This window comes from Dioscorea cayenensis, unplaced genomic scaffold (genome assembly GCF_009730915.1).
Source record: "Dioscorea cayenensis subsp. rotundata cultivar TDr96_F1 unplaced genomic scaffold, TDr96_F1_v2_PseudoChromosome.rev07_lg8_w22 25.fasta BLBR01001073.1, whole genome shotgun sequence".
Classification (NCBI taxonomy): Eukaryota; Viridiplantae; Streptophyta; class Magnoliopsida; order Dioscoreales; family Dioscoreaceae; genus Dioscorea; species Dioscorea cayenensis.
In genome coordinates this window covers 1-72,089 of record NW_024087464.1, presented here as the reverse complement: position 1 = coordinate 72,089, position 72,089 = coordinate 1, and the positions used below count along the sequence as shown (strand labels likewise).

General features: G+C 34.0%; 7 protein-coding genes and 2 pseudogenes across 7 annotated transcripts; 6 read left to right on the top strand and 3 right to left on the bottom strand.

Annotated features, from left to right (window-relative positions):
• The first annotated feature begins 21,799 nt into the window (after nt 1–21,799).
• On the top strand, nt 21,800–23,783 carry LOC120255562 (B-box zinc finger protein 22-like). The gene is made up of 4 exons (XM_039263371.1): nt 21,800–21,963; nt 22,034–22,279; nt 23,225–23,344; nt 23,523–23,783. Exons 2-4 carry the CDS (start codon nt 22,073–22,075, stop codon nt 23,781–23,783), a joined length of 588 nt encoding a protein of 195 aa, XP_039119305.1. The 5' UTR covers nt 21,800–21,963; nt 22,034–22,072.
• Nucleotides 23,784–24,267: 484 nt separating this feature from the next.
• Nucleotides 24,268–25,942, top strand: LOC120255565. The gene has a single exon (XM_039263373.1). It carries the CDS (start codon nt 24,350–24,352, stop codon nt 25,805–25,807), a length of 1,458 nt encoding a protein of 485 aa, XP_039119307.1. The 5' UTR covers nt 24,268–24,349; the 3' UTR covers nt 25,808–25,942.
• Nucleotides 25,943–25,964: 22 nt separating this feature from the next.
• Nucleotides 25,965–28,449, bottom strand: LOC120255567 (NADH dehydrogenase [ubiquinone] 1 beta subcomplex subunit 3-B-like). Its single transcript, XM_039263374.1, has 2 exons — nt 28,165–28,449; nt 25,965–26,178 (listed from the first exon to the last, which is right to left on the bottom strand). Exon 1 carries the CDS (start codon nt 28,374–28,376, stop codon nt 28,185–28,187), a length of 192 nt encoding a protein of 63 aa, XP_039119308.1. The 5' UTR covers nt 28,377–28,449; the 3' UTR covers nt 25,965–26,178; nt 28,165–28,184.
• Nucleotides 28,450–38,043: 9,594 nt separating this feature from the next.
• Nucleotides 38,044–41,266, top strand: LOC120255560 (protein FAR1-RELATED SEQUENCE 5-like). Its single transcript, XM_039263369.1, has 3 exons — nt 38,044–39,610; nt 40,215–40,357; nt 40,804–41,266. The coding sequence occupies exons 1-2, from the start codon at nt 38,044–38,046 to the stop codon at nt 40,220–40,222; spliced, it is 1,575 nt and encodes a 524-aa protein (XP_039119303.1). The 3' UTR covers nt 40,223–40,357; nt 40,804–41,266.
• Nucleotides 41,267–42,387: 1,121 nt separating this feature from the next.
• On the top strand, nt 42,388–45,765 carry LOC120255561 (peptide chain release factor 1-like). Its single transcript, XM_039263370.1, has 6 exons — nt 42,388–42,744; nt 42,929–43,004; nt 43,771–43,901; nt 44,019–44,089; nt 44,549–44,630; nt 45,265–45,765. The coding sequence occupies exons 1-6, from the start codon at nt 42,439–42,441 to the stop codon at nt 45,283–45,285; spliced, it is 687 nt and encodes a 228-aa protein (XP_039119304.1). The 5' UTR covers nt 42,388–42,438; the 3' UTR covers nt 45,286–45,765.
• Nucleotides 45,766–46,842: 1,077 nt separating this feature from the next.
• Nucleotides 46,843–48,266, bottom strand: LOC120255569 (putative clathrin assembly protein At1g33340). Its single transcript, XM_039263375.1, has 2 exons — nt 48,109–48,266; nt 46,843–47,976 (listed from the first exon to the last, which is right to left on the bottom strand). Exon 2 carries the CDS (start codon nt 47,962–47,964, stop codon nt 46,855–46,857), a length of 1,110 nt encoding a protein of 369 aa, XP_039119309.1. The 5' UTR covers nt 47,965–47,976; nt 48,109–48,266; the 3' UTR covers nt 46,843–46,854.
• A 10,342-nt stretch (nt 48,267–58,608) lies between these two features.
• On the top strand, nt 58,609–64,241 carry LOC120255563 (annotated as a pseudogene).
• A 38-nt stretch (nt 64,242–64,279) lies between these two features.
• On the top strand, nt 64,280–66,212 carry LOC120255564 (GDSL esterase/lipase At3g26430-like). Its single transcript, XM_039263372.1, has 5 exons — nt 64,280–64,845; nt 64,913–65,122; nt 65,191–65,351; nt 65,482–65,749; nt 65,828–66,212. The coding sequence occupies exons 1-5, from the start codon at nt 64,548–64,550 to the stop codon at nt 66,103–66,105; spliced, it is 1,215 nt and encodes a 404-aa protein (XP_039119306.1). The 5' UTR covers nt 64,280–64,547; the 3' UTR covers nt 66,106–66,212.
• A 1,496-nt stretch (nt 66,213–67,708) lies between these two features.
• Nucleotides 67,709–72,053, bottom strand: LOC120255568 (annotated as a pseudogene).
• Nucleotides 72,054–72,089: the final 36 nt, after the last annotated feature.

Here is a 72,089-nt window from a genome sequence, read left to right as displayed (position 1 = left end):
AACTAATGTTTTTTTTTATTTCAATGTGGATAAGCCACAGATTTATTGAAAGAGTAATGCTATTCCTTACTACCAAGCTTCCCGAAATGCTCATCAGAATGACGTGGCGGACGTGAGTCAGCAGGACATTAATAATAATAATAATAATAATAATAATAATAATAATAATAATAATAATAACTAACAACAGTAACAAATTCTCAAATCTCTTTTTCTTTTTCTCTTCTCTCTCCCGTCGTCCTGCTCACGCCGCCGTCTCTCTCCCGTCGTCCTACTCTCGCCGCTCACGCCGCCGTCACCACATCTTCATCATCAAACACAAGCTCTTTTCTCTGGGGTTTTGTCTGTATCTTCTTCTTCTTTCCGTTTGATCTCGGTCTCTGTTCTCTTTTTTGTCTCTTTCTTCTCTTTTTGATACCTAATTGTTCTCATTTCTTTCAGATTGTTAATCTCGATGGTGTTTCTTGGCAGTAGTCCGATTGTTTTTTGGGATTCGAGGTTTTGAGTGTTTTTCGGAATGGTTTGGGGTTAATTATGTGAGCTAAAAATGTGGTTTTTGACCGATTGAGATGTGAAAGTTTTATCTTTTGGGACTAATGGATGATTCTTCTTTCCAAGTATCAAGTTTCTCTCTACTTCTTGGATCTGATTCGCTACTACTGGGGTTTGGGATTTCAATCTCCATTATGTGTTTTTGTTTTTAAATTGTTATTATGGATTTTTTTTCCATGGATTGATGTTTATAGGCTACTTTGTAACTTCAATAAAATGTAGCATTGTAGTAGCTGTTGTTCTTTGTCAGAGCCTGTATGAACTCTCTGTATCATTTGAATCATCTTAGTTGACCTAAGAATACTAGTATCAGCTTTCAAGTGATGATGCAGGCGGAGATCGTGAGAGAGTAGGACCAGGATAAGGATGCCGACGGTGACGATGCAGGCGGAGATCGTGAGAGAGTGATGACGACAGAGGTGGTGAGAGCTTGTGTTTGACGGCGGAAATAGGATGATGGTAGTGCGGTAGTGAGTTTGTGTTTGCTGGCTGTGACGATGATGATGAAGATGTGGTGATGGCGGCGTGAGCGGCGAGAGTAGGACGACGGGAGAGAGACGGCGGCGAGAGTAGGACGACGGGAGTGAGAAGAGAAAAAAAAAAGGAGATTTGAGAATTTGTTACTGTTGTTAGTTATTATTATTATTATTATTATTATTATTAATGTCCTGCTGACTCACGTCCGCCACGTCATTCTGGTGAGCATTTCGGGAAGCTTGGTAGTAAGGAATAGCATTACTCTTATTGAAATAAAACAGAAGTACAATGAAAGAGTCAACCCTCACCAGCAGTGAGGCAAAGCAAAGAAACAACATAACACCATAAAATAAAAAGGAGAAAATATAGATAAAGGCAAGGTGAGTGGAAATGTCATGCTCCGAGATCTCGCACTGCAGTAGGGGAATCGTGGGACCCTACTCCCTCGTATAGCGCATGGTCATAATCGCCACTGGGCTAGGGACTCTAGTACCGGAAAGTTTGAGGAGGCTGATTTTCATGGAGCCTCATTGAGTGAAAGATGGTGCCTATCAGCAACTACAATAACTAATGTTATTGATGGTATACATGTAAAATAGTTTTATAAAAAGTAATATTTGATTATTTTGTGGGAGTATAAGCAGTTGTCTTTTCTTGAACATATCTACATAATTATGTATTTTTATGATACGATATACATATTGTAGTAGTGGTTGTAATTAATAATAATATCATGGGTTATGTTATTAGATTATTGTATTATTGGGCCTCCATTTGGATTACAATAAAAAAGTCTATACACCAAAAATTAGTTTAAGGGATAGAGACTTGCGTGTGTCGCTTAGGTAAATAGTTTCAATTTTGATATCTTGTATAATCAAAATAATAATATAATGGGTCATATTCTTTATATTATTAGGCCTCGGTTTGGGTTGTAATGAAAGAACCCATATACTAATTATATATTGGTTTAAATGGTAGAAGTTTTGGTTGCTTCAGTAAATAATTTTAATTTTAAATCTTTGTATATAAAAAAAATGAAAAAAAAAACATTTATCCTTTTATAATACTCTCAGGTGCTGTTTATTTGCAAAGAATGAAATTAATGAAGAATGAGATAAGAATGAGAATGAGGAGGAATGGATTAGGAATGGAAAGAAAACTGTGTTTGGTTGGAGGGTATGAGAGAGTAATTCATTAGGAATGGGAAAAGTAAAAGAGAAACTTTGTGGTAAAAAGACTTTTATACCCTTAATACAAGTTAATAAGAAAATTTTTTTTATGTCAAATAATAATTATCTTTAATAATAAATAATAATAATTTTTTAATTTTAAAATATTTTGATTATTGTTATTTTCATTTACCTAAATATTTCACTTTAATTATTGTTTATTATTAAAATTATCTATTTAATTATTATTTAAACTAGGTTATTATTTTTAATTATTAGTTATTATTTTTTACATTAATTATTATTTATTATTAAATTTATTTGTTTAATTATTATTTGACATAGATTATTATATTTAATTAGTAGTTACTATTATTTCACATTAATTATTATTTATTATTCAAATAACCTAATTAATTATTATTTAAATTAAATTAGTATTTTATTTATTGGATATTATTATTTCACTTTAATCATAATTTATTATTAGAATTATATATTTAATTATTATTGAATTAAATTATTATTTTAATTATTAAATAAGAGGGACAAATGCAGATTAATTTCAGGAGTTTGAGAGGAATGAGAATCCTCCTATTTTTGGGAGGATTGTCATTCATCTCTCACTCCTCACTAATTCATCACTCATTCCTTTCTTACTCCCTACGCACTGACCATCCAAACACTAAGACAAAGAATGATTCCTAATCTACGCCGAACCAAACACCCCCTCGGTATCATCCCATCCCCTCTCTAGGTCAATGATTAAAAACAAAAAGCCCACCCACCATGATCTCCTAAAGAAATAATTAACATAAACCAAAATGAATAAATAATGAAGATATATTCTACTAAAAGCTCCATGAAAACCCTAGAGTGGAGAACCTAGTAACCACACATATTGAAAACTCAGTAACACCTAAAGGCCAAAAATAGGAAATATTTGAATGTGTCAGGTTAAATCCAAATGATAAGGGCCAAACATGTTGTCCACTTTATAGGGTTAAAAGATCCCATTCACCATCTTCATGACCTAATGCATTCCCATGCAGGCATTGCCCATACCAAATTTGAATTCTTGTGATCATGGTCCATGAAAGTAACACTTTCTTGTGGGGATGCCACCAATTTCTGGCCATCCCTTCAACTTGCTTCTTCTTCATTTATGTGGGAATATGTCAAGGACAAAGACCCATATATACCAAGCTTCTCTTTTATTTATTTATTGCAAAAACTTTATTTTATTAATTTACTACTTTAAAGTAGTAAATTTGTTGCATGAGATGTTTCCAAACTTCACTGATTCTAGCTTCATTAATATAAACATGTTTGTTCTAGTTAGTTAATGAATCTTATTTATAAGCTTATTGAGTTTAATTATATAAACATATATAGAAACATCTCTCTACAGGGTACAAATGGCCAAAAAAACAACATCAGAGTACCAAACATTTGGCCCGTTTGGATTGTGGAATAGAAATAAGAAGAGGGGAAATGAAAAGAAGGGAGAAATGGGAATAAAAATGAGCATATGGTGAAAGGGGAAGATAATGATGAAGGTGTTTGGTTGGAGCGAATGATAGTTAGGAATAGGAAAAAGTAAAAAAGAAATATGATAAAAATTACATTTATCTTCTTTTGTGTAAATAAGATTATCTTCCATAAAATAATAAATTATGTTTAATAATAAATATTTAACATTATTTATTATTAAATATTTAGAATATAATTATTTACTTTAATTTATTATAATTAAATATTTAAACTAAATATAATTTATTCACATATTTAATTAATAAATTTAATTATAATAATTAAAATAATAATAGTTGAAAAATAATGACATTTAAATTATTTTATTATGTTAATCAATATGAAAATATGTTATTATAATTTAAATTATTATTTAAATTATTATAATTAATTATTTAAGGTAATAATTTCTTATTAACATACAGTTAATTAACAAAAAAATTCACTTATAAAATAATTTAAATATCATTGTTTTTTTAATGATATTATAATTAAATTTATTATTAATTATATTAATTTCAAATATTAATTAAATGTAATGAGCGAGGTAATATGGGCATTACACCCTATAAACCCTCTTATGAATCTCATTACCCTTAATTTTGGGGGTAATGGAAATCTCCTTGATGGGATGGTTCGACCATAACATCAAAGCAATGGGACTCCTGTTACCTTAACCCAAACAAAGTTTAACATGGACTCCCGTTACCCTAACCCAAATAAGGGTTAATATAGATGAGGGATAATGATTCATTACTCCTATCCAAATGTCCTTTAAGAGAGGGTTCCTTTTAATAAATCCGTAATTTATTCATTTTTATAAAAAAAATAAAAAACACCCCTCAAGGGAAAAGAACCATATGAGTGTGTCGCCTTGCATACGTGGAAGAAGCAATGTTGTTTGACCCGGACCGGCCCGGCCGGTTCAACCGGAAAAACCGGGAACCGGCCATGTGGCCGGCCCGGGTATACCCCATTGACCCGGGTATTAAAAAACCCGGTGTTAACCCGGTGACCCGGGCGGTTCAACCGGGAACCGGTTGACCCGGCCGGGTCAATCGGGTCACAATGTTTAATTTTTTTTTTTACAATATTTAATAATTTATTATTATTTTCTCATTAAAAACCACAAAATCGTGTATATTTATTAATATTAATTTATAATTTATAATCAATAAATAGAATTACAATATATATATATATATATATATATATATATACCAACAAAAAATTAACATTTAAAAAAATAAAAATATATTAATGTATTATGTAAATACTTTTCTAAAAAAATTTAATTTATTAAGAAAAATAAAACAATAAATGAGTGTAATTTTTATTATAAAAAAATATAAAAAATTAAAGTATTCTAATTAAATAAAAAAATATAAGAAAAATTTAAAAACAAAATAAAAACTCAATTGAGATATAAGAATTAGTGAATTAAATTTCTTATTTATTTTTAACAAAAAAATCAACCAATAAACAAATAAATAAATAAATAACACCAGAGAAGTTTGATAATTATATATTAATATATTAAATTTGTAAATATTTAAAAAAATATAAAAAAATAAATGACCAAATTAAAAACTCTCATCGTATATAAGGTCATTTATCAATTTAAATATCAAATTTGAGTAGGTTTTTATAATATAATTATGGATTTAATATTATATTTGCTTATTATTAATTATTATAATATTTTTTTATATTTAATTATTGACCCTTTGGTTCAACCCCTGGTTCGACCCGGTTGAGCCATTGACCCCTCGACCCCACGGGCTTAGCCGGGATCGTTCGCCCTAGGTCCCGACAACCTTGGGAAGAAGAGAGGACTATGATTTGATAATGGTCACTCTTGTGATGACTTGAAATTGAGTGAACAAATGGTGAGAAATGTTGGTGAATATTTGAATGAGTTGTTTTTAAGTATCTTTGATTACTTTTCTCAATATGATTTTAATGTCTGCTGCAACAACCACAACAAACACAATTATCGGTTGGTCCAACCATTTGCGGTTGGCTGCATAAATTTTTCCTTTTTATCTTAATTTTGAAATTTTCTACTGAACATATTTTAGAGGGTTTTATTTTTCAAACTCTCACAAAAAGCTTCCACTTTTTTATGAGGGCATCTATCAATCGTGAAAGAACATGTCTATAATATTTTAATCGATTTTTTTTTTACTTATTAATAATAAATGTCATTTCTAATATATTTTAAATAAATTTATTCATTAACCAGTATTTTTTAATAACATTGACCATTTTCATATTTTCATCTCTACAGACTTATTTTATGAGCATGTTTTTTTATAGACACTTAACATTTTGGCCCATACATTATAGTCAACATAATAACCATTCTATATAACTTACTTTTCAATTTAAATGGTATTCTACCACCACAGAAAATTTCCAAAAGCTCCCTTGATTTTAATGACTACCAATGATCTTTAATTAATTAATTAATCAAGTTGGTAATTTGGGAAAAAACACAAATACAACCTAATGCTTGATCATTAATGTTATCACATATTAATCTTCACCTATCACCACCAACCTTTGTACTTCTTAACAAAAATTAATAAAAGAAGATGCATGAGATCTCATGTTGCCATGATGATATTAAATTGTTGGTTATCTGCCATGTGGCAGATGTCAAGATACATTTTAATTACTTGAGTTGCTTAATAGTTAAGAATAGATTTTAGCCCACCAACCATCTTAATTAAATTCTTCTATAAAGACAAATTTAGAGACAATATCATTTGAAAATTTATGTTTAATTATATAAATTCTTCATATATATATATATATATGTAACAAAGATTACAATTGATGCTAAATAGACTAATACATATAAAAGTGTATTGGTTACCATTGATTAATGAGTTTTTGGAGATTTATCATGTGGGGGTGGTTAACACAAAAATTAAAAGAAAAAATTCACATGGGTCGAAGAGAAAGGGAATTTTTTTTTTTCTAATTATATTTTAATTCAAGGGTGAAAATTTTCAATGGTTTTTCTAAGATATAGTGGTGGTATTATTTAATGAGATGTATATACAGTTTATGGTTGTTAATTATTACGCTTGTTTCCAAGACATTTGTAGATACTTCCTCCGTTCCTAAATACATATCGTTTAAGGATGTTGTAAAAAAATTAAGGATAACATTAAATTATCTAAATTTTAACATAAAAAATAACTAAATTACTAAGGGGTCGTTTGGCATTATTTTTGTTTTTTTGTTTTTGTTTTATTTTCAATTTTTTGAAAACAAAAACATGTTTGGATACACTAATTGTTGTATATTTTAAAAACTGAAAACAAAAATATGTTTGATTAGCACAAAGTTATTGTATTATTATGATGTTTTTTTATCATTTTTTTTTTTCAAATTCATATTTTTAAATTTTTTCATAAAAAATTATTTTTTTTATTGTAGTTTACTTGATTGTATTATTAAATAAAATTAATAACATATACTGGCATTGTATGGTAAAAAATATCTTATAAAAATTGTACCATTTGAAACTAAAAAATATTTTGGGGTTTGTCTTACAAAATTTAATATATATATATATAATTTTTTATACTATATAAACTAATTTGTAAAATATCAAGCCCAAATAATAATTTTTTATAAATATTTTCTTAAAAATATATTTTTAAAATCATTTGTATTAATTTGTAAAAAACTTTGATATTTTTAAAAAATAAAATATGTATATATATTATATGTTTTGTCCTAGTTTATAAAACTCAAGGGTAAAATAATAATTTTCATAAATACATTATAAAAATATAATTTTTTATACTATATAAACTAATATGTAAAATATCAAGCACAAATAATAAATTTTATAAATATTTTTTTAAAAAATATATATATTTTTAAATTATTAGTATTAATTTATAAAAATTTGATATTTTTTAAAAATAAAATTTAAATAATAAAAGAAATTAAAAATTAAAAGAGAGAGAGAGAGGAGTAGAAGAGGAAAGATTTCATAGTGGAAGGAAGCATTTTGAAAATGTTTCCAAAAAAGTTGAAAACATAAAAAATTCGTTTTTTTTTTCACTTTTTTGGAAACATGGGTGTTGTTTTCAAATTTTTTGGAAACAAAAACACCTTACCAAAACGTGTTTTTCTTATTTTGTTTCCATAAATTTGGAATTGGCAATAAAAATAAAGATTTGGCAACAATGTCAAACGAGCCCAAACTATTCCTTTCTTGAAACCATGTATTTTTTTTTTGAGACTATAAATATTACTCTTTTCATTTATATAACTTAGGAAATTGAAAATGGGTAAAATTAGGGAAAAAAAAGAATAAATATTGCTTTGATATTGTAAAGCGACAACTATTTTGAAATAAAATTTTTTTCTTAAAATGACATGTATTTAGAAACTGAGGGAGTAGATTTTAAATATCTATATGGGCCATCTCAGCCAAATTTTTTTTATATTTTAGATCCAACATATTTATTTCATGAATTTAATTTATTAATACTCAAACCATATATATAAAGCTCAAATCAATATAATGATAAACAACAACATGCTAATATTATTATAGTAATAAATGACATTGAACGTACCATTTATTTATTGATAAAAATAGAAAGAAATTGATGGCTGGCTCTTGCTAAATGCTAATATCTTTGGCTCATTAATACAAATTTATACTTTATAAACCAAAATTTTTATATATAATTACTGCCATTAGACTTTTTTAATTGTGAAAATTGCCAAAAACCCCTAAGTTTGCAATATTGCCAAAAACATCCCATAATTTAGAAATACCTAAAAACCCCTTCCTTTTAAACTCACGTTTTCCAAACCCCAAACCATGTAACAATGGTTAACGTAGTTATTTTTAAATTTTTATGGACCTAAATTGCCCTCAGTATGGGAAGTCGTGGCACCTGCAAATCGAGGAAGTTGGGGGGGGGGTTCTTAGGGTAATCCCAAGAGACGACTTTTATTGGAGCCAGATACTTGTTTTTTCTCAACTCGCTCTTCGCCTTTTCTCTTTCCGAAGTTGTCTCTACCGACACATCCTTTGTAATTTCAGCTTTTCCCTTTCCACCGGTGTCTCGAAGGTATTGATTATAGTTTTATGTTAACTATTCTGTTACAAAGAAAGATTTTTCGGTTTTGTTTTGTGGTTCTGTTTTTATTGGAAGATATTGAAGTCTACATGGGGATTTCTTGGCTGGGGTTTTGTTAGTCTGCAGGGAGATTTCTCGGCTAGAATTTTGTTTTGTTTTACATTTTCTTCTGTGTACACGATCGAAATAGTTTTTCGATTGTTATGATTTGTGTAATGTTTATAATGTACGTTTCTCCTTTCATTTGATATGGTTGTAGTTTTACAAATGAGGTTTCCGTTTAAGAAATGAGAGGTTGCCGTTTAAATATTGTTATCTCTGTTTAAGTATTGTTGTCTCTGTTTAAGAAACTAGGTCTCTGTTTAACAAGTGATATCACTGTTTAAAAATTGAGAAGTTACTGTTTAAAACCTTATATTTCCACTCAAAATTTGTGAATACAGCCAAAATTGTTGTTATTGTCGCAGGCTTATGATTATGGTGGTCAACCTACTTAATGGGCGATGCTACTTGACACCGATAGTGGAGACCTTGGCTGAATTGAAAGTTCACACGACCTCTCGATACTGGAGATCATCCGAAGGACACCGTTTGCATCATTTACTGAGCTGGAAGCTGTATTCCAAGAGAGGGCCCTTCTTGATTCTCTATTGCAAAGGTACGATGGTTGTACCAATAAATTCAGGATTGGGGAAAGCCTGTTGAGTTTCAGGCCTGAAGATGTGGCCCTCGTTCTTGGTCTGCGTTGCGATGGAGACGTAGTCGTGTTTCAGAAGAAGAAAACATGCTCAGCTTTCGAAGAGAGGTATTTATCAAACACTACAAGAGAATTGCATTTTACAAACAGCATTTTCTATTTCTAATCCGTTGCTAAATTGCATTAGCAACGGATTATAAACGAAACTTTTCTGTTTGCAAAATAGGTGTTGCTAATTTATTACAAATGACATAAGATTCCGTTGCAGACTTCAGCAACGGATTTGTAACGGAAAAGCTTCCGTTTGCAAATTTTAGTAACGGAAATTATTCCATTTCAAAAGTGTTGCTACATTTTGCAATTGAATGTATGTTGTTACTAATCCGTTTAAACATGTACCAACGGTTTAGCAACGGAATAATTGCCATTCCAAGAAATAGAAACGGATTTGTAAGGGAACATATTTTGTTTTAAATTTGTTTTTTTATTATAAACAAAAGCTATTTCGTTACAAATCCGATGCTAAAATTAAATATATACATATGTATAATTATATTTTGAAACAAATTAATCGGTTTGTAATCCGTTGCTAAAAAAACTAAATATTTAAAAAAAATATCACATTGGTTTTTAAAGTTGATATAAATAATACCTGTCATGACAAATTTTTTTAGCAACAATAAAGCTAACAAAAAATGATTTCATTAATGCATTTAGAAAAAGATGCCCAAAACAAACTTTAACAAAAGAAAAAAAGTAACAAATATCAAATAAACTAAAGCTCATCTACATGGTCAACATCATTGTCATTACTAGCTGGCTGTGCATTCTGAGTAAACTGTGAGCGTTGAAGCATCCTAGCCTCGAGGTCCATCATCATATCCTGCATCTGACGCAACATCTGATTACGATACTCATCTCTCTCTGCCCTCATCTCATGCAGACTCTGTTAAAGCCCCTTGTTGTCATCTCTCACTTCATGTAGACTCTCCCGAAGCTCTTTTGTTTTTTTATCTTGTAGTCGATCAGCAGCTCTCACACAAGCTGTAATCTTAACTTGTAGCTCTTGGGATGATGTACCTATAGATGAAAAGCAAATCAACAATATCATATGTTTGCCTAATATTAGCATGTAGGTCTATAGATGATGCACCTGTAGATGAGCATTGCAATAGCTGGGGATAAAAAATAGATGCTTGGGAGCCCACTCCATAAACCCGGCGCTTTTTTTCCCCTCCCGTAGCTTGAAGGAATATATTTGCTTTGTCTACAATAGAAAGCTCATTACTCTCTTCTTGTGTTTATGATGCTTGATCTAGAAGGTTCAAATAATGTGATTAATACAATAAAAAAACCACATGAAATCAAAAACAATATCTACAATTTAAATATAAAAAAATAAATTAGTCAAGAAGGACATAGTTGTAGAATAATCACTTTATACTTATGAATTATTAGATCTCTGTAGATCAAAGTGTTATGGATCTTGATATCCCTTTCAGACAACAATACAACTTCTCAGAGTATTGATTATTATTATTATTGTACTTCTTGCACTAAATGAGACTAGTCTTAACAACCTGCCAAACCAACCGCAAAGAAATCAAAGCACTTGACAACCACAAACTTCAATCCCACCACAAACACCAACAACAACAACAACAACAATGAATCCGCCCTTCCTCGACCTATTTATCAAACTCATTAGATCTCAAGAAACATCAGCACAGATTTAGGAAAAAAAAACACAATACCAAAGATGAAACAGCAAAATCTCAGGATTCAACGCTTAGATGACCGTCAGCAAACACTTTCCGACAAAGAATCAGGGGATCCAACAAGCAAAGTAGGGAGAGAGGAGTCAGGGTCTCGTCACGATCTCGTCGTGAACTTCAGCTTTTTTCTTCTACCAGAGCCTGTCTAGAGCACTGTCAACATCACCAGTACAGATTTCTTTCATGCACTGACTATAATGGTTAAAGTTCAATCACTTAAAAGGAAAACCAAGATTTTACCAAGGGACAATTACAGGTGCTGTTGGATGAGAATTCCTGTATGATTCTGAGTACTTGTCTTTAAAGCTATAATCTTGGTGTGGCTGCCTGCATTTGAGAAATTTGTAAGAATTCATAGTGGTTGTTGTTCCAATGAGCAACAATTCGCAACACGATCAATGATGCCGAAGCATGGAATTTATCTTATCAAAACACAATGTAAAAGCGAGTACTAATTATTTCCGGTTTTGTTAATTCTCAATGGAATTTCAGCATAACAAATCTTGTAACTGAGCTATTATTTTCAAATTTCAGGCATTTGATAATGGCTAGCTAGAAACAAATTGAATTAATACAGTATCACCAGGAAGTAATCACAACTTGTGCCTTAGTGAGCATTCTGCAAGGCTAATAGTTCAAGGAATTATTCCTTGGTGAAATCAATATGTGAGCATTGTAACTACACTATCATTAACCAAGCTATGTGTTCAACTTGGAAAAAGTCATTTATATTCAATAAGAAACACCATTCTTGATCAACAAACAAGGAGCATAAAATTGCAAAACATCTAAAATTATCACATAGGAATGTATTTTCTGGTCATCTTCATGTAGTTGGTTCTTCAACAGTCAAACTAATGTTGTGTGTGGATAGAAAAAAGAAAGAATTAGCCTACAAAAGATTACGCCAAATAATTTACATGAGTGACAACACACTCGAAAAAAGGCGTACCTGTTTCAACCAGCACTCTTGATGCTTGTGTTCATAAATATCGGTGAGTAGCAACCCGGGATGGTGATGGGCGAGATACCCATATGTTGCACCTAACTTCCCCTCGCTTTCAACCTTTTTTTCTTCCCCGGTGATGTACCGCTTGCCTCTATAACTTGAATCGATCGTTGCCTATTTAATTAGAAAAAGTCTATCAATCAATCCAATCACCAAGTAAGATCCACAAGAAATGAGGTATCTAGTGTTGTTTTTCAAACCCTAATCAATCTTAACAAATTCATAGAGATTTGGCTCCGATCATGAGATCATAGTATTTAAAACGAAGACAATCAACGAGAAATCAAGTAATCGGAAAACACACTTGAGGAAATTTAAACTAATTCAACCGAGAATGTATATAAAATCACATGGAGAAAAGAGAGCTATGGGGAGATCCATACCAAATGAAGCTGGAGCGAGGTGCATGAAGCAATGGTGAGCCTCCTGGTCCTCGTCTGGACTTTGGGGAAAGCCTTTTCGCTTTCTGTCTTCCTTGGCCTCTGAACAACAGGTGGTGGTCCAGCCTCTATAATTCGGCGAAGTGTGGCAATCACCATGTGGCAATGGCGGCACCGGAGTGCACAATGAATTGGAGAAAGAACACAGGGAGATTTGGAGAAATCGGAAGCGAAGAAGGGAAGGGGTTTCTCCTGATTGCTAGGGCTTACAGTCAGAGATGGAGATAAGAAACCTAGCAAGGAAAGGAAAATATTTTAACGGATCCGGATCTGTTTAATTAACAGATCCGGATCCTTGTGAAGACAAACGGATCCTTGATCCGTTTGTGCTGCTGTTTGTGATACACAAACGGATCCAAAATCCGTTTGTGATAAATAATTAACATCACAATAATACATATATAATAATAATAATAATAATAATAATAATATTATTATTATTATTATTATTATTATTATTATTATTATTATTATTTATAATATTTTACATTTTAAAAATCATTCAATCAAAAAATATATAATATACTTAATAATTTTATATATTGCAAACTTATTAACAAACAATTAAATCTATCTTAAACTTTATTAGTAGTAATATATAAATTAATCTTTCCTGATTAGAGTTAAAAAAATTTGTAATTATCAAAACTTATTATGGCTATTTTTATATTTAAGTTATTGCCATATATATCTTTAAGGAAATTATTGGTCTGGAGTAATTCAAAAAGTCCCAAATAATGTTTGTCATTTTTATCCTAAAAAATATACTAATAAAAAAAGTTAATAATATGTAACATTAATCATATCTAGTTGGAGTTAATATATATTCATAAAAATCATTTCAAAATTATTATTCTTTCATGATTACAATTAAACAAAAAATAATAACCACTTCAATTAATTTGTCAAAAAAAAATTGTTTTACAAAAAATATAATCAAAATTTAAACCTACTTTATCTAATATTTATTAAATCCCAATCTTATAAATACCTATCTCCATAATATATTCATAAACGAATATTATACATATGGATAAATTTATTATAATCATCTAAAACCAAAAATTTATTTAAATATAACTTTAGAAATGGAATTTCATGGCCATTTCTAATTTACCAACGGAACCAAACTCCGTTGCTAAGTTTTAGAAACGGATGCCCAATCCGTTGGTAATTTACAAACCGAATCGTAATCCATTACTAGATTTTAAAAACTAATTATGGCTATTTTTATATTTAAGTTATTGTTATATATATTTCAAGAAAATTATTGGTCTTGAGTAATTAAAAAAATCCCAAATAATTTTTGTCCTTTTTATCCTAAAAATTATATTCATAAAAAAAAAGTTAATAATATGTAACATTAATCATATCTAAAAGGAGTTAATATATATTCATAAAAATTATTTAAAAATCATGGTCATTTCTAATTTACCAACAGAACCAAACTCCGTTGCTAAGTTTTAGAAACGGATGCCCAATCCGTTGGTAATTTACAAACCGAATCATAATCCGTTACTAGATTTTAGAAACCGATATATGAACCGTTACTATTTTACAAACGGAATACGAATCCGTTGGTAATTTACAAACCGAATTTTAATCCGTTGCTACCATTTAAAAACCGATGTGTAATCCGTTACTATTTTACAAATGGATTACAAGTCCGTTGGTAATTTACTAATGGATTATAGTGTCCGTTTGTAATTGTTTTGTTTTTTAAATTATGTATTTACAAAATCTAAATATTTTAATTTTGTTTGAAAAACTTATTATGGCTATTTTTATATTTAAGTTATTGTTATATATATTTTCAAGAAAATTATTGGTCTTGAGTAATTAAAAAAATCCCAAATAATTTTTGTCCTTTTTATCCTAAAAATTATATTCATAAAAAAAAGTTAATAATATGTAACATTAATCATATCTAAAAGGAGTTAATATATATTCATAAAAATTATTTAAAAATCATTATTCTTTCATGAATACAATTAAAAATAAATATAACCACTTCAATTGATTCATTAAAAAAAATGTTTTACTAAATTTATAATCAAAATTTAAACCTACTTGATCTAATATTTATACATATGGATAAATTGCTAATTTACCAACGGAACCAAACTCCGTTACTAGGTTTTAGAAACAGATAACCAATTCGTTGGTAATTTACAAACCGAATATTTATCCGTTACTAGATTTTACAAACCGATATGCGATCCGTTACTAGTTACAAACGGATTATAAATCCGTTGGTAATATACAAACCGAATTTTAACCCGTTGCTAATATTTCGAAACCGATATGTAATCCGTTACTATTTTACAAACGGACTTCGAATCGGTTGCTAAGTTTAGAAACCGATGTTTAATCCGTTACTATTTCATAAACGGACTCCAATTCCGTTGGTAATTTACAAACGTATATTTTACCCGTTTCTAAAACAGAAACGGATTAGTCACCGATGGCATTTACGTTTTAAATTTTGAAACAGTCCTAAATTTTGTTTGTAACATTGTAACGGACGGTCTAATCCGTTGCTAATCAGTTATTAAATCGCAACAGAACCAGTCCGTTGCTAAATTACTGTTTCTAATTCAACAGTTTCTTGTAGTGAAAAACTTACGAGAGACACAGAGACTTCATTAAGAGCACTCTTGAGCAACTTGTTCGACGGAGGGGAGAAGAAGAAAATTTTGCCAAACTCCTGATAGTGTACCTCATGGGTACAATCCTTTTCCCAAATACCTCATGCTCGATTCTGAATTGGATCGTTGATTATGTCGATGATCTACCTGGCATGGGCGATACGCATGGGCGCAGGCGACGCACAAGTAGCTTATGGAGGACATTCCACAAGCAGCCGCTCGAGTGCAAGCTTGATGCACGGGGAAGAAGACCAACACAGGGTATATTAAGGGTTGCTCGTTCGCGCTGAACATTTGGTTTACGACCTAACCGGAACCGGAAAGAAAGTCCATTTCGGCAAGACCCCAAGGATGTTGTGCTACCGGAAGCAAGCGACGATAGAAACCAGTTTGTCATCTCTCGAAGAAAAAGAGATAATAAATTATGAACAATGTGTTTAACAACAGTAGTTAATGTTTACATATAGTATTTAGCGTTTAACGATGTTTATTTTTTGTTTAAAATTATTCTTTAGAGTTTTAAAATTTTATTTACCTTTTAAAAAAATGCTATACCGTTTAAATATATAAGTTAAATGTTTAAATATATTTGTTATTATTTAAACTGAATGATTTCGCTGAAATTGTTTGGTTTACATATGTTAATTTTTTGAGCTGGTCCTGGTGAATGCTGATGAAGTTATATTCGTTCAGGGCAGTCTCCGGCTGGATGCTATTGCTCTAGAACCACTTGCTTGTAGGAAAGATGAGAGGCCAACCTCTTCTGTGCGCGCTCGACGTCATTCTCCTACTTCCATTAGCAGCGCACGCATTCCTCGGCCGGAGAAGCCTTCCTCACTCCCCGCCCGATTGCAACACCCGCCCCGACCACGACAACGAGCGGTCCCCCGATCGCCTTAGGCCCACCGACTGTGGCAGTCCCCCGATGGCACTAGGCGACGATGTCACTGTAACTCTTTTGCAGGCGTGCCAGATATTGATGACCGAGTTCCCTCGGCTTATTGCTCGGGTTGAGGCATTGGAAGGACAATTACAATCGACTGCGCCATCCCTCCAAACAAATGAAGCACCCGGGACGAACGAGGCGTTGGAATTTGACGACGATGATTGCATCGGGATGGTCATTCCAAGACGGCCACTTTTGAAGAGACTTGCAAAAAAAGAGGAAAATAATAATGGTTGTGTGTCGACCACTAGCTGACGATGAAATAATAGCAGCACCATCGACGGCTGATGCTGTTATTGAGTCTGTCACCGATGATGTTGCCATTGCAGAGGTTGATAAAATCATTGACTTTGTTATCAACGAAATCCCCATCACGGTGGAACTAGCAGCTGACAGTACCGCATCAAAGGTGGACACTATCCATGAAGTACAAGAACCAGCTAAGGGTGTGTCTTTTGTTGATGCTATTACCGTGGCCGCGGCTGAGAAGATCGTTGACTCTGTTATCAACGAAATCATAGCCACGGTGGATCCAGTGGCCGACAGTGCCGCATCAAAGGCAGACACAATCCCACAACAACAAGAAGTATGTAAGGATATGTCTCCGGTTGATGCTGTCGTCATGCCCGCATCGAAGGATGATGCTGCTAGTGGTGAACTCCGACAATCGTCAACAACAGTGCCGCTTGATGATCCCAAAACAGCTGTTGACGAGGGGCAAGGGAACGCCACCGAAAAAGCAACGAGAGATATGATCCTTGCCAACCAACAATATGAAGAAGTTCGGAACGACTTTATTCCGAAGAAGAAAAAATACCTTGGACAATCGCGTCTCAACAAATTCGAGCAGGAGTTGATAAGGATTTCACTCAACTGCTCTATGGACAAATAAGTTTGAAGTTTTTATGTTACTATTTAAATTTGTATGTTAACATGTAATTTATATACACACTGTTTAAATATTTTTAATATCATTTAAATATTTGCTATATCGTTTAAATACATACAATGTCGTTTAATTATATCTGTTACCGTTTAAACGCAGGACTGTCGTGTGGATGAATGACTCTCTCAGCACCACACGGGCCAGACTATTCATGCTGCTTGAGGGGAAGGAGATGGTCTCAGACGATGTGATGGACGCTTTCATATGCATAATACAAAAGTCGCTGAGTACAGTACCATATCCTTATAAGAAGCACGCCTCCATCACACGACCACTGGCCCTGTCAATATCAAAGCAGGAAGACGCGGCTGAAACGACTTTCGCTATGATCGGAGATGCCGCGCGCAAGCTGCATGATGTGGATATTGTCATTCTCCCGATAATCATGAATGACCACTTCCATGTCGTGGTCCTTGACAATAATAAACAAGAATACATGCATTATTCTTCATGCCAAAGTGAGGAGTACGATAAAGACAAGTTAGAAATGGTAAGTTCTTTGATAAATAGAGTTTGACTAATAAAGTTTGGTAAATAATCTCAAATTGTATACCTCGACAGCGGTGACTATTCGACACGTGTATCGATATGGAGTTCGGCGAGACAGTGACCACAAAGTACCCACTAGTCCACGACATTGAGACCCCACGACAAAAAATAGGAAGTGTCGACTGCGCCATCTATGTCATGCGGTTTATCGAGCAATTACTCAACGATGAAAAGCTACGGCTACCGCAAACAGACATCCTTTATCTGAGATTAAAGTATGTTGCCCGCATACTTAAGCAAGGGAGGGCAGCTGGCATCACTGAGAAAGAGGGTCTTCGACTGCGGGGAAATAGAGTTGCCATGATCTTGTTTGTTTTCAAATGTAAATCGATGATGTCGTTATAAATTTAAATTCAATTCATTGTTTTCGAAGAACATGACAAATTTTTCAATGTAAATTTACTAGTTTGTATACTTATGTAACTGACTTTCGTTGTTTAACTTTCAATTTTATTGTTTAAATATCAATTTTACGTTTAAAATAAAGTAGTCTCTATTTAAACAAACAACGTAGGATAATATGTTAAATTTAGTAGTCTCTATTTAAACAAACAATGTCTCCATTTAAATATATGTGTTAGCTGTTAAGAATAAGAATTTCTCTGTTTAAATATCAAAAGTTGGGACTCAATTAAGTTTATTTCTTTTAAAAAATTTGTTTATTTACAATGCATAGTCGGCGATAGTTTCATTGCAAGATCTACGATTGTGACCGGAGCTGTGGTAGCGGCTGCAATGTAACTCGCAGACCTCAAACACTTGCGACTCGATCCTCTTTCGTCTAGGATGCCCAGGTTGCCTTCTCGTTACAGGCGGTCGCAAACGCAGTTTACAATTTCCGACCATAGGCTTGTCATCATCTGGTATGGGGAATATAACTTCCTTATACGCCAATTTGTAATTGTCGACGGTGAAGTAGCCGTTAATAAACGATGAACGTTGGTGTCTGTCTGCATTATTGCAGCCCAAGAGTGTTTTGCATGGGATACCATTAACTTGCCACATGCGACATGAGCAAGTTCTGATGGCAAGATCTACAGAGTTGTTGTACTGGTCAATCACTTCATAACGATCATCGACACAATGACCAACACGAAGATTTCGGCTATCCTCAACAAGTATCTCTACCTTCGAATGTATGTCCAGACATAAGTAGTTATCCCATTTGTTTACTTGCTCACGGCGATTGCATAGCATGCGCATCAACTTGAACCTGTACAACGTAGAACACGAAGAATTAAACAAAGTTAAACAAAAACACATTCTTTTAAACAGTATGATAATAAGTTAAAACGATGAGGCAAATAGTTAAACACAGAATATAATATTTGAACATTGCTGAAATGTTTTAAAGAATAAGACCAATTCTTAAGTGTAAATAAAATCAACATTCGAATACCTTATGGAGTTGACCATTTTAGTCACAGGTAAATACCGAGCTTCTTTGATCCAAGCATTGAACGACTCCGCGACATTTGAATACATCTCACCCCAACGTTCACCTCTGAACAGATAATTCGACCAATGTGTCATATCCGATTTATTAATCAACTAGTGATGAGGTTCGGGTGATGTGGCCTGCAGTTCATTCACAATATCATCGAATTCTTTAGCCGTGGATGCCCACGCAATACGAAATTATATAGACCAACACTCCTCCCTCAATGCCTTCCCAAGTCTGACGTTGGCTTTCACAAAATTGGCCTCCAAGTGTCGAAGACAATATGCATGTGGGGATGAAGGGAAGACTCTCGCAATAGCGTTCACAAGGCCTTTGGACATGTCCGACACGAATGTAATTATCTCATGATAATCTCCGTCATCGAATAAAGCATCACCTAACTTGGATATGAACAAAGTCCAATTGGCATCGGTCTCGTTATCGACAATACCGAAGGCGATGTGGAAAAAACCATTGTTTCCATCTTTGCCTATGGCACCCAATAGAGTACCCCGATACTTTCCAAGGAGATGGGTACCATCGAGAAACAACATCGGCTTGCAAGCCTTCTTGAATCCCACAATACACGCTCTGAAAGAAAAGAATGCACGTTTAAAACGTTCACCGTCTCTTTCCACAATCATTATGCTGCCGGGGTTTGTCTCAACCACCTTATCCACGTACCAAAGCAATAAATCGTAGCTGGAGATGTCGCTGCCATCGAGGACTACCCGGGCATACTCTTTTCCCAATGAAGTGTGCTTGTATGGAATGTGGACAACATATTCCCACAACATCTCCTTCTGAATGTCGATGGCTTTGTACAAGGGCCGGTTCTTGAGCTTCTGAATCACTCATGCGCTTACCTATTTTTTGGATACTTTCGGATGTGAGGCCGATTTTTATTATGGAAAGTATTTTTATTATATTGTTTTGATGCATGAAGACGTCATTGACAACCATCGGCAGCACATTCCACAGTCACCCGGTGTTTTCGTTCTTTATGATTTTGAAGTCAAAATTTTGTTTGATTGTAAAATTTTGAAGTGCGTCCCTGAAATGTTCAACGCCTTCAAAACATTGTCCGATATTCAATGACAACACTTTAGAATGATCTGACGAGAAAAGAAGGTATCCCACACCATCAGGATCGCTATGGGGTTGAATGGGAGAGCTCGCAGAATCCTAATTTCTGCCAATACTTCAGTTTAAACAAAAAAGAACAATATTTTAAGAAGAGACATAAAGTGTTTAAATGATAAATTAAAAATTTAAATGTTAATTCAAATATTTAAATACTGATAAATAAATTAAACAAAGAAGATAATGTTTAAATGTAAATGCAATATATTAAACAGTAATGAACTTATACAACTAGATAAACATAAAAAAGAAGAATCTTACAATGAGAAAAACTCGTTTTCAGTAGGATTCGACAATGACACATCGTATAACAAGATCGACTACAGCGCATTTGAAGATGGAGTACACGTGACACATCAGCTAGAATTCAACCTCGTTTTCTATTGGACAAACCGTTTTATATCCATCGGGTGTGATAAATTTCACTATAATACAGGAAACATCGAGACCCCATTGCTCACATATCTCAACTAACACCGATTCCCAAGAAGTTATCACCGTGAACATTAGCACTCGAATGGAAAAAATTCTCACATATCACAGTAATTTTCTCTTTTTAATTTGAATAAGTAATATTCTTTTTAATCAACAAATAATTCTATTTAAAAATAGTTAAAAATATACACATGAATAAAATTAATACTTTAACACACATATATCTTTATTTTATGTGAATTTTAAGATTCAATCTTAGGTTTTCTCTAAACTAAACAATTTACCGTTTTTATTCAAGAGGTCGATGCCAATAAGACAAGAGATTGTTGATAGCAATACTAATTTTATTAATTAGACTAATATGATGTTATTAGCTATTTTTATTTAAAAAAATAAATAAATACTAACACTGAGTGAAATAAAACAAAGAAAAATGATCATTCAGTTGAGAATTAGTTTATAAAAATAAAATTATTCAATCAAAAGATCTCCAACCGATAAATATTTTTTCATAATATTAAAAAAAGACAATTATATTATATTTAAATTATACACAATAATATATTATATCGTACTTCATTAATCAAAAACTTTGAAACATAAACCAATAATCCATCAATGTCAAAACGACCCATCTCAATCTTTCAACCAAACAAAATTTTTCCCAAAAAAACATAAAAAAACACAAACAAAAAAAAACATAAATCCAAATCACAAAATCTCCAAAATACCCTTCACCTAAATTGCAAAGATACATTGCACACTGACCACCCACCTACAAAAGTGGGATTACATTGGTATTCTCGTAATTAAAGGACAAATCTAAGGGCATTTTAGTAACAAGGGTTATCCTCTCAAAATCTCTCCACTTGAAAAGCTAATAATAATATCATCAAAAGCAACAAAATATCTCTTTTCCTCGCCGACTTTTCTATATACACACACTCCTCCGTCTTCTTCCTCATTCTCTCCATCTCTCTCTCTCTCTTATCGGATCCAAATCCCTTTCGGGTTAACGGTTCTTCTCTCTCTCGGATCCTATATCCGCTAAGCTCCGGCAAAGCTCCGGCGAGAGTTCAGGTACTCGTCATTGTTCTTGTTTCTTTTCTTTTCTTTTTTATTTTTATTAAAAAAAAAGCTTTTTTTTAAGGGAAACGGGTGGGAAACGAGGGGGGACGTGAGGGAAACGATGAAGATACAGTGTGATGTATGTGAGAGGGCGGAGGCGACGGTGCTTTGCTGCGCCGATGAGGCGGCGCTTTGCTGGGGATGTGATGAGAAGGTCCACGCCGCTAACAAGCTCGCCGGGAAGCACCAGCGTGTGCCCCTACTGTCCTGCTCCTCCTCAAACCCTAGCTCCAATTCCTCTCCCAATCCCACTTGTGATATTTGCCAGGTGTGTTGATCCAATTCTTGATTTTTGTGCTTTTTTTTTTTAGTTCTTGTTGTTGAATTGAATTTAGTATAAGAGTAATTGATGTTAGTTTAGATGAGATTTGCTGTCAAAATTGAATTTTTTTTTATGTTGGATTTAGGGTTCATGGGTTTTCATTGGTTGTTCTTCTTAAACTAATCTCTAGACTGAGTTGGATTGTTCTATTGTCTGAATTCAATTGTTTTTATGGCATCAATAGATTTTTAGTTCCCAACCAATGTTCCACCAAACAAAACCAAACCAAACCATGTGATACTTTAAGGTAGTAGTATATTGCATTGCATTTGGTACTATGTTTTTCATCTTAATGTAGTTGTTTATATTGCATTGCATTTGATTGTATGTTTTCATCTTAATGTGTAGTTTTAAAGTGAGTTTTGGTAGAGATTTGAATATTCAAGAAAGATTGAGAGCTCTGGTATTGGCTGACAGACAGAGAGGTCCCAATGTAGTTATTTTGTGTTGCAGTACAAGTTCAGTAGAGGTTGAGGCATCTACCATAATCGGCATTTATAATTGCCAGAATGTGCATCTCTGTCGATGGCTTCTCAGTTGTGACTTCACCGCACACGCGTAATTTCTGATGTGAAGTTGCTATCAAAGCCATCTTATATGCTGATTTTTCGAGTTTCTCGTCTTTAATGCACTATTGCCTTATCTTCGATGCAATTCTACCTGTTTGTTTAACTCCTTAGCTTTGGGAAACATAGACAAGTCATGGTTTTCTCGTGAACGATAATAACTCATTCAATAACCAACGATTTCAATGAAAAAAATGTTATCGATAGGATCATCTTGCGAGGGAAGGGATGTTATCAATCTGATTTTATTTAAAATGGTAAAGATGTGAATCATAACTTCGGCTAACACTCGTTTGTATATTCATCAAATATTTTGGATGTGCAGGAGAAGACCGGGTACTTCTTTTGCTTGGAGGATCGCGCATTACTTTGTCGGCATTGTGATGTGTCAATTCACTCGGCGAGCCCTTTTGTATCGTCGCACCAACGATTCCTTATCACGGGGGTAAGAGTAGCCCTCCAGCACTATCTTACCAATAATAGTAGCAATATCAGCAGTAGCAGTAATAATGTAAGCAGCAACAGCAGCAGCAGCAATGGGAACAACATCCGTTCAAACTCTTTAGCATCAAATAGTTCACCGGCCAACAAGAAGCTAAAAATGTCGCTGATGAACCTTGCAGGCGATGAGGTTGATGGCCGTCGATCGCAGTGGCCGTGGAGTGAGATCCTCGAAACGACTGGAATGGATCAGTGCTATGGATTCCCGGAACCGGGTGCCTCTAATTAACGGCAAGGCGAAATTTGCAATTACGCAGAAAAGGTTAAAAGGAAAGAAAGAAAGACAAAATATCAAGATTGAAGTAGAAGAAATGGAAATTCACCTCACTTTACTTTATATATATGATCCATTGATTCTTTTTGCTTTTGAGTTTTTCCTTTAAATGTTTGGATAGTCCTAATGATAAAGAGCTTGTTTAGCTTGTATGTAAATATTTCTTACAGTATGTTTTGTGTTTACTACCCTATTTACTGATGTAAGTTTGTGTTTTGCATAATATTAAAGCTACCAGAGGCCATTATGATTGGTCCAAGTTGTAAATGTTTACATCACTTAAGCAAGTTGTTTTGTATTTAATTTTTTGTGCAGGTAAATAATACCATGCTATTGGTTGTTTTAATTTATAAATTATTTTTTATTTATATAACTTAAAATTAAAATTAATATATCTTTATTTATTAATGACCTCACAGGTAGTTTAATATAAAATTCATATATTTATTCATTAATGACCTCACAATTCTTTTTTTCCTTTTTTGTTTTTGCATATATAACCCTCGAAATGTTATATTATAAAGAACCACAGAAAAAAAGGTTTTATCTTTAATACCCCCAATAAATATGAGATTTACGAAAACCCCCCTGGATTCTTGTGAAGAAGATCAGCAAGCTCTCTCGTTCTCTCGATTTCGATCTCGATCTCGATCGAAGCTTTAGGGTTTGCCGAGAATGGAGATCGCCATCATTCCGGCGACTCTCGCCGTCGCAAGCCCAACAAACCGCGCATTCTCCTCGCTGAGGCATCTCTCCGGCTCCGACCAACTACGATTCGCAACGCTCTCCTTCTCGCCATTGCGCGAGCCTCGTTCCCTCACGATTCGTATGGGCGGCGGTCCCCGGACATTCCCCGGCGGCGTCTCTAAGTGGCAGTGGAAGCGGATGCAGGCCAAGAAGGCGAAGCAGCTCCTCAAAGCCCGGCTCTGCCGGGAGCGGCAGCTCTACGAGATGCGGAAGCGCGCGGAGCTCAAAGCAGCGGTGGCGGAGCTAGAGAAGCCATGGGAAGTCGTGGAGCGCGCGCCGACTCTGTTCTCTGTGAAGGCCGACGAGCAAGTGAAGGCGTTGGCTGATCGGTTTCAGAAGCCGGGTGGGTTCGATATGTGGACGGAGAAGGATGGGCCGCAGGTGTTCCGTACACCGGACGGCTTGCCTTCGGCGAGGTTCTTCCCGAAGGGCGTCGTGCATAGTGTGAGGCCGTATGGGATTGGTGATGGTGAGGGGGAGATTAGGTTTGATGATTGGATTGCAAGAAGTGGAGGTGGTGGTGGTGGATATAGGAGGAGTTCAAGGAGATCTTCTGATCGCCATGGAAGAGAAGGATCAGAGGTTTTGGAGGTTGGGAGTGATGAGAGGATTGTGCACACAAGGTGTTTGATGAATGTCCAGAAGCATAAAGTTGGTGAAACAAGGGATGTGAATTATGGGCATGAAGATGGTGGAGAGCTTGGGATTGGTGGTTGGAATGGGAGTAAGAGGAGCATAAGAAGATCTCCGTCTCGACGACAAGGCGGAGATGGACCGGAGACGGAGTATGTAGTTGCTGAGTTTGAGGTTTCAAGGGAGGAGGACAGAGGAGGCAATGCTGATATTAGTTTCAAGTCTCGGAAAGCGTCGTGGATGGATGAGATTGGGAGCTCAAGGTTTTCGAGGATGGGTGGAGGTTTGAAAAAATTGTATGATGATCAAGGTGGTGCAAGAAGCTCAAGGTATTCGAGGGATTCAAAGATTGAAAAAGGTAATGCAATGGAAGGTGGACGGAGATACGGTAGACGTCCTGCTTATGGAATAAGGCGCAGCTCGGACCAAAGATCATATGCTTCTGATCCAGAAACAGTGGGAGTAGATAGAGCTGATGGCTCTAGGATGGATGAGCAGAGGAATGCTAGAGGTTCTTATTATGGAAGAGGGCAGAGAACAAACCAAAGATCATATGCTTCTGATGCAGAAACGATGGGAAGCCAACCGAATAGGCACAGCAGAGGTCCTCCTTATGGAAGAAGATATGCTTCATATTCGGAGGCAATGGCAAATGGTAGAGGTAGGGATGATGAGGACAACCGGCGGGGGATCAGATCGAAGAGAGTTTCTATCCGGCCAAGTACAGATTCACTCTATGATGGTGATTTATAAATATAGTAACTCATTGCTCGTGCATGACCTGTTTGTGTATGTATGATGCATCATGGTTTGCTGGTTTATCTTTTAGCTGAAACTTGTACATTGTTAAGCAGTTTATTATGAAAAATGACAACATCCTTTGGACAATTTCCTGCAAGTTTTGGAGAAATTGGCACAAAATGGGAGAAGTCTGCTTTTCATTTATTTTCAACACAAGCATGTGAGAGCAAGTTTATACGAGTTTGACATAACCTGATTCAAAATAACATAGTAAGTCCACATGAGCACACAGATTGAGCATTACTGTTCAGCAGCAAAACATGAAATGCAAGAAGAAAATGCTTCCAAGTTCAGAGTATTTATCCCCATTGCTACATTTGCACCTGCACAGGTCGCTCTATGGTTTAGTAAATCATTTTCTGATTAAAAACAAAAGTAGACATGTACATAAATAATCAAGCCTTTTTCTACCAATGTCTATTTGGTGACTGCATAATAAGCAGGTTGAAGATTAATATGACAAAAAATTAAGTATGTTAACCATATATTTTAATTAATAACATGACTTAGTGAAGATATTGGCCAAGAAATTTCATCACGCAACACAGCAATCAAATTTTCATCCATATTTTCTTCATCCTTATACCAAGAGAGCTTTGGAAGAATAGCATCAAGAGTGTCATTCAAGGTTTCAACAGAGGCAACCACACTGCAACTCACAACAATATGGAAATTCCCAGTATTCCATAATGCCGCCATCTTTTCATTGCTCATTTGTAAGAAACTAAAAGCATATATCCCAAAACATCCTAAGAAAGTGTGAGGAGGTGAAACAAAGGGCAGAAGCCCCACTTTGCCAATGTATTGGAAGCAGTGGAAAAAGATAGCACTTCATGTGTTCATTTCATGAATGAAAAGGCAACGAAGAGATTGGGAGCTTCAAAACACCTTCAATGGGATCAGGATGGTTGGGGGAAGTGGGAATAAGTGAGATTTTATATATTGCCCATTCTCCCCATTGCAGTTATAAACAATATTGAGATGGTTTTTAACTAAAATGAAAGGAGTGGGAGAAGTGGGGAATGTTACTGCCCCGAAGTGTGTGGTTTGCATTGTTGTTGTGGGTGGAGACGGCCAATTCAACCACTATCCCCACTTATGGTAAAATGAACAGGTCCTAACTACAAATGAAAAGAGCAACAAATTCAATTTTCTCCACATTTCAAAAAACTAATTTCAAGACAAAAACCTAGATATCATGAACCGATTATATACCAAAAATTGATTAGTTTTCAATCCAATCTATTTATATAGAATGAAATCTTCAATATGAAACATTGATAAGGAGCTGCATTATAATCATGTAGTTCCCAGTTTACCTCACCAACATAAGAAGAAAATCACAAGTGCTATATATATGTAAAGCAAATAACATGCACACCTTAAAATTGTCAATAATATTCAAACAATTTGATGAGACACACTAGTGATATCCTAATCTTGTAAATTGTGGTGGTAGTAAGCTGTGTCAATTCAGGTGCATAAGTAGAACCACATGTACAAAGTGAGCACTTCCAACATTAAGATGTGGTCATGTGAAATGTATCACAAATGAAAAGGAAAAAAGGATTATACTTTCTTAAAAGTAAGCACTTTAAGAAAAAATACCTTAAATTTCATAAGGTGCATGGAAGTTATTGCGTACTGAATGCAAATGTTTGCAGTGCCAGACAGAGAAGTTCATGTCATGTTAATCAATTCTTTGGCTTGAGTTAGCACACATATATTACCATAGCATATTACAATATAGAAACAAGAGTATAACCCATGCCACTTATCAGACCTCTTCAAAATTAATAAATCAAGAACAACCAATCAATAGCAACCAATAAAAGACAGAAAAGCTCTAACAATGTTTAATTTTGATTGATCAAAAACAAAAATGAACAAGGGATGGACTGACAGAAAACATCACGATTAAATTGGAAATTAAGAGGCAAGCATGCAAAGCATAATTTACAAAGTATGCCATCTTTGAAAACAATGCATCGATTCCACAAATAAAAACCAACAAAAATCATCCTAAAGTACGAAAAGCACTGCCAGTCTAGAAAATCAACAATCCTATCCATCCTTAAAAACAGATCATGGGACAAGATCAAAATACCATCTTTACACATTTAATCGACCAAATAATCAAAGAAGAACATAGATCCAACCATTAATCAAGAAAAGGAGAACAACGAAACAGATCCATATTCATTCATTAAAGATATAAATGCCCTAATTTCTCCAATAACCCTAAAATCCCTAATAACCAACCATGAAAGTGCAAATCCGGTCCATCCGGAGAACAGAAGAGAAGATACCTGAAACAGAAGCTAGGGGTTCAATGCTGGGAGTCAGGTGTGCGGTAGAAGCGGTTGTAAGCGGCCTCACCGATGAGGTAGATGCCGAAGGCGACGAGCGCCGTGCCGAGGCCGGGTAGGGCATGCCTCATCTGGTTCCCCACCATCGGGTGCTTCCTCCATTCGTCCCTTCTCCTGAAGAATTCCCCCGTTGGTCCCAATGGCTTCGCCATCGCGTGCTCTCTCTCTCGCTCGCTCGGGTTGCGTTGATCGCTGCTTTGTGATGTATACTAACAAGTTTACTCAAAACTCCTCGGAAAACTCGAAATTATTTAAGGCAAAGAAAAAGCATTTTCATTTATACCTTCGTAAAACTAGGAAATTATATGTAGACCAAATGTTTTTTTCATAGTCATTCAGTTATCGTGCCAACATTTTTTTAGAAGATTTAAATTAGAAAAACAGTTTTTAAAATTAGAAAAACATTTATCATCGATTAGAAAAACATTTTTTAAAATTTTAAAATTTTTAAATTAATTTTTTGTTATATCAATTAAATCAATATTATGTCTATTCCAAGCTAAAATCATACTTTTATATATATATATATATATATATATGGGAAAACATCATCTAGGGACGTCCCTAGATTTCAAATCTAGAGATGTTTTTAAATCTAAGCCGTTAGATCATCATCCGATGGTTGATTGATTATATAAACGCCTATGACAGCTTTTTCTTGTTCACGATCATCGACATGCATGCTGTAGAATCGCGGTTTCTACTGTTCGTAATGATAAGAGCTCAGTCGATTTTTCATCCGAGGCATTTCTTATGGGACGATCCCTAGATTTGAAATCTAGGAACGTCCCTAGATGATGGGTTATATATATATATATATAACTTTGTAATTAGCTATGGATTTTTTTTTTAACCACGGTCATTGACAGTGTAGTTGACCAACGTAGTACAAAATGTAAAAGAGAATACATATATATATATATATATATAAAGAGAACAACAAAAATGATCTACTAAGGGGTGGATCTTGACAACAAAAGAGATTGGAACAACACAAAAAGAAAGAGAAAACATTGAACAAAGCCCGGTGCTCCTAAAGGAGAGGAACTGAAAAAACAACAACTCCTAACTAATCTATCCTCTTTGTGTGATCACCTAGGTTGGTGTTGTGTCCAAAGAACTTCAAGTTGTGTTTTGCCGGCTGAATCTTTTAGTCTTGCTCCCTTGGCTTCTAACTTTTATTAATTAATGACAAAAATATATAAATAACTTTGGAGACAATAACAACGTATGAAAAATATTTTTCATAAAAAATTCACGCATTTATTTCTAGTTGTATATTGGAGATTATGAGTAAGTCGCCTACATCTCTTAGAGATGAAGTAAGGTGGGACCTTCACAATCCCCACAACTCTTTGAGGGTATAAGAGCCTAAATGTCCGACTGAAACAAAACCAAACATGCTCAGAAAAGGCGCAGAGAAGTAGCATGTGGGTGGTTATTCAGTTGTTGCCTAGCATAATACACATGTAATGGTTAAGAATCGATTGCATTTTCTAGCCGCTAGAGTTATCCAATGTGAGTACATGATTATCCCAAGTTAAATAGTTAAAAAAAGTTGATCTTTTGGGACAGGTTCTTTTCCAAATCATTTGTGTAATCAGACATAATGTATCTCTATGGTTGAGAAATCTAAAATTAGTTATGGGTATTGCACTAAATAATTTAGATTGTTTTAGATTAATTTCATAAACAACTGCATAACTATTTCCAAAAAGTATTATGGAGAAGAAATGATTTTTAATTTGAATACAACTTTAGAAATTTTAGTTGGAATAGTCATCATAAGAAATAAAAATGCAAGGGCTTGTAATTTGAATTTATATAAAAAATGCATACATATATTATTGTAATTTCATTAGATTAAACAGAACACAAAATCAAGGAAGTCATTGTCGAACGTGGTTTATCCACTTTGTTTTTTTTTAAAAAAATCATTGTTGAGCATAAGGATTCATCAAATTAAGCAATGCAAGTTAAAATTTAACTATAGCACTTGTTGGCTTACTAAAAAACAACACTTTTTTTTTTTATTAATTAGAATAACAGGGAATTGTTTTCTATACCATTATATACCTTAATCATCCATTAGAAGAGCAAAAAGACTAAATTAAGTATAGAAAAAAATATATTATTTTCTATCATTTCCACATTATATCTCTTAATTATTTTTTGTATATCGATGTTTGTGCTAATGTAGTTTAATTTCAATTTCTATCTTACCGTTCGAAGGCTAAATTTGCTCGAGTCTGTGTTGAGCTTGATTTGAGCAAACCCATCCAACAGGGTACGTGAGTTCACTACGGAGAATTCTCTGTTTTTATTCTTGTCTTATATGAAATACTCCATGTTTACTGTTTCAGGTGTGGGATGATAGACCACAGTGAAGCCCACTGCCCCATTGTTAGCAATTAACCTCAACTTGAATCTCATGTACCCCTGGTCCTAGGCATTGAAGGCTGGCTCGGCGCCCTGGTGTGACGGCTAAGATCTCCCTCGGAAAGTGGTGCAAGATGATTCGGGGAATGATGGTTGATGAGGCGAGAAAGGGACAACAGGCGCTTCCAATGTCCTATTTTCTTTCCTTCGGGGTTCCAATGGTGATTATAGGCCTTGGTTGAAACCACGCAAACGTCGTAACTCTCAACGGGGAATACCCGGGAGGCATGGAGACGGTCATGGTGGAGATCCTGGCCGACACCCTAATTCGAAGCAACCTCAAGGAGACGATGATTAGGAATTGGACACATGTCATCATGCATGGCTCCCCCCCTCACATGTGTCTAGCTCTTCGCTTTTTTTCCAAAGGAGGCGGTCGTAACGGGAGGGGAGGGTATTCTCGTCCTCTCACTCTCCCCTTGATTGTGGAGTCTCATAATCCCAAGAACACTTTTCCTATTTCTCAAGGTCCCGAGGCTCTGTTGCCCATCATTCAATCAAATCAACTTTCTAAAGGAAAAGGCATTTGCTCTGACCCGCCAACTCATTGTCCCAAGGAGACACCGCCCATCACTTCCACAGAGCCACCCATTTGCTCCTCTCTGCGCCTTGAACCAAGAGAAAGTCTCCCCCAGCCCTTAGCCATCTCTTTCTCTAGAGGATCCTCATTAGAACCCTTACTCATCTCTTCGAAACCTTTCACTAACTCCTCAGAGCCTCCCAACCCTACCGACCGCCACCTTTTGGTTGTTGACAAAGTTGTCGATGCTCTCTCAAACACTGATCAAATGGATGAACAACTGGAGGACCATGGATCTGACGACTTTGGTTCCCTCCCTGAACCTGATGATGATATGGTTCTCTATCAGTATCAAAAAGACATCAAATTGGAAGCTTTAGCTAGAAGGGAGCCATCTAAGAGTGGCACGAAATCAAAAAAAAAAAAGGGAGAAAATCCCTTACTTCTTAAACTTATCCATTTAATCTTTTCATTCTTCCTATAATTTCATGTTGTTTCTAATAATCAAAATCTTTACTTGGAATTGCAGGGGTCTCTCAAACTCTAGAATGATTGACTACATTCAAGACATTATAGCTAGATTAAAGCCTAACTTCCTCTGTTTAGTTGAAACCAAATCTAATACTGACCGAACACTTCGATTCCGTAATATATTCAAGAAAAATTGGGATTGGGCGCCTATTCCTTCTATCAGTTTCTCTGGGGGAATCATTGTCCTATGGCAGAAGTTTGCTGGTGTTGTTACCCCAATCGCATATCTAGATCTGCCCTCCATCTCATCATCTATAATGCTAATGATACTTGGATTCTCTCCACTATTTACAATTCGTAGGTGACTTCTGATCACAAAAGACTTTGGAAATCCCTTTCTCGTATCACTACCCTCAATCTTCCCTCGCTTATGGGGGGAGATTTCAATGATATTACTAGTATTGATGAAATTAGGGGGGCTCTTTCTGAAATTACTCTTCTAAATCTAATCTATTTTATGCTTTTATCTTTGAAAATAGCTTACTTGATCTTGGTTTTTCAGGCAATACCTTCACCTGGTGTGATGACCAAGAGGGCTTTTCTCGTCGGTGTGGCTCGCCTTGATCGTTACCTAGCAAATTCTGATTGGCTTTTAAAGTTTAAATCTTTTTTCAAATCAGTATTTACCCTGTCTTAACTCTGATCACTCTCCCATTTATTTAACTGCTCATAATAATCATCACTTTGCCAAAAAAAATTTCTGTTTTTGACAACATTTGCCTAGAATATGAAGGATGTCACCAAAGCATTCTCCGTGCTTGGAACTGCTCCTCAAACTCTAGCCCCATGCACTCCTTTGTTTATTCTAATAATCGTTCCAAACTTAATCTTCTCAGGTGGAGGAGAATGAACATAAATCAAATTGAGGAGGAAATCAATAATATCGAACATGAACTATTAGCAACTGAAAATGGGACTACTTATGCGATTAGCACTTGGAAAACTACCTAGGCCCGTGCTCTCCGAAATCAACATGTTGCGCTCTTTTAAGACAAAAATCAATTTATTGAGTCAGAAAGCAAAGATGCAATGGATTAAGGGAGGAGATCAAAATTCAAGCTTCTTCCATCGTTCTGTAAAAATTCGCTGTCACAAAATCAAGGTCAATGCTATCAAGGATCTTTCGGGTAACATCTTCTCTGATCAGCTTGATAATGAGAACTGCTTTATTAATTTTTACAAAGACCTTTGGTCTTCCTCTTCTTCTTTTAATCTTGATTCTCTCTTAAATGCAATGCTCAATGACTTTCCTACCCTTAGCATTGAAAATGGCTTTGATTTGGTTAAACCGATCTCTTTGAGAGAAGTCTACCATTCTTTAGCTTCAATGCCTAGGGGCAAAAGCCCTGGTCCAGATGGTTTAAATGTGGAATTTTACTTATTTTACTGGAATATCATTGGCGATCATTTCTTCAAAGCTATTTCTTATTTTTTTGAACATTCTAAGATCCCTCACTCTTGGGGTAGAACCTTCATTGCTCTTATTCCTAAAAAAAGATAACCCCATTTCTGTTTTGGATTACAGACTTTTTTTCCTTTGCAATGTTTTTTCTAAAGTTATCGCTAAAATTTTAGCCAATCGCCTTCATTCTGTGATTCATAACTTCGTTAGACAAGAACAAAATGGTTTTCTCCCAGGGCGTGGCGCTTACGATAACATAATTGCAGCTCAGGAGATTGCCCATACTTCAGAATCTGATTCCTCTTCCTTCCCTAGGATGATATTAAAAATTGATATTGAGAAAGCTTTTGATACTATAGAGTGGATTGATGTTCTTGCTACTCTTCGAAAAATGAATTTTCCTGACAAATGGATTTCCTGGATTTAGGTCACTCTCTCTTCTGCGCCCTTCTCCTTTATTGTTAATGGTCAACAGTCTTCTTGGATTTCTAGTAGTCATGGAGTTAGGCAGGAAGACCCTCTCTCTCCCTTGCTTTTCTTGCTTACTTCCCAAACTCTCACTACTATCCTTAACAAAGCCCTTCATCTCAACATGATTCAAGGGTTCAGCAATAGTCTCTCTAGAAATTTTAACCATTTAATGTTTGTTGATGATCTTATCCTCGTCACTAGTGCTTCTAGAAAAGCTGCTAGAAACTATTTGCTTTGTCAGGATATTTACAAAGAGCTCACTGGGCAAAAATCTAATTTATCCAAATATGCTATTTTCCTGCCCTCTTGGTGTAATCCCAAAATTGCCAAAGCTATCTCCAGAGTTTTGGGGATGAACCTAGGATCTTTTCCCTTTACCTATCTTGGAGCCCCCGTTTCCCCCAAACATCTGCCAATTAACCAACTCAATTTTCTTCCTAATAGAGTCAGAACTTCAATTCAAACTTGGAATCATTCTTCCATCTCTCTGGCTGGTAGAGCTGCCCTCCTCAATAGTGTTATCTTCGCCATCCCAAACTATCTCCTCTCTATCATGCATCTTCCTAACACCATCCTGAATTCCATTTCCAAACTTGCTCGGAATTTTCTTTGGGGAAGAAGTAGCAATTGTAGTGGCTTTCACTCGATCAGTTGGACGGTTACTACACTTAACAAATCTGAAGGAGGGTTAGGAATCATAAATCTCAGAACTATGAAGCACTCTCTTTTGGTTAAACATGTTATTGGCATCCTTGGAATTTAAACAAACCTCATCGTTCTTCCTGGTTTTTCAAATCAGTTTCTAATATTGTTGATTTTATTAAATCTGAACTCAGGATTCTCTCTGTCAATCCTAACCATGTTCATCTTCTTAATGATCCTTGGTTGCTAGACATTCCTATAACCTTCAAGCCTACATTTATTAACATGGACTTATCAATTGAGGATACGCATCCCTTGGATCTTTTGAATGAATCCTCCTTTCATTTACCCTCTCTTAACAAGCTCCTTGGGATTAACTTGAATCTTGACTGGATAAAATGTATCAAGCTTGAGCCTTCTTTTAATTGTCATTGGGTCTGGGCTTCTCCTAAGCACAAAACTTCCATTTTGGCTACGGTTTATAATCATTTTAATATGAATAGAAACATTGATGAACCTTGGTAGAGTTAGACTCACATCTGGAAGCTTGCTCTCATTCCTTGAGTTAAAACCTTCATTTGGAAATTGGCACATGGCAAGTTAACTACTGGTGCTCTTCTCTATCGATTAAACATTGACCCTTTCTCACTTTGCCCGTTCTGTGGTTTGGAGGAGGAAACTATTGCTCATTAAATTTTGGAATTGCTCCAAAACTAGACAGTGTTGGCTTTCTATTCTCTCTCTGTTCAATATTGACTTAAATGTTTTTTACAATTTTTGCAGAGGAAATTGGTTGTTTTTATCCTTTAATTCTAGATCAAAAACCAATTGGGTTGTCAACTATTGGATAGCCCAATGGTATGCAGATGACACTATAAAGATAGGGGAGGTACGTGGGTTCAAATCCTTCCCCCTCGTCAATATCGTCTTATATCACCCTGGGATTCTTACTACTTATCCTCATACTCGTATATGATCTTTATATCGTTCGATTTCAGATCTTGTTTGATCTTGTTTGTATTATTCATATAAAAAGGCATTTACTCTGCTTATTATCCAAAAACAATTAGGGTCAAAGCTATTGTGCATCTGTTGCTTGGCTAATCTGGAAAGATACAAGAAGGCCAAACCCGCTAATCTGGAAAGATACAAGAAGGCCAAACCCAGTTTTGATTCCATTGTTTCAAAGGCTTTCTCCCTTTGCTCTGATCTGGGCTTCCGATCAAAAATATACAGGGAGTTCTCTAAACCTTCTAACTCTTTACATTCAATTTCAGTCTTCATTGATGCCTCTTGGCACTCAAATGATTCCCTCACTGGTCTTGGCTTTATTATCATATCTAATGGTGGCTTAATTTTTGCTTGCAAGTTCCATGGAAACCAAACACTCTTCTCCAGTTAATGTTGAAATTGATGCAGTCATTCAAGCTCTTGTAGTGTGTAAACATAATGTTTGGAAGCCTTCAAGAATTCTTTGTGATTGTCCTGGTGTGGCTCATCTGACTTCAAATCTTCATTCTTGTGTTATTTGGAGATCAAATTCTCTAGTTACTACTCTCAAGAATTCTTTGAATGAGCTTGCTGGCATCAAAATCACCTCCATCTCAAGAGACGAAAACAATATTGTAGATGAGCTGGCGGCTCATGCGCGCCCAAATCCTCCTCTTTCTCTCTTTTATTGGGCCATGGATCGAACTCATTGGCTGAAAGAAGCTTGCTCTTCCAGACATCTTTATTTTGTAATTTGTTGCTGTTTTGCTTTTCTTTTTTTTAAGCCCATGCTTTTGTATTTTTTAAAAAAAAAACAATTAAAATATATATAATGTTAAAAAATAATCAAGTTTTTTTAAAAAAATAAAAAAATATTCAATTATGAGAATATTTATAATAATTAAAAATACTTATACTTTTTATTATTAGTAATAATAAAAAAATATTAATGATAATATTAATATTATAATAATAATAATAAATTATTACTATAATTTTCCCCCCGAAGTATATATATGTGAAAAAGTAAAAATCTCAAAATTTAAAGGAAAATTTTTCTTAATCCAAATCCCCTGTACTCCACTGTTTGTTTCAATGTAAGATTATTATTATTATTTTTTTTTTTTTTAAGCACGTCTTTAATAATAGTATAATACTTTCTAGAGACGTTTCTAGACATGCATCCAATTCGGCCCATTCTTACACGATTCACAGTGCCACTTCAGGAGTCCCCTTTTCCTCTTATTAAACCTAACACTCCATTCGTTTCTTTTTTCTACTTTTTAATTTTTACAAACATTCTACAAACCTCTTTATAAATTTATTATTATTATTATTATTATTATTATTATTTTAAAGACGTCTTTAGAAAATATTTTCGAGAGACGTTTTCAAATGTGCATCTAATGTCTTTCATTCATGTGTAAATCCTAATACTATCTCAGGATTTTCTTTTGTTTGCTCTCACTAAACCTAAAGCTCCACCCATTCTTTTTTCTTATTTTTTAATTTTTACTGACTATGTATGAATGTCCTCATGCATATATTCTATTATTATTATTATTATTATTATTATTATTATTATTTATTTATTTATTTTAAAGCCTTGATTGAATCCTCCTTTACAAGCAGGCCCCTAAAATTTTAAAGGTTGGACTAAATGTGAAGTTTTCATTGTTAGAAAAGGCCATCCGCTGAGAAGCTTCCACGTCACAAGCGAAGCGTACTCACGGGAGCAACTTTGCCCCAATTCCGCCCAATTCGTTTCCACTCCGCCGCGGAGGAGAAGAACTACGCTCCTCCCCAAAACCATTTGGTGAGCTTCTCTCCCTCCATTTTGATTTCCCGGGCGCCATCGTCTTTCAATTTTCTTCTTCGAAATTTATTTAGGTTTTGATATTGTTAGCTTCAAAATTGTTTTAGGGTTTCTTCGTTTATGCTTTTATGATGCTGTTTCGTTCCTTTGTTCATTTTTTTCTTTATAGAAAGCGGAGCTCGACATGAGTTTCAAAGAAAAATTTGGGCTTAAAATTCATTTCTTTTGTTATTTTCTTGTGTGTGGAATTAATTGGAGTTTGTTTGTTCGAATTCCAACAGTTTTTACTTGTTCTTGCTGTTGATTTGATGAGATTATCAGCAAAGTTCAAACTTTGTAGGTTAATCTCGATCTTCAAGTTATAATTTTTTTTTTCTATGTTTACTTTTCACAGTATCAATTGGGTTGCAGAAGTTTTGTTTGGAGATATCAAATTTGGGGTGATAATTTGATTTTTAAGTAAGAAAAAAATATGATCTTGATTTGTAGGGTCGAAATTTGTTGTTCCAATTCATAGTTTAGAGGGTTGATGGATACTGATGCAAAGGTGAGCATGGGGGTTTTTATTCAGAATCACTGGAACTCAGTAACAATGATAGCCATGTTCCTTATCAGCACAACTCAACAAGAACAACCATTGAGTGATTGCATTAATCAACACAATGGTTGGCTTCTCTGCTGGTATGGAATTCAATGGTGATGAAGAATTAAGAGGAATTAGAAGGAACTCAACAGAATTTGAACCCCTGGTGGGTATGGAATTTGACTCCCTAGAAGCTGGGAAATTGTTCTACTATGAGTATGCTGTGCGAACAGGGTTCCGTGCACGTGCTGGCAAGTGTAGAACGTCACTCGTGATGATTCTGTCATCATGAAACAGTACACTTGTGTTAAAGAGGGGTTCAGTGTAAAGAAGCAGAGGCATGGCGATGATCACAAGGAGAGGAGGAATCGGAAAATCCATGAGAGAAGGTTGTAAGGCTATGATCCAGTTGAGCCGAAGGGACCATGGAAAAATGGGTTGTTTCCAAGTTTATTCCTGAGCATAGTCATCCATTTGTGGATGATGTTAAAGTAGAGAAGGTCAAGAAAAGGAGACAGGTTCCTGTCATACCTGCTGAGTTTAGTTCCATGTTTGAAGGCCTTTCCAGAGATGGAGGTAATGAGATCAGTCTTGATTCGGTTTTGGGAGGGGGTGAGTCATTTGGGTTGTTGGAGTATTTGAAGACGCAGCAGTCAAAGAACCCGGCATTTTTCTATTCCGTGCAGGTTGATGGAAATGATCATCTAACCAATGTTTTCTGGGCTAATGCAAAAGCTCGGGAATCTTACAGTTATTTTGGTGATGTTGTCATGTTTGACACCTCATACAAGGACAACAAACAGATGTTGCCGTTTGCAGCCTTTACAGGATACAATCATCATTTGCAGCCTGTTGTTTTTGGATGTGCTTTAGTTGTCGATGACACAACTGCTTCACTAATTTGGTTGTTTGAGACCTTTTTGGTGGCTATGCATGGGCGTCATCCTGTTTCATTGGTTAGTGAGCATAGTGGTGCTTTGAAAGCAACCACAGCAAGGGTTTTCTCCAGCTCATGTCATCGGTTTTGCAAGTGGCGTATCTTGAGCAAATGTAAGGAGAAGTTGCCTGATATCTGTTCTGATAAAGTAGCTCGGTCCACTTTCAAGCAAGAACTTAAGAAATGTATTGATGAGTCACAGACAATTGAAGATTTTGAATCAGATTGGGAAGCAATTCTTTCTAAATATGGTCTGAGGGATAACGTGTGGATGCAATCATTATACGAAGTTCGGCAGCAATGGGCAAGAGTTTACCTGAAGAGCACATTCTTTGCGGAAGTATCACCATTTCAAAGAGCTGAAAGCATGAAGAAATTCTTTAAAAGAAACTTTGAAAAAAATGCTAACTTGAGAGAGTTCATTGTGAAATTTGATCAAGCTATGTATGGTCAGTTAGAGAAAGAAGTAAAAGAGGATTTCACCAGTATGTGTGGTTCACCCATATTGAAAACTGGATCACCCATGGAGAAACAAGCAGCATTGACTTACACTAAGACCATATTTGCCATTTTCCAGGAAGAGTTTATCCAGTCTTTTGCTTATCTTTCTGATAAAATTGAGGACGGAACAATTTGTACATACAGAGTATCTTTAAAAGGAGGCAGCATCCAGAAATCCTTCTTTGTCTCCTTTGATGTTCCCAATATGCATGCTGCCTGTACCTGTGGTATGTTTACCTTCTCAGGCATCCTATGTAGGCATGCCTTACGAGTATTTTCTATTCTTGGTTTTTGTAAGCTTCCCGATTACTACTTTTTGAAAAGATGGAAGCAGATTGCTAAAAATGGTGCAATATCGTACAAACCTCCAGAGCTTCTGCATACTGATAAAATTTCTGTAGCTTCTCGGTACAATAGTCTCTTCCTAGATGTCCTTAAGTTTGCAGAAGAAGGGTCAACATCTGCTATCATCTATAAGGTGGCAAAGGATGCTCTCCACAAAGCTTTTACTGAAGTTGCTGCTGCTAGAAAAGCTGTCTGTTCAACAGAGAAAGGTATCCCATCTTCCTTGTTTAGGCTTTGCTAAGAGTCAAATTTCCGCATTAAACCTAAACAAATATAATTTAGGGAAGAAGTTGGTTAAAAAGGTATTGGACCTGCTCTTCTTCTGATTTTCCCCACCTATGCTAGTTGGGATCATGATATATTGATTCCTGGAAGTGACAATGAGCACATGGAGATTGAGATGTGTGTTTTTGATCTTTTAAAACAAAAATTATGAAGGGGCGGATCAGTTTTAAATATAACCATTGTTACAAAACTTTATACCTCACTATATTTTGTTACAGTGATAATTAATAGTATTGGTTGGCTTTTTTTCTGTTTGTCTAGTGATTAATTTGCTTGACTTATGAAATCTTATCCATGAAATATTCTTAGTCTTGTATTTATAGAAGTCCCTTGACTAATTGCTTTTTGCTGAAACAAAAAACCCTTGTTGATTATTTCAGAGATCCCTAGACATATCAACGTTTCTCCAAGTCTATTTGCTTGTTGGTGGACTTGGATGGTGTACTAATTCCATTTACATCATTAAGTTTGGAGAAGTTTGGTGATCCTGTTTAACCTTTCCTTATTTATTTTATGAAACTATTGCAGGGCACTAGTTTTCATCATTATCAATGGCGACGTGACCGAAAATTTGGGGATCCATGATCAAAAGATGTGGCATCAGGCTGCTTCTGAAGTGACAATATTGCTTGAAGGATTTTGTTGCTTAACAAAAGCTGAATGTTGATGAGGTGAAAAATGCATAATTTAATTCATACTTATTATGCAAAAGTTAAGATGCTTATTCTTCTTCATCAATTCATGCTAATGTAGGATGTGCTAAAAAAAGCTAAATGGATGCATTTGAACACATAAGCTACCCATTATGTTCTTCAGCAATCGTCTAAAACTTCAGTCTTGCCAAGCTTCATTCACAAACAAACATGAAAATGCATTACAATGTATCATGTATGAATTAAAATGTGTGCCTAATTCTTGAACTCCATCCACAAAATAATCTGTTTAACTTTTTTAACTGGCCTATCATAGTGTTGATCTTTCCAATTGATCTCTCTTAACTCAGTTTCGCTAAGGCTTCCGAATTCTATCATTTTATTTTAAAATGTCCCTTGCAGAACATTAAAATATCTATGGTAGGACTTGCACTGCACTAATGTTTCTTCATTCATTCACACAGAATGAGGATGCTCATCCTAACAATTAGCAGCTACTGCATATTGAGTGCAAAATTCTCCGAGTTTATCTGCTACCTGGACTACATTTATCATTTCTGATTACGACTTGTCACAAGCCATCTCTGTCAATACCCTCGGTTGTGCATATAAAAGCCATAGACAAATCTCCAGGTGATTGTTTTGCTTGAATGGCATGATCCATAAATGGCTGCTGCGGCTCTGAAGGATTCAGGAGTTCAAATTATGAGCAGATGTGAATCATTTCTGATAATCCTTGACCATCTTTTTTTCTGGGAAAATTGTATTAAACACTGGCGCAAACCTGAACTTTTTTTGGGAGGAAATTGTCAGCTGTTCTTGCAACTTTCTTCAAAGATTCATTGAGGCTGTTGTTTGGCTGATAAGTGCAACTCATGCAACTGTGTCTCCATATTTGGACATGTTTAGGAACTCTAAATATTCATCTCAAAAATTCATTAATGTCTTAAAATGAAGGAATTATTTGTTCCTGAATATCATTTTGCATTTCTTTTTCCCTGAGGTTTATTGCTTATGTGATCAAATGTAGCGTGTCTTTGAACCGAGGATTACTCCATTTTGAGATATTTGAAGGGCTTTTCTGCATATATTCACTAATGCAAAACCCATGAACTTGCCTCACACTTTTTAAAAGGTTTTTCTTTATTATCAGCGTTTCATATATAATTATATAGATTATATATTTTGTATTTTTAACATTATGAGTTATAATTATTTATAAAAATACATTTATTTTTTTAAAATATATAATCATAGTTGTTATTTTATACACTTAACAAAAGTACTTATATAATGGTATATATGTGTAAAAAATCATTTATTCTTATAAAAATACTTAAACGAACGAGAACGTTCCTTCAAAGAAGCTTTTTGAAAAACACAAAATGTGAACAAGTTTTGTTTTAGGTATTTCTAGCTATGTGTCCTCACCCAATGTGAGCTGTGATTTGAACTTCAGACTTCAACAAAAGAGATGTTTTTCAAAATTTCTAGGAGTTTTTTTTTTTAAATACAAAATATGGATAAATTATGTTAGGGGTGTTTACAAGCTCTGTGCTATGCTCACCCTGTGTGAGTTGAGGTTCAAATCGCTGAAGTTTAACCTGTCACTTCCTCGGTTAAGACACAAACTCCGTATACAAGGAATTCGGTGTCAATAAACTAAGAGATCATTAATTTTTATAAACTTTTCTGTAGAATAAAATATTAAAAAAAATATTTTTTTAATAAGATGAATAAATCACTCATCTCAACCAATATTATAAGAGGGAGTTGATTTCTCAACCTCTTACTCCACAAACAAAAAAATTACCATTTTTATAACATAAAGCGGGTAAATATAAAAGAATCACTGCATGATATTTCAATCAATAACATCCATTAATTTTTTTTTTTCATCGAAACAACAACTATAGCGCTTATTTATCATAACATTTTGAAAGGCATGGGTTTACATGCAAATTTTCAAAATTGGGATTTTGTTGTAATTGGAGTAAATATGAGGGGGATATTTGCAAAAACACTAATCTCTCTCAATGCCTTCCAAGTGTTTGATCAAATGCCCAAGAGAACGCTTATCCATTCTCTCATTCCAAAAAATGGCGATAGCTCGAGTTCTATTCAGACAAGCTCTGCTCGTCCACTCCGATCACCTCTTAGCAATCCGATCCACGCATCAAGCACGATCTCCATTCAAAGTTTTCTTCTCGGTCTCAAGCTCTTCTGGTAATGGCGATGATGGTTATTGTCGTCGGAGCAACAACTATTTGAAGTTGAGTGATGAGGAGCTCATGGCGCAGTGTGAGATGGACACATACAAGGCGTCTGGTCCCGGTGGCCAGCACCGGAACAAGCGCGAGTCTGCTGTCCGGCTCAAGCACCTCCCAACCGGCGTCATCGCTCAGGTCCCATTCTTGCACATTGATGTATATATATATATATATTGTAGGAAAAAGATAGTTTTTCTCCAATTGGTTGAAGCAATCTACTATTGAACATCAAAATAGGTTTTTTTTTAAAGAAAAAGATGTTTTTTTTTTTGGGTCTGGCTCTTAATTGCGTGCGTTTTGTTTTGATTCTGGAGTTTAGGCTGTCGAGGATAGATCACAGCACAAGAATCGAGCGGCAGCCCTGTCACGCCTTCGCACTCTGTTGGCTCTCAAAGGTAATCTTTTGTCCCTTCTTGCGTTTCATTTTATCTTCTAAATTAGATGGCTCGATTGGGTACAATAACACAATGTTCTGACGTCAAACACCACAATCCTTTTTTATCTATTTTCATTGGCAATGGAAAGTAATTGCGCCAAAATGTATTCTTTCCTAGAGAAAAATTTATGAGCTAGGTACCAAAAGAGATTTCAATCTTCAGGAAATTATCCAGTGTGAAGGATGTGTACAGTAGAGTATATGAAGTTATCAATTTATTGTCTTTTCTTTGAATCCATGAATCCATGGTGTTGTAGGGAATTCAGGAATTTGACTATTGCTATCACTTGGCTTCAACTGGATTTTTCATTGTTTATTGGATTTGTAGTGCACTTAAATGTAGCACACCTCGGTTTATGTACCTTGACGTAGGGGCATATGAATACTTTCTGTATTGATTGATGGAATGACTATTTGCACGAGGAATAAGTATTCCATTATGAAGTTTCCATGCTGCATTGTTTTTGCAGCTTGTGCTTAGTGTGTATAATTGATTGTACTACCAATTTACTCCATGTTACTGGTAGTCTTTGGTGGAGAACTTTTTGAAAGCACACAGATGTCATTGCTTGCTTGTTATATCTTCTGAAAATGGAAATGGCCCACATTCAACTCCTTTGTTGTTATTTTCAGTCAGTTTACGTGGGCATGTTTGGAATGCACCTTTCTGATCAAAAGCTGTGATTGCATTCGTGGATGCTAAGCTTTATCTTTGTTGAATCTAGTCAGGAATGACATTAACCTGGATGAATATAAACCTCCTCCTGAAATCCTTCAGATCCTACCTGCAAAATCAACAATCAGGGGCGCAGATGTTGGTCCACAAATTGGTCCTAATAACCCAAAGTTTGCTCTGGTACTTGTTTTCACACTTGCCTTTTAACTTTCTCAATGATTAATCTGAGTTGATTTCTTGAATATTAATAAATTTTCAAGTTCAATTTAACCTCTATAGAGATCTTTGTTTTTATAGGGAATGCAAGCTTTATTGGATCTGATTTTTGGTGTTGAAGGTTCAGTATCGGAGGCAGCGCAAAGATTGGGGTATACTACTTATAAAGCTTTTTTCCATTTTTTGATTTACCTTTGGGAATTAATGTAGTTTCTTGATTGATGCATTCATAGTGTTTATGTATTAGATCTCCACAGTAACACTAAGACCGCAACAGAGAGCTATAGAAAGTGACACATGAAAAGTTAACAAGAGTGTATTTTGTGCTTAATTGCCTGCCATTAATCAGCTGAAGAAAGCAAAAGAGGTGGTCCTTTTGTCATGTGGTTGAATGATTATGGGGCACTTGAATTCATATGCGAGAGCAATCTTTAGATCAGGACACATGCCAATATGCCATGATGCCAATATTTTTACTGTAGTTTTTCCCTTGTGGTTTTTATGTTCTGGCATGCACATTAGGGACTGTTAGGTCCATCAATATTTGTTAAACATATATGATCCATGTGGAGCAAGTAACAATTGACAGCATTTTGCTTCTTATATCACAGTCTAAGCACTGGTGCTCTTTCAAGGTTGATACTATCTGATGATTCTCTCCGTATGGCTGTGAATCAACTGAGAACTTCCAAGGTATAAAATGCACATGATGGTATTATGATTTACATAGAAAATAGGAAACCAGATTCAAGGATGATACTGTAGAAAAGATTTTTATGCAATGGATTTACTGCTAACATCATATGCTTATAAATTTCTTTGAGAGCTCCAAGTTATGCTTCAGTTGAATTTCTTGAGATGTAGATCCTTTTTGTTTTTGTTGTTTAAATAGCACTGTTACAATATAATTTTCTCTGAGAATACCAAAAGCATTTTAAACACAAGATTTCCGGCAAAGCCACATATTTCATTTGTCACAAATTATTTAGAAACTATGTATGGTTGTATATTGTTCATACCTCATTAGTGGTTTCTTTCCTTCATAGTTTCGTGTTACAGGTTTTGAAGTGATTCCAAAATTTTACCTGGTTGTTTGACTTTTCCCTAGTGCTCATTTGTCACACCCCATTGTAAATTATTCCGCCACACTGAATTTCTGACCGATAAACAGCACCACAAGAGCTATTTCTTGCTTTTTCACCTTTTGTCATTTTCCAATTAACGAAAGATGTTCTCTATATCTTCCCAGTTGTTGATCATTCTTTTCGTCAAACTTGATTTTATTAAATTGGGTAGCTGCTCAATTTCTTCTAAATTTTCTACGCAGGGCATGAAACCTCTCAAGTGAGATTCTTGAAGGTCTTTTGATGCCAATGCTTGCAACAAGGTTCGAAGAAACGTTCACTAATAATGTTCATTGAACAATTCAGCATCAAACAAGTTCAGTCATTCTGCAGTTTCTCCAAAACATCAGGATTGTTCTGCAGCAAATGCAACACAACATAAAGGACTTGAATTATAGAAAATGTCAACAATTTGGTTATCCATAGCATCATCATTCATTAAGTTTGAAGCTTCACAAATGGATTATGGCCTCACATGTTGACACTCTGAAATGTTTGATTTGATTTGAGACCAGTGATGTCCACTACATCTGTTTTCTGTTAGTTTTGACCACCAAAAGATGGGAAAAACAGAGAAGTGATTTGATTGATGGATAATTGAGATATTCTTCTCATGACACTGATCTAGTGGTCTCATAGAGAGTTGCTGTCAAGATCAATGGTTTGCTTTATCATTAAATCCTAAAGATGTGGTCTTGTTTCTCTCCTGTTATCTTTGAGAAAGCTTCTGGTATTAGATGCCATTTCTGTGAACAAACATCCAATCATTCAAGAATCAAATATTGTAAGAGTTTGGCTTTGACTCATAAGCTAAAATTTGATGGAAAAGTGTGTGGGTGGTTCATTGTCAAACTTGCAATTATTTTAGTCTTTTGAGTGGATTTTATTGTTCCTTTTTTGGTTTCTTAAGTCAAAACATATTCATTTTATTTTATTTTTTAACTTAAAAAAAAAATTAATTCAGCATTTCTTGAGTCACTGGTACAGAGGAGCACAGGGCACTTCATGTAGCAAGAGATGCCATTTTGAAAAATTATATATGGTTCTTTTGAGAGAATATATGGTTGGTCCAGTTAACATCACCATGAAAATAAAATTCTAAGAAAATTATATATATATATATATTTTTAAAATTGATATATAGGGTACCAAAAGTGAGTATATTGCACCACAATTATTTTGTGATGAGTTGAGCAATTAAAATCAGTATTTTTTACTTCATGATGGCTTGTTTTTATAAATATAGAAAACAACACTTGAGACTTATTTTACTTTTCACAAATATATAATTAGAAAGTATATATATATAATTTACATCTCCCAAAAACACACATCTTCTCACCAAAGAATTGATAACCACTATCTCTTCTGTGAAACATTTTAATATGAGGATTTATAAGTCTCAAGTTCAATTCTCCCTAAAAGTAATTATAACATGTCCCCGATTATGGATAAATACTTGCAATCCAACCTCGATATCGTTGGATGAAGGTATACAGATTGAATAATCAATTCCTGGCCCATACATTAGCCTTGACTATAAAGTGCTTATCGTATTTTCTTTAAAAAAAAAGTTTCTCAATTTTTCTCAATTTTCAGCTTTGATTTATAAGAAAAACTTGGGGATTTATGCAACATAATAGAAAGAATAACATTATGATTACAATAACCCACAAGAAGAAAACAAATCCCAGCACCATTACACAAACAAACAAACAAAAGTAGCAGAAAACTAATAACAAAGAAATTAAAGAAAGAAATACATGAAAATCAAAGCTCTCAGAAAAACATATCTACAACAGCTGCATGTAATTACTAGTACTACCAGTAATTGTGGTAGTAGTAGTAGTAGAACTCTCCCCTTGATCAGTAATCAAATCATCTCCAGCGCTAGTGAGAAGGTGATCCTCAAATCCTCCAAAAGAAAACAAGCTTGAACTCTGTGAATCACCATCATCATCAAACTCCACCCACACTGTGCTTATCTTTGTCTCCAATTTACAATGAAATGGACTTAATTGCTCACTTGAAGCCATATCCATTGCTGAAACATCCTCCGCTGTGAACACTCTCACTGAAGGGAAATCCAAGCTCTTTCCTACCATACTTGTTCTCAAACTCTTATAATATTCATCAAGCTTTGGAGTTTGATTGCATGCCTTTCTAACCACATCCAATGCTAAAACTCTCTGTGGTTTCTCAAGCTTTGAGAAGGAATTCAGCAGTATATCAATCCACTCACAAAAGCACACATACACCGAAAAACTCTCTCTCAGGATGATGTTCATGGCCACTTGTGTCACTCTACTTGAATGCCAAATCTTTGAAGGTAAACACTCCATTGTTAGATCAAGAAAAGCTTGGCACTTAGACAACCTATGCAACACCAACTCTATTGCGTTCTCTTCACAGGATTGAATCTCTAAACCTAATGGTCTCACTGGCTCAAGCTTACCTGACTGGTTTATAATCCATTGAACCCTTTCTTTGAGCAACTCTGAGTATCTGATGATGAAGGAGCTCAAGCGATCACAATCGTTACATGACCATCCTAAGTCAATTCGAAGCTCGCCGGAGGACCAAAGACTGCGTAAGTCTTGCTCGAAGTATCGGTCGCCTCCACGGAGCAAGCGGTGAAGCAGAAGAAGTGTTTTCAATGCTAGGATAACATCGGTGGCTGTCTCGAGACGGCGAGTGATACGTCTAGCTAAGAAGGTGATGGAACCGTGAGAATTCGAGACCAAGAAGAGGATCTCATGCACATATTTATCATCCACCGGTGTGTCGGTACGATCTGTTCCATGAGCAATGGCTGCATCAATGCCGGAGAAAATATCGGTGCTGCTCCCGGAGATTTCCATGAGTGATCCTAGAGCTTGCTTGAGCTTGCTCTTCAACTTCATCACCACTACTAACTAGTTATATAAGAAATAATGAGACGTTGCATGAGATTTAAATATATATGTACATACAATCATATAAGGTTTTGTAAGGAAATAATGATGTAGAAAATTCAAAGAGAGGTTGATGCTCAAATATTGATTGACCTTGAAATGGATTATTCAGAGAGATTAGAATCCAAACTTTGGAAGAAAGAAATGGGTTGGGGTGTAAAAGCTTCCACTTTGAAGACACTTTGAGATAAATGTATTTTAAGTGTAGGAGAGTGTGGATTTGGAAGGTCAACTCTTTAGAGGAGGGTGGAGAGGGGAATCTAATACTGTGGGAATAGGATTCCCATGCAGGAAAAAGCTATCTTTATTACAACTGGTTTGACTCATGGGACTTTATCTGTGTTTATTTTATTTATTTGTGGTTTTTTTTTTAAAAAAAAAAATTTTGGTGTTGGATTCCCAATTAAGATATATCAACATCAAAGAGAAGAGTGTGGGGAATGAAGGGAGAACAAAGGTGTTCATGTTTCTTACTCTCCCACTTGGTGTACAAGAAAAGATGAAAAGAAGAAAGCTCTTGTTATTCCCTCTACCACCATTTCATTTCATTGACTCCAAGCTCCAAACTCCTTCTCCTCATCATCATTACTATCCACTCTCTCCTTGCCATTGTTAAGATTGCCATATATAATATTAGAGTTAAATAATAATCTTATATATATATATATATAACTAATGAGGTCCCTCTTGTTGAGTTCTTAGATATATACATAGATATCTCTCTTTCTCTCAATCTTTAAGGTCACTCTCTCTTTGTTCTTTTTAATATCAAATACATATTAAAGCTGCTAATGATCTTGAGTGGTGGCCTTCATTGTGTTTCATTAATTGAAAAATTGTTTAGTATGGTCCATGAAATTTTTGTTTTTGATAATTGCTACCCTTCTTCAATAAGCTAATCGATCGTTATCATATAGTAGATGAATAATTAATCATATAAATACATGCACACAATACTGTAATATATATAGATATATATTTGAGGAAATATCTCTAGTGACAATTTGCATCATCTATAATAATAAAGAACTAATGGATAAATCATTCATTTTGGCATTGCAAATCTATAATCAAATAACATGTAAAATTAGCGGTGATGAAAACTCTGATCTTTTAAATATTGACTAAATTAAAGATTATATTAATAAGAGTTACCATGCCTAATTTTAATGAGAATTGATTAATTTAATAAATTGAGCTCAGTGTCTTGTATAAATTTGTGCTTAGATTTAAGAGAAAATTTTGCTAAATTACATTGTAGTTTGTCTCTTTATTAATTTAGGACTTGTGGTATGAGTTGTAATATTTTAGTACCTTATAATCTAAACCACTTGTAAAAAAATTATTAAAATGCTTAACTCCGTCAATTCTTGCTGATGTCGTATAAAAATGGACCTAAATTTACCTTTTTGTATTTATTTATATTACCAATATATGTACTAATAAGAATTATTCAAATCTATTTGCATAGTATTTTAAAACTGTTCAAGTAATTATAATATTTGGAGGTAGATTTGAACATACGCCTTTTGGTAATGTAAATAAGGGCAAAAAGATAAATTCAGGTATAAATTAACGGAGTTAAGTATTTTAGTACTTTTTGCAAATAGTTTAAACTACATATACTAAAGTGTTACAATTCAAACCTTGAATTGATAAAAAAACTAAACCATATGGTAGTTTAACAAAATTTCCCCTAGATTTAAATAAAACTAAATAAATTGAGACATTTTTAATCAAAATAACTAATTTTATATATCATGAGTTTTGAATTAAACCAAACAAAATGAGATATTTTTAATTAAAATGTTAATTAATTAATGTTGCCTGAATTTTTTTTTTTTTGGAGAATCATTAATATATATTTAGGGGCCGTTTGAATTGAATTTTGGAAAGCCCAAAAATGCTTAACTTATAAAAAAAAATATTTCTCAGTTTAAAAAACATGTTTGTATTAGCTTTTCTGTAAAAAAAAAAAATGATAAAAAAGCTGAAAACAGCTTTCTTTCAGAAGCTAGCCATGTAGTGCTTCTGGAAGAAGCACTTCTTAGAAGTTGTTTTGGGACTTGTTAAATTACTAAGTTACCCTTATTAAATAGAGGAATGACTATGTTTTTATACTTTTTGTTTCCCAATTTTCTCCCAATAATAATAATAATAATAATAATTATTATTATTATTATTATTATTATTATTAGCATTAATAGTGTTGTCATTATCATTATCAATAACAATGTATATAGCAACTCAATGAAAACGCAATGGATATCCATTTTAGTAATTTGCTACCTCTAAAAGTCTTTTTAAAAATCCACATCCAAACAACTTCACGCTATAAAAGATACTTATACGTTAAGCTTATCCAAATATAAAATACAAAAAAAACTTAACTTAATCTGAAAAGCATTCTTTCAAAAGTGCTTCTACAAATAAAAAAAAAAACACTTTTTTTTAAAAACCAATCCAAACAAGCAATTAATCAAAATGTAACGCACATGGCAAATTTTCATTCATCAACAACAAGTGTCATTGAAAACAAATTATTTAGGAATCGTTTGACATCGTCTCCGTTTTTTCATTTTTTGTTTTTGTTTCACTTTTGTTTTATTTTTATTTTATTTTTAATTTTTTTAAAACAAAAACATGTTTGGATACACTAATTGCCATGTATTTTAAAACCGAAAACAAAAATATGTTTAGATTAGCACAATATTATTATGAATTTTTTAATCATAATTCATATTTTTTTATAATTTTTATAAAACTTTTATTTTTCATATTAAGCTTAATTAATTGTATTATTAAATAAAAATTATCAACATAGATCTGCTATTGTATGGGTAAAAATGTCTCATAAAAAAATTATACCATTTTGAAATTAAAAAATATTTTGGTGTTTGCCTTAAAAAATTATATATATTCAAATTGCTGACCATCCGATGTTAAAAATAAAAATAAAAAGAGAGAGAAGGGGCAATATAGAGACATAAGCATAATGAGATCAAATAAAATAAGCTCAAACAATAGATTTTTACAATATTTTCCAATATGTGTATATATATATATATTATATCCTAATTTATAAAAATCAAGGTAAAACAATAATTTTCACGAATACTTTTTGAAAATATAATATATAAACTAATTTGTAAAATATCAAGCATAAATAATAAATTTATATATATATATTAAAAAAAGTATATTTTTAAAAATGATCAGATGTACATTTGTGAAAATGATATTTTTAAAAATTAAAAAGGAATTAAAAATTAAATCGAGATAGAGGAGTAGAAAAGGAAAGCTTTTAGGTGGGATGAAGAGTTTTGATTTCAAAAAGTCGGAAAATATAAAAATATTGTTTTGAAATATGAGGATTGTTGTCAAAATTTTGTAAAACAAATTTAAGGTACCAAACATGTTTTTTTAATTTTATTTTCAAAACTTAAAATTGAAAACAAAAACTATGAATTGCCAGCAATACCAAATGACCTCTCAGTCTTTCTGAAGCAAATAATAAAGCCAGTTTATAAAGTTTAATTTTTCTTTTTTCTTATATCTTACTTATATTTGATATAAGGTGACTTTTGTATTTTACTTTTAATATTAAATAGGATAAATATACAGCTCATAATAATATATATGTAATATTAATACCAAATAATAATGAAGGTCCAATGGAATTCCTACATTTCTTGTTTCCAATCTTTAAGTCACTCTTTTCTCTTTCTAATTTTTATGTATTATTCGGAGGATGTAATTCAAAAGATCTTTTATTGAGTTATTTATTTTCACATTCTTAATGTGATATAGTCTCTATTAAATCCCAACACTTCCTCTGTTTTAAAAAAAAAAACATTTAAAACAAAACTAGTAATAAACATTTTTAATAATTTTTTCAAACATTCGTAATTTGGCGTTTCTAAAAAAATACTTCTAAAGTGGAAAAAAAAAAACATGATAGAAATTCTTCAAAAATATGTAAATGAAAACACCTACCTCATGAAATTTTCTTATCAAGTTCCATGCTTTTTGACATCTTTCTTAATCTCAAGCTAAAACTATAAATTTTATAATTTTTATATGTTACTATTAAAAAAACAATGATGACCCATTATAAAGTTTGATAGAAATTAATAAAGAGATATAAACATCCATATTTTATAATTTAAAATCGGAGAAAAGCATTATATAGTGGATCTACAACTCCGCAAAGTTAAACTATCAAAACATCTTCTAACAGAACCTGAGAATAATCGATTTGCTTTTCTTCAACTTTGCATTATTTTTATCACAAGATGCTCATTGATAATTCCGTACGATGATGAGTTCAACTATGAATTCTAATATCAAAACATGAAAAAGAAAAATTAAGATTTGATTAATGCCATGGAATTGATTGATTCTTTGGAAATAAAAACCATTTTATTGAAAAGATGTTGGGTTGACAGGGATGGTGAAGTATATATGCTTGCCATTGATTAATCAAAGACCCCTAAGTTTGTGTGCCAATTATATTTACCAAAAGGGCTTTGATCTATGGAGGGGAGATCATGAAGACGTGCATTAAAAATTAATAATTATTTTGAGGGGAAACGGTGTCTAATCTTTTGGATGATTGGAGGCCTAGGAAAGTAATTAAATTATTCATATTCATGGGTACCTACAATATAAGCCAGCACATAGAATAATATACTAATGAGCAAGGTTTCAACCTCATTAATGGCCAATCATTATTCGTATTATAACTCATCTATCCCTTTCAATCACTATAAAAAATGAGTGAATAAGATTTGAGAAAGATAGAGAAAAAATAGAGTTTATATTCAAAATTCAGGTTTTAAACAAGTCAAAACAAGCACTCTTAATTTTAATATATAGATGTGTGTTTATACATAAGTATATATGTTGTAATATTATATATAATTGTTGTAAGTGTTGGTTTTATCCTTCTCTTGTTCTTTTCTATTGTTCTTATACACCAATTTGTTGTTAAGCAATCATGTCTATAATAATATATTGAGCTTTTTAATTAATAGTGGAGAAAAGATCATGTGTTTATATATGACTTAAACAAAATATGATGATTTAGTTGGGTGAACCGAGGGCAATTAGATGTGTGATCATGTAAAGTCTTGAATTCAGTGAATAGTTCATTTGCGCAGACAGGTGGGTCCACATGATCCATGGAGTAATGCAGCTCCATTAATAGCCCACTTAGAATAAAGCAAAACAGTGGACCGTATGTTGCTATGTTGCTAACCACTTTTCAAAACAAACAAGTAGATGATGTGATGCCCTTAACTAAGACATTGCATGAGCCATATCTATCTATATCAAACTATGGATGGTTTCATAAATGGACTCATGACTAGACATTAGATTCTCCCTTTATAAATTAATAAATTAACCACCTCATATGTTAGAAGAATATATATCAAACAAAATAGAAGCAGATCAAGGCCTTCAAGATAAGTAAAACGATACACTTAAATAATAGATACATGAAAGAATTGCAACCTACAAACAAAAATTGGGCATTTTGTACAACAAAACAAATGTTAAAGGGATCGGAAAAATATGCAAAAGCGTTTAGATGTGTTGACATCACGGGCAGGATCAAATACATAGTCACGCTTTATGAGGACTCACTACGACAAAAGAGTATCAGACGACCTGCGCAACGACACATGGACACTCTTTCCGTGTATAATGTGGAACACAGTCAATCAAAACTTCACACTTTGATCTTTTATTTTCAAAATGATCTTCATCAATTACGTAACTAGAATCAACTATTGAATAAATGAACAACAACTTTATGATAGTTGAGTGGTGTAACCATGCATTGGGTACCACCATCAACCAGCTTCGAATGTTCTAGAAAATAGTCTAAACAAAGAGTTAAGATATCTTAATTTGACTCTAAATAAAATGATAAGATGTTAAATCTTGGTGAATTCAGATATTTGAAAAATAAAAGCTAGAATAATAATGAATTATCAAGATCAGCAAATGATGATGTGAATAATTATCGATTCCAACAAGAGATGCAATTAGTGAGTGCAATGAGATGTCTTGTTTTGTTGCCATAATCCAACTAGTAATGAAGTGAAGGGTTTTGATTGGAAATATTGAAAAAGGACAAGCAAATGGCTAGAGCTAGCTCTTGCAGTCCACTCACTCACTCATGTGAAGAAAGAGTGAATGAAGCCAAGATGCTACAAAAGCAAAGGCCCAAAATATATTATTTGAAGGAGTTCCACCAAATATAGTCACTTGTCAAGAGATATATATTATTATATAGCTTTTATTTTCTTTTCTTTTCTTCTATGGCGGTGTCTTGTTGCTTTCATACATAAAAGGTCCACTAACTAACCTCTCTAGTGTCTACTATCCAGGTCAAAATCACCGCGCTTAAATTCCCTTTTTCCGATGCCAAGTCACGAGGTTAACTTCTTCCCAAAACACAAAACAAAACAAAAGCAAAAAGCAAAATAAAAATAAAAATAAAAATATACAAAGGACTTGTGGAGCCAAATGAGGAGGGAGTATTTATACCAACATTGACTTATAAAGAATTCTGTGTAAAAATTTCAAAGACACAAGCCCACTTAACCTTCTTTGTACCACAAAATTCATCTTTCTTGAAATATGCTTCAAGATTTTTTAAAAAATTTCATATAATTATTTTTAATTTCTTTAATTTGTATTTTTTATAATATGAACAAACCACCATTCTATGTAATACTCATAAAACCATAAATTTGAGAGAAAAACCGAATCTTTCAATTTTTCATGAGTCAAATGGATATGTGTTTACCTATTGTGATCATATATATAAATTAATTTATTGGTGAGTTTGCTTAGGCATAGTGCACTCTTTCATAAAGTATATGCAAGTTCGCATGGTTATCATGAGCTTAGTATTGGGCCCTGCTGAACATCAACAACACCCGCATATAAGCTCTTAGGATGAGCACTTTTTCTAATCTAGCTCAAGCTCTTTCGAGATTGAGACAAACCTCATTTACAGAGATAAAACGATAATTTTTATAAATTTTAACTAAATTAAAATAATAGATTAAAAAGGAGAATGTTCTTTTAAACATAGGAAAATTTATGATATTAAAAATTAGTGGTTATATATAATTTGAAACGTAATAAATACTGATACAACTTTTTTCCTTTTTATAACCTCTTTCTTCATAAAGATTTCTTTTAAAAATATTAATTTTATGTAAACTATTAAATATTTTATATACACATAGTACATATTCATGTATAACACAAATATCTATTGAGTAAGAACTAATTTTAGTTTTTAGCTTTTTTTTTAAATACTTAATTGAGGGAAAACTTTAACAACTTTAATAACCACATAAATAATAAATACAAGAAACAAAATCCATCGTGCATAAAAATACATATAATTCTATATAATTATATATATATATGTAATCACATATATGTACATGTTTTTATTAAAACATATATGTACATGTGTGTTTAAAGAGCAATAAGGATATTTCACCTACTTCCATGTATCTAACTCATTGGTACATTTGACTCAATGTAATATACTGATATATTAAGAAATATACACAATTTCATGATTAATAAAATCATGATATATTAATATAAAAACATGAAATTGTGGATATTTCTTCATATATACTATATATATATATGCATAGAAATTTTTGGAAAGTGAGAAAAAGAATTGTGAAAAGATATATACACATGAAAAAAGGAAAAAAAAATTTAGGATGATAACTTTTAAGGAAGAATATCAATTAAAGTACCATATAACATGTTTTATATTAACAATATCAAATAATTTAAGAAAAATCACGCCGTTAATGTTCTAATTATTTTTCTCAAAAAGATTTCAGAGAGGTAATCATTAGTCAATGAGATATGGCTTCATTCATGATATATAGATGCAATAAATATTGACAAGTAAAAACAAATGAATACACTTTTTTGTACTTGGGATCGTTTAAAGCCTGAAAGCACAAGTTTGGACTTTGGAATTAGGACCACTTTCAAATATATAGGAATTATTATTATTATTATTATTATTATTATTATTATTATTATAAAATATGCATTTATAAAACTTTCCCATGTCCGTTCTTTTTTAGTTGTCACATTTTATAACTCTTCTATGTTCTTTTTAACTTATCACATTAGAAACTTTATACAATATTAAATAATGTTTTTCCAAATTTATCTTTTAATTTAATCTACTTGTACAATTTTCAATAAAACAAAATCAACTAAGCATTAAATTATATTCTTCACTAGTGGGGTTTTAAATAGAGATAATTTTGTAAAGTAATAGATTTTTTATAAAATATAGGTAATCAACTAATTTTAATCAACTTTTTATAATTGGTATAAATTAATTAAATGTGACAACTATAAAAGCACAGGAGTATATATTTATCATATATAAGAAAGCCTTTAATGTATATTTATTCTCAATAAATTTCATATCTAGTATTATTAATTAAAAGTATCATTATAATGATCGAGTAGTTAAGATATTTAACTCTTGTTTGAGAAATTGAAAATTCAACTCTCTCCCAATGCATGTTTAAGGTGTAAGTAAATATATGTATGTCACATTAATATGATAGTATTTGAATTTTTTTATAATAATGCATATAAAAAGGGAAAGTTTAATAGAAATGGATAAGAACATTAACTTTTGGTTGTTTGCGATGTTGCAAATAATTGAAGATCATGTGAAATGGGTGGGGATATTTAAGGCAAGTATTGATTGTATATAGTAAAGTATTTAATATGCAAACCTTCACAACAACCTCCAATTTGATTTTATGAACTAAGCATAACATAAATAATCTATAAATACTTTGGGCCCCAATGTCATATAGTTTTATTTATAAACCCATGAGCTATTAATTGAATAAATCAAAAACAAAAAGCTTAGGAATTAATGCGGTTAGCTTTTTGGAGTGCCACATTCAATTTTTTTTTTGAAGGGATAAAAATAATAACAATGTTAAAATAAAAAAAACGTAAGTACAAATACATAAATTAATCTTACCAAGTAGATACTGATTAAGATATTTGATTATAAAAAGAGAATGTAAAAAACTTGAAAGATATGTTGAGATTTTTCTGATGACAGATAATATGGGTCAAATTGAAGTTGTTTAATTAAAGTAGACTTCAAATACTAATAACTGCATGACAAACTCAAGATTATGCCTGTATATTTTCCTATGATTATTAAGCGACAAAGAGAAAATCAAGATTGTGCTTAATTGTGAATGTTGAAAATCTAAACTAAATTTAGTGAATATACGACTCTTGGTTTGTACTCCTTCAGGTTCTTTTTATTTGTCACATTTTAGAAGTTTTTTTTTGGTAATTTTTACTTGTCCATTTTGAAAATTTATGAAGCATTAAATATTGTTTTTCCAAATTTACTATTTATATTTAATGTATTTTTACAATTTCCAATAAACTATACAACTACACATTTTATTAAAAAATATTTTAAATAAAAATAATATTGGAAAGTTAATTTATTTTTTTTATAAATTTTAAATTATCAAATAATTTTAACATATTTTCTTAATACAAATAAATTAGTTAAAATTGACAAAAATAAAAAGAATAAGAAGAAATATATATACTTTTTTTTCACTTGTAAATCTCATTTATGAATGCATATGGTCTCATTTAATGTAATATAGAGCATTTATAGTTTAACTTAACATATACTAAATAAATAAATATTTTTAATTATTAGTAATTATAATTATTTAATAATGGGCAATAATTGATAAAAAAATAAAATAAAAAAATAAAATAAATAACGGAAAGTGGAGTACTTGGGAGTTGGGAGAGTGAGAAGTAAGAAGAGCAAAAAGGGAATCTCGTCTCGTTCGAGGGCGGGGCTTTTGATTTCAATGCCGCCCGCGAGGTATTGCCATCCGCGAGGCGCGCCAATCCAAACCCTTCCCTAAATTTCTCCCGGTATTTTGGTTTTCAGATTCATCGTTGCTTCCCTCTTGTTGCAGATCATCACAAGCTCCCTGCTTTTTTCCTCAAAAAAAAGCTCGCCTTTTGTGGTATTTCTTTGATCCTAGACTGATGATTGTTTTGCTTGTTTGGATTTGCGTTGTTGGTCTTGTTTTAGTGCTGTACTTTCGAAAAAATTGTTTTTTTTTTCCTTTTTGTTTTGTTTTATTTTTGGTTCTGATTTGGATTTTGATGATCGAGTTGTTTGTAGTTAGCATGTGGGTTGAGATTGATTCTTGAGACTTGAGAGTTGAAGTTTTCAAGTTTTGGGTTTTTAGATTCATTGCTAAGACTCACACATTGCAGTGATTGCAAGCTTCCAGCTTTGAGTAGGAATGCATCATTGTTTTTATTTTGTTGATAAAAGTGACGTCTTTTCCAGAGTGAGTTTGAGATCGTTCGTTGCTACAAGATTGATATTTTTTTGCTTGTGTGGACTTGCACTATTCGTATAGTGATTCATTGATGACTAGATTTTGTTTTTTAGCGCTAATTTGGACTTGTTTGTATTTATCTTGCAGATCTATATTGGCCGTTCTTTTTGTGCTGTAGGGAGGAGAGTGATAAACATCCATACTTTTGTTTCCAGATTCGCCATTACTCCCGAGATCCAAGTTTCTGTTCTTCTCGCAAAGGTTTCATTTTTGTGGTTCTCTCATAGTGGTTCTCTCTTCTGAAGAATGTGATTCTGAGGTACATGGATGTAAAAGTTTTTTTTTTCTTAGAAAGATGTGGATGTAAATTGGATTCAAGATGGAGTTACTCTATTACTGCTCCTTTTCTGCGTACATATAATTGTTTCAAGTCAAGTGGGTTAATGCCCCATAAGAAGCTATAATATGATACATTTAATTCCTTATCTAAATGTAGATGATCATTTATTGTGAAGCTGTTTCTTTGTTCTTTCATCTTGTGCAGTGTTCTTCTTTGCTTCCCATTAACATGGCAAGTAGGCACTTGACTAATTGAGGATAAATTAGTGTTTTATTATCTACTAATAATAGACAACTTATTTAATCATATGGTATTCACAAGCGCACTCAAATTATTTTGACGTATATCTGCAATGGACTAAACATACAACTCATAAACACACCTGTTAGTTCAAGTGTTGCGTTTGTAATGAACATGGTGGTCTTCTTTCAGGTTCTCACATCAAACAAGGAGATGGTGGAGACATATGTGGGTCCAAGTGAACTTCATTTGAAGAAGGAGCTTGGTGCCCTCTGCAAGGCAAGGTTCCTTCGTGATCCTGAAACTTGTTCATCCTGGAGGTCTCGACTAAGTTCCAGATCACTCACAGCCGCATATAATTTGAAACGTGGGAATGCACCTGGAACAAAATTAACCCGAACTGATAACAGTCAGAAAAAGGTATACCTGTATAATTGGAGGCATCATTCAAGTAAATCAAGTGATAGAGGTTTGAAATTAAATGACAATAGCAGGCAGGATTCAGTGGACGAAAAGCTTAGATGATAGTTCTAGCATTCTTTCAAAAGTAGATTCAAAGAGTGATACATACCTCGAGGGTTTATGCGAGCACACATGGTGTTAGAGATAAGCAGCCGGAGAAAAACAGTGACAAGAGTTGGTAGAAAAATCAGAGAGAAGTGGCTCCTCAAGAAAGCAAATTGTTAGGAATTCAGCAGTTACAAAGTTCCTTGAAGGATCATCAAGTTCCTTAGGAATACTTAACCAAGTTGAGGAGTCAGATGATAGTGATCATGGCAATGGCAACTCAGAAGATTTAAGACAACCAACACATGAGTATGCTCAGGGAACTGGATACCCGGCTCTCTCTGCATCACCGCTATTATCTCTTTCTGCACGTAGAAATCAGTCATGCTCCAAATTCTTCGGAAACACTGGGCGGGAGGAGTCATCACATTCTTATACTCCCATATCAACTAGCTCTTACAACAGATATGGAGTTCGAAAATGCCAGTACTGCTGGGTCATGGGATGGCACTACTTCATTTGATGAGGATGAATTGGATCAGATGGATTTTACCTGGACAGCAAGGATGTGGTATTCCTTGTTATTGGCCCAAAAGATCAAAAGATACAGGCTGTGGAGGTTGGTATTCTCCTTCACTATCTGATACTCTAAGGAGAAAAGGAAACAGCATTCTTTGCAGGGGCCAAAAATTGTATAATAAGAGAAGATTATCTGCTTCACAAAAAGCGAAAAGTACTTGCTTAAAACTTCCCAGGGCCTGTCTCATCTGACTAGTAGCTGTGGTGGAGGCAGCTCATCATCAGAAGCTGCAACTGATGAGCTTTCAAGTAATTTCGGGGAACTTGATTTGGAGGCGATGAGCCGATTAGATGGACGAAGATGGTCAACCTGTAAAAGTCAAGATGGATGGGAATTAGCACTACCTGGTGCAACTAACATGGAGATACTGCATCGCAGAAGCTTGAACCAGAAACACCGACCGATGTCTTTTGATGAAATAATGGGCCAGAACATTGTTGTCCAATCGCTTAGTAATGCTGTCATAAGGGGGAGAATAGCCCCTGCGTATTTGTTTTATGGTCCACGGGGGACTGGAAAAACAGCAACAGCAATGGTATTCTCAGCTGCTTTGAATTGCCTCTCCACTGAACATAAAAAGCCTTGTGGTTTCTGTAAAGAGTGCAGGAATTTTTTTCCAGTGGAAATGGATCAAAGCGTGATAGAGGTGGGACGCCACTGATAATAAGAGTATGGATAGATTCACATATCTATTAAAGAATATGTCTGTAGCCAGAAAATCGTCAAGACGCAAAGTTTTTGTGATTGAGGAATGCCACATGTTATCTTCCAAGTTGTGGTCTGCATTCACTAAATTTCTTGAAGAGCCACTTCCCCGTGTTGTCTTTATATTTTGTTACAATTGATCCGGACAAATTGCCTCGTGCTATACTCTCTCGATGTCAGAAATACCTTTTCCCAAAGATCAAGGAGGCTGATATTGTTTGCCGGTTGAGGAGGATTTCTGATGAAGAAAAACTTGACGTTGAATTGGATGCTCTGAATGTGATTGCTTTGAATTCAGATGGATCACTTCGTGATGCAGAAACAATGTTGGACCAGCTGAGTTTGCTGGGAAAAAGAATCACATCATCCCTTGTGAATGATCTTGTAAGTTGCCATTTGATAATTTCTTTTTTATATTTCAACTTTATATAATAGAGATGTACAAAATTATAAACAATGCTGAACTCTGTCTCCAACAAATTAGATTACACAAACCATATCTATAAGAGGAGAGTTTTCTGAATATTCATCTCACCCTTGCCTTAGATTAGTCTCATTAGGGATTTACCTCTCCTTACTGCACAGTTACTACTTTTGCTTCTGCCACTGTAACTTTTACCAAGGAATGAATGTTTAGACCAATCTGGGAACTCTTTCTAGACAAGGAGCATTCAGATAGTTGTTATGTTTAGGTTTTAAATCAGGTTGAAGGAGATGCTTTGGAATATATATTTTCGCTCATTTGTAGTGTCTATATGTGCATTCAAACCTTCAGCCATGTTATGCTCCAAGTCCTATTCAACCTTTATCCATGTTTTGTTGGAAATATTTTAGTAACTATACATACATTGTGACTGTTTCAGTTAGGAATCGTCTCAGAGGAAAGATTACTTGATCTTCTGGAGATAGCAATGTCATCAGACACTGCAGAAACAGTGAAAAGGTCCAGAGAGCTGATGGATTCTGGTGTTGATCCAATGGCTTTGATGAACCAATTAGCTGCACTTATAATGGACATTATTGCTGGCACATACCAGTTGACGAATTCAGAATGCGGTGGCACAGTTCTTGGTGGACGAAGTTGTAAGTATATGTTTTGGTTTGAATGGAAAATCTTTTAAAACTTTAAGGAGTGATAGTACAACATGACTGTTTCGATTTTTTACAGTATATAACGTGCATCTAGAATCCATTTCATTGATGCTTAACATAGAAAGTATATAGAGAAGTTGAAAGACAAAGCATGTCTAAACTCAACTTCACATTCTTACCATAATGTGGTTATTCCCTTTTTTTGTGTTTTTGCTCATAACTTATTTTAATTCTGGTGACTTTTTTTTTCAGTAGAACATAGACTCTTTCCTAAAGTAACTCCTGAATGAATCTGAAGGTGTCTTCATTTTCATCCTTTGCTTTTCTTTGTATGTTTCTAGTAACTGAAGGTGAATTGGAGAGATTACAGCAAGCTTTGAAGATTCTTTCTGATGCTGAAAAGCAGCTAAAGGTTTCAAGCGAGCGGTCAACATGGTTCACTGCAGCCTTGCTCCAACTTGGTTCTGGTCATGATGCACAACAAACTCCAGCTATTTCCCACGAACTAAGTACAGTACTGATGAGAATAACTGGCAGAAGTCCCACCCCCCATGGACACAGAAGAAGTGAAAGCTTACCAAGCCAATTGTTGCCTTCGAAAGATCAATCTACTGATCATGAAATGTCAAAAGATTTGGCTGAAATTTGGAAAAGGTGCATTGAGAGATGCCATTCAAAGAAACTCAGAGAATTGCTTTATGACCATGGAAAGTTGGTATCAATCACAGAATCCGAAGGTAAGCCATGATCTTTATCTACGTATCCTTTTAACATAACTAATACTTCGATCTAGAACCTTTGTTAATGTTTTATAAACTATTAAAAGTCGGATCTAAAAAGTTCTAATGTAGCTATGGAGGATATTTTTATCTAATCCTGATTTGTCGAAGACAAAAATCTGATTTCAATTCAAGGTACTAGCAATTAGATCAAACAAAGGAAAAGAACTCTGTATTGACACTGGAGATACACACACACACACACAAATTTAGGGCTCATAATTTTTGTAAGAATGAAATAACAAAACTGTGTATGAAGTTTATGATAATAGTGTACATTTGCAAAGGTTTTGGATCATTTTATGAGAATAAGAGACCAAGTCATGCTCGTCTTGCAAAGAAAATTTACTAGATTTATTCTATTCTTGTTTGCTAGATCACAAGATTAGTACCTGATGTCTTCCCACTTGCAGGTATTCTGGTGGCTTTTATAGGATTTACAGATGATAATATTAAATCCCAAGTGGAAAGGCTCTCGAGTAGCATAAAGAATTCTCTTGATATGGTCTTGAGGCACAGTGTGGAGATTAGAATTGGCCTGATGTCGGAATATTACACAAAGGGAAAATCTGTAGTGGTGGTTTCCGCAAGAGATCAAGCGGAGAATGTTAAGCTCTTGTTAAAGAAGAAAATGAATCAATCTGATGAATTCGATGAGTATTCTGAGAAAGACAGAAAACACGGAGCCAGTGAGTTCTCTAGGAAAAGTCCTGATTACTTGAGGTCTATAATCCAAAGAACACTACAAAAACATGAACACTCTGCAGCGATGAATGGATGCATTAATAAATCTGATGCAATTCATTGCAGAAATGAGAATGGCCGGGTTCATAGAACTCTGATGGGTACTACAGATGAGCAAAGACTGGAAAGTGCATGGCTTCAAGCCGAAGAAAAATGTACCCCTGGGTCTTTGAGTCACTTGAAACGCGAAAAAAATCAAATTCATCCACAAAATGGTGCTAGTCTCAGTTTGTCTTCAGTAGTGCCAAGATCATCCAGCTGCAGGGAAGAAGATCTGAATCAGCAGATTGAAGCCTTAAAAGTTTGTAATACTCGACTCACATACAATGAAGAAACTTCAAGGAGGGTCGACCACTCTGCCATTTCTCCGAGTTTACTGCACAATAACAACCTTGCTGCAAATTCTGAGAAAGAAAACACGTAAGTTTTTTATGATCTATTGCCACCTATTTACTTTCTTTGAATTGTATTATAATTTAGTTGTCAATATGTTATCCTGCAGGGAATATGATTCAGCACCTGGTTGTGATGGCCTTTTTTGTTGGAATATTCCTAAATCAAACAGAGGGAAGGTATGGACCAAAAATCTGTGAACTCATGCACAATTTTTCACCTGTCCAATGAATTTGATCTAATATGACATAAAATATACTTCTTGATTTCAGCTGAAGCAAGGAACTCGCTTACGGTCACGAAGGAGCACACACATATCCTTGTTCGGGGAGTGCGGGAAGTCGAAGTCGCTTGAAAGTGCAGCAACAGATAAAACAAGTTAAAGATGGTGCAATATTTTTATACCTTTTTCTGTAAATTTTTCAGTCCTTCATTGAAGTACAAAAAAGTTAAAGGTATAAGATGAATCCACCATGGCGTTAAATTGAGCCAATTTTACATTTCTTTTCTGGTGAATCAATAAAAAAAACACTATGATTATTTAAGAGTCAGGTACTATATCGAATTCATCGTATTTTCTTAAGATCTAGAGATTTGTGAACAGGGTTCCATGATTAGCAAAGACCAGACAAATAAACAAATTTCATTGACCTGCAACCTGAAAATAATCCACCTAACAAACAGCTGTCTATTATTTAATCTCCAATTGATCTACTCTTCACATGCTATGTATAAATCACAATGGCATTGTCATTCATTCCAATCACAACTACCTTTCAAACTCTCACCAAATGAGTCTCCTAAGTTCCATTGCATCACTTCACATTTTTCTCTTACTTTTGCCATCAATCCTCTGCAAACCTTGTGACTTCCCTGCTATCTTTGCTCTGGGGGACTCAAACTCTGACACCGGTGGCTTCTCCGCTGCCTTCGGTCCTCTCAGCTCACCATATGGAGATACCTTCTTCCATATGCCCTCCGGCAGATTCTCCGATGGCCGCCTAATCATCGACTTCATTGGTAAAATAACATCATAACTCTACTAAATCCAATGACATCAAACTAATGTTTTTTTCTGATACTGCAGCTGAGAACCTTGGACTTCCATATCTGAGTTCTTATCTAGATTCATTAGGTGCAAATTTCAGCCATGGTGCAAACTTCGCCACAAGTTTATCCACCATCATTCCTCAAAACATAACACTTGCTCAAGGTGGCTACAGTCCATTCTCTCTGGACATCCAAGCCATGCAATTCTCACAATTTCAATCCAGATCCCAATTTATACTCAGAAAAGGCAAGTGTTCAGTATCTAAATTTTTTTTTATCAGTAAATCAACATTTCAAATTTCAATATATACACAGGAGGAGTGCTCAAGAGTTTGATGCCAATGAAGGACTACTTCTCAAGAGCTTTGTACATCATAGACATTGGTCAGAATGATCTCACTGCACTCTACTTCAGCAACAGTTCTGCAGAGCAATACATCCATGATGCAATGAAAGCCTTTTCCAAAACCATAAAGGTTGGTATCTAACATGAGATCACAACTGAATTGATTGATCTTTTTTGCAACATGACTAACTATAATAAGTTGCTCCATTGATGAAATTTATTTAGATGATGGAAAACTAAAGAAGTTATGATGCAAACAGAGTTTATACAAGAATGGAGGAAGGTACTTCTGGATACATAACACTGGTCCATTAGGCTGCCTGCCTTATGTACTCCGACAAGTCCCCGGATATCGAAAACTAGATTCTGTAGGCTGTGCTGTAGTTTTCAATGAACTTGCCAAGAAGTTCAACAGAATGCTCAATGAAACTGTAGCTCAGTTGCAAAAAGAATTCCCAGTTGCAGCATTCACATATGTTGATATCTACTCTGCTAAATACTTACTGATCAGTCAAGCCACCAAGTTCGGTAAGTAGTCCCATATCAGTTAATTTGGTAAATATCAATATTATCGAGATAGTTTTAATCCATAACTTAATTTCACAGGATTTAGGAAGCCATTAATGGCTTGTTGTGGGCATGGTGGAGGAGCATATAACTATGATTCAATAGCAAGGTGTGGAACTAGTGTGAATGTGCATGGAAATGAAGTTCTAATTGGGAAGTCATGCATGGATTCAAGCAAGAGAGTGAGTTGGGATGGAGCTCATTACACTGAGGCTGCAAACAAATGGGTTTTTGATCAAATAGTTAATGGCCATTTTTCATATCCTTCAAACTCTTTGAATATGGCATGTTACAATCACAATCACAAAAGTTTTTGAAATCATTGTGAATTTAATATGATTTATTTCTTTTTATATGAAAAGGAATTCAATAATTGTTGAAAAAGTTGTAGCAAGTTGGTGATAATAATGACATGAAGGAAAGGTTTTCAACATGTGGTGAACTGAATTTGTGTTAGTTTTTTTATTGATAGCAAATGAGTTGTTTATGTTGGTGATTTGATAGTTTGAAAGATTAGCATCTCTTTCATACCATCTATTTTTGGTATATAAGTTAGAAATATTAATAAATATTTAAATTCTTGAAAAGTTAAGTTAGAAATATTAATAAATATTTAAATTCTTGAAAAGTTGAAAAAAGAAAAATATATGAAAGTTTATGAATATAATATATTATTATTGGTTTGCTTTTGCTCTTATATCCTTTAAAATAGGCATAATTATTTTTCTTATATTTGTGTAAAATAGATTGGCCAACCTACCTGCCCTTACATTTATTTAATAAAAAACGACATACAAGTTATGGGACATTTAAAAACTAATTTGTAAAGTTCCTCTGACATTTGCAGTGATAAGCAGGTCTTATTTTTACTAGTAATTCCTGTATAGTCCTTCTAAATATTAAATCTATTCTTTAAATTCTTATAATACCAAAATTACTAATTTTTTTTTAATATAATATTCTTTTTGTTATTGTTCTTCTTTTTCTTTAAGATATGTTTTTTTTTTCTCCTTGAATTCAAGCATTTATTTGATAAATGAGATTGGTGAGATATATATTTAAAAAAGAAATAAGAGTGAGTCTAAAATGACTTAAAGATCAAAATGTTGGAGAAAATACATGAAGCATCATCCATTCCGAGACTATACTTGCTCAGAATAATGAGTTATTTAAAAATAAAAATAAAAATAAAAAGTTCAAATATATAATTTTTTTAACAAAGTCGATAAACGACCAAAAAAAGAACAAACGGATAATTACCATTGGATGAATCCATATTTTCTAATTAAATATATAATCTTCACCATAATAAGTAGGATAATTTGATTGTGAAAATATTAGGTAATTAGTACCCGGTGAAAAATAAATAATATACGGAACTGAACAATACATGTGACATCACAACAAATAACTGGGACATCTCAACAATAGCATGGAAAAATTGAATAAATAAAATGTTCTTCAATAGGTAAAGAGTACATCTTCAAACATATAAAATGTCAACTTTAACTATAACAAATAAGATAACTTACAGAGTAAGATCTCTACAACTACTATATAATTTTTTTAATTGTAAACACATTCAATTACTTTGAATGAAAGTGCAACATGAACAAATTAATTTTAAAAATCAGGACAAAAAAATGAACCAAACTTTAAACATCACCAGCCATTTATATATAGATAGATAAAGAGTAATGCTATTCAGGCCGAATAGTTGGGATTTGGACCGAATACTAATCCCGACTCCGAAGTTAGCAACCCCAGTTCCGGGGTTAGCATTTGATCCCAATTTCGGCCAAACTATTCAGCATGAATAACATTTTTTATAAATAAAGTCCTACCAAAACAAGAAAAAACAAACCTATATTTTTCCTAACAATGCTTAACAACAAGCATAAAATACAACGATAGAGGCTATTAAAAACTAAAATCTTTGATTAGCAGCACATCTGGAGACCAATTTTATAGCAAACGGACGCCAACATACAAACAAAATGGCATCAGTTTAGATAATTCTTACACATTGGCGCTCACATAAAAGAATGACAGAACCTGCATCAAGCTGGTGCACCATTCAACTTCATGCATAACTTTCCTACACAAAACCATATTTTCAGACTGCACACAAGAAACCGGTATCGATCTATCTGTACAAGTTTGCAGAAGGCTGAACAAGTAATGAAGAATCAAAGAAAAGAAGCAGATTGTTCGGAGGTGTAAAATCATTCAATTCATGTTGTAAGCCCAACCATGCTCATTTAAGAATGCTTGGACTGCCTCTTTGATGCCCAGGTTTGGGGTCAGCTGGTGTTGCTCTAGTGGTACCCGCGTCAATGGATCAAACTTGCCAACCTAATTTAATGTCGAGGCATGAAATCATACTCAAGGATAGAAACAGCTTGATGCTATATGATATGAAACTAAGTATCACCTTTTGCAGATGTTCAAGCAACACTGCTCTTTCGTATGTTATACCAGACGGAGTGACAACAGGGTCTCGAAAGATATCCAATGTGATTTTGCAGCATAAGTAGTCAGGTACCTGAAATCTTGAGAATTAATGAACATGAACAGATGATTCTGGGAATCCCATATGCACCACAGAGATTTGACCTGAGATGGCCTGTCAGCAAGTGCAGCTTTATGGAACACCTCTGACAGATACTCAAATTGTTTGGAGCAATCATCTATATTGTCATTGGAACTATCTCGGGCTTCAGAAACACTAAGAAGATTATGCTGCTTCAAAGCTTTCTCACATGCGTCTCTGAAATATAAGCATATCTTAGTAGTGGCATATCTGGAGCAATGCAGTTCTAGCACCCATATCAAAATAGTTGCATTACCCAGCAATTCAACTCTTACCTTAAGTTCTGTAGCCTCTGTAATCTTTCACTGGATGATTGTTTCCATTCGTTGTACTTGGCTTTGGCAAGTACCAACCAAATCTCTTCAACCATGTAACCCTGAGGGTTTTGCACCCCTTCAAGATCTAAAGCCTAAGTAAAAAGAAATTTATTAAAACAGTCAGTATTACTTCACTTAATGTCAAAGGATCGAAACTTGTATGAGTATAGTTCTTAGAGTCACAGAGTTTAACAGAAAAATTTAAAAAGACCTTGCTTGGGGAAGGGAGATAAGAAAAACTGACTTCTTGTTACAAAACACAAAGCTACTTCTGACTTAGATGCAGTAGAACAAAGACAAGCTACATCTAAATTGTTAGAGGGGTCTCAAAACTCCAAATACATGCAGATGGGCTGGGGTGGAGTGGGAGGAAATAGAGGAGCGAGAAGTGTAGTTAAATAACTGTTCTAATAAAAGTTACTGACCTTCTCCAGTTCCTTAATACCGCTTGCATATTCTTGTTTTTCCAACAATACCAATCCCAGCATATAGTGGGCCTGCAAACATAATAAAGAAATTCAGCGCACTCATCAGCATGCACATCACAACAAAGAACAGTTTTGTTGTTCAGATTATGTAAATGAAATTTGAATCTACTAGAAATATATATTACATTATTATATGGATCCAAAAAAGCTGATAGATTGCCACTATAGGATATGATGTATGGTTAAGAGCTTGAATAGGGAGCTATGGAAATATATATATATATATATATATATATATATGTATATATATATAATGTTCATCGAGAATAACATGAGCCAGCTAGTTTTCAAAATATTGGATTTATATGCTTCACATGCAAACACAAAAGCAAGAGCTTCTATTATCAGTATCATGCGTCATCAGGGGAAGATTTAAGCTTGACTAGAGCTTTGGCCGTCTCAAGCTTGTTTGATTAATAAACAATCCAAGCTTGAGCGATGGTCTGGACTGAATAATTATACATGTCAAGTTTAAATGTCATAGGCCCACTTGTCAGGCTTGGTAACTAACATATACACATTCTAGTAGTCCAAGATCCAATATAATAGTTATTATAAAAATGTTAGATCTTTATTAATAATTTAACATCAATTTGTTTAAAGGGAATAAAGCCAAGCATAGCACAAGCTTGGCTTAATTACACAAAAACTTCTAATTTATAGAAATATAATGAAAACTTACTCAACAGAACCTAAGAATCAAGGGACATTATACAGCTTTGTTTGAAGATGAACTGATCATAATCAACATGATATATGATACACTAGAAGTGAATCCTAAAGAAAAACATAAACAAGGTATGCTCGCATTTACATCTGTTTGTCATCACCTATCTATGTAAAAATTATAGCAATTTCTTCAAAAGCATCATAATGGTGTGCATACTCAATAGGTGTAGATGAAGGACTTTTGAAAAACAAAACAAACGATAATTGAAAGTACCATACAATAGTACCTGTTTTATGCCAAAGCCTAAAGCACAAGAGCGATCACAATTTTTCTAATTAATACCCTTTTAATAGCTCATATAGTGGCTAAGCCAGAATTGCAAACTAGGGTCATAACTTTTTAATAGCTGGAAATCATCCTGCTAATAAATTCCGGAATAGCATGATCAACAGTAATGCACCATCCTGCTAAAAGGAATCATGGATATGAAAACAAACAAATGGCAATAAATATATCACAATATTTGTGTGAACATGTACAGGATATTTCCACAATCCACATCCATGGCTTCTGAGAGGTGTTAGCACCTTATTTACTACAATCATGAATAATAGTGAAGTGTATTCCAATACATAAACCAGTTGTCTCACAGTAGCATTTTAATGTAAATAATAATACACCAAAGTGTAACCCAGATTTAGGAATTATCTATAATGGAAACTATTAAACCTTTAAACGATGAGCCACTTATTCTGCATGACCCACCTATTGACAAAAGAGTTGTGACGTGGACTCATATATGAGAAGTTTGTCACTTTGCAAAAAAAAAATTCAGGAGGAAGAAAACAATATGATAGCCTTGGGCCAATATGAGCTAAGCCCACAATCAGCTTATACCTAAGGGTATTAAGAAATAGATAAATTAACTGCAATTGCATTAAATTCCACCGACAGGAAGCAAATGTGTGAATATTGACTCACTGAAGATCGCCAGGTACCATAGTCAAGGAACACCCTACCATACTAAAGATTCCAATAAAAAGCATGTTTATCCCTACCAAAAATAAATTAAATCTGAGAAGTATGGAATACCTTACGTTAAGATGATAAAATCAAGTTTCTTTCCTTAAAAGTCTTACTAATCCCTAGACACAAAGTCTGGTAGGAAACCTCACTACTTCAAACTCTTATGTCTTAACCATGAAAGAAGGTGAAGAAAGAAAAGAAAGAAAGAAAAAGGATTTTTAAACTTGTCCAATATACACAATAAATACTAAGTAACAATCTTAAAAAGAACAGCAAATTTTGAAACATTGAAATCAACTTTGAACAGAACGCTTAAGCTTTCAAAGGATGGTAATAATCTGAGTGTACGAGGAACAAGAAACTAAGCTAGCAGCTTTACACTATGTTTATCTTCCAAGCTTCCTCATACAAAGAAAACCAACTGGTAATACATAATACTACCCAAATCTGGGTCACGTCAAAGTCCCAACCGGAATGAATCCTTCAAGACAATAACAAATACACAAGATAACCTAATCACCTAAATTGGACAGTATTTTAGATCAGAACAGCCAACCAAAATGACAGTCAATGAAGTTCAATCAGAAAAGTACAATACCTTCACAGAACCGCCATCAATTGCTATAGCTCTTCGGCAATCCTCCTCAACTCTCGCCCACTCCCTACAAAACCCATCTAGAAAATTACTTCAAATCCAATCCAAAACAAGACAACAAAACCATTGCAATTCCACGAACTCGCGCTTCCTATAGCAAAGCGCTCGGTTCGTCCAGTACACCGCCACATTTGGGCACAACGCAATAGCCTACAAAACCCCAAATCAACACACAGATCACCACTCAACAAAGAAAGAAAGAAAGAAAGAAAGAAAAACTTCCATCTTGACAACAATTCTATTGCAAAAACAAAGAATCAAATAAAAATCCCAATCCAAACATTCAATCACAATAACTAGACCAAAATCCATCCGAGAATCGATCTCCTTCGCATGAAACAAAGGTAACGATGGGGGTTGGATTGGAGGGAAAAACCTCAGTGTGAGGCGTCGATGGCGGCGCCGATACGTTCCTTCTTGAAGTAGGTATTGCCGTCCATCCGGAGAAGCTCCGCTTGCTTCGCAACGCTCGCCGGGACCGGCGCCATAGCTTCGATGAAATTTGGAAATAGTTCAAGAATTACAAGATTTCCCTCTTGGATTTTTGTATTA

Bases quoted from the DNA above. Each gene is read 5' to 3' on its own strand.
- LOC120255569 (XM_039263375.1), bottom strand. From the start codon at position 47,964: ATGAAGTTGAAGAGCAAGCTCAAGCAAGCTCTAGGATCACTCATGGAA.
- LOC120255567 (XM_039263374.1), bottom strand. From the start codon at position 28,376: ATGGCGAAGCCATTGGGACCAACGGGGGAATTCTTCAGGAGAAGGGAC.
- LOC120255564 (XM_039263372.1), top strand. From the start codon at position 64,548: ATGCTATGTATAAATCACAATGGCATTGTCATTCATTCCAATCACAAC. The intron at 65,123-65,190 runs GCAAGTGTTCAG...ATATATACACAG, and splicing joins CCAATTTATACTCAGAAAAG to GAGGAGTGCTCAAGAGTTTG. The intron at 65,352-65,481 runs GTTGGTATCTAA...TGATGCAAACAG, and splicing joins CCTTTTCCAAAACCATAAAG to AGTTTATACAAGAATGGAGG.
- LOC120255560 (XM_039263369.1), top strand. From the start codon at position 38,044: ATGGAAAAATGGGTTGTTTCCAAGTTTATTCCTGAGCATAGTCATCCA.
- LOC120255565 (XM_039263373.1), top strand. From the start codon at position 24,350: ATGGAGATCGCCATCATTCCGGCGACTCTCGCCGTCGCAAGCCCAACA.
- LOC120255561 (XM_039263370.1), top strand. From the start codon at position 42,439: ATGGCGATAGCTCGAGTTCTATTCAGACAAGCTCTGCTCGTCCACTCC. The intron at 43,005-43,770 runs GTAATCTTTTGT...TGTTGAATCTAG, and splicing joins CACTCTGTTGGCTCTCAAAG to TCAGGAATGACATTAACCTG. The intron at 44,631-45,264 runs GTATAAAATGCA...TTTTCTACGCAG, and splicing joins ATCAACTGAGAACTTCCAAG to GGCATGAAACCTCTCAAGTG.
- LOC120255562 (XM_039263371.1), top strand. From the start codon at position 22,073: ATGAAGATACAGTGTGATGTATGTGAGAGGGCGGAGGCGACGGTGCTT. The intron at 22,280-23,224 runs GTGTGTTGATCC...TTGGATGTGCAG, and splicing joins CCACTTGTGATATTTGCCAG to GAGAAGACCGGGTACTTCTT. The intron at 23,345-23,522 runs GTAAGAGTAGCC...TGAACCTTGCAG, and splicing joins AACGATTCCTTATCACGGGG to GCGATGAGGTTGATGGCCGT.